Source organism: Clupea harengus, chromosome 18 (genome assembly GCF_900700415.2).
Source record: "Clupea harengus chromosome 18, Ch_v2.0.2, whole genome shotgun sequence".
Taxonomy (NCBI): domain Eukaryota; kingdom Metazoa; phylum Chordata; class Actinopteri; order Clupeiformes; family Clupeidae; genus Clupea; species Clupea harengus.
This window is the reverse complement of record NC_045169.1, coordinates 3,459,440-3,529,966: the sequence shown is the minus strand read 5'-3', so window position 1 is coordinate 3,529,966 and position 70,527 is coordinate 3,459,440. Positions and strand designations below refer to the sequence as shown.

At 41.3% G+C, this 70,527-nt stretch overlaps 5 protein-coding genes and 1 long non-coding RNA gene across 7 annotated transcripts in view; 2 read left to right on the top strand and 4 right to left on the bottom strand.

The window, feature by feature from the left end:
- LOC105895492 (phosphatidylinositol 4,5-bisphosphate 5-phosphatase A) overlaps window positions 1-10,712 on the top strand; it is a 14,516-nt gene extending 3,804 nt beyond the window's left edge. Inside the window, exons 2-13 of the mRNA XM_031585237.1 lie at window positions 1-507; window positions 1,044-1,151; window positions 1,468-1,576; window positions 2,610-2,726; window positions 3,415-3,590; window positions 3,871-3,982; window positions 5,710-5,819; window positions 6,013-6,223; window positions 6,828-6,965; window positions 7,659-7,724; window positions 8,029-8,133; window positions 9,308-10,712. The exon at window positions 1-507 is cut by the window's left edge and continues 225 nt beyond it. Of these exons, the coding sequence (XP_031441097.1) occupies window positions 1-507; window positions 1,044-1,151; window positions 1,468-1,576; window positions 2,610-2,726; window positions 3,415-3,590; window positions 3,871-3,982; window positions 5,710-5,819; window positions 6,013-6,223; window positions 6,828-6,965; window positions 7,659-7,724; window positions 8,029-8,133; window positions 9,308-9,817 (2,269 nt within the window). The 3' untranslated portion in view covers window positions 9,818-10,712. The remainder of the gene's footprint in view (window positions 508-1,043; window positions 1,152-1,467; window positions 1,577-2,609; window positions 2,727-3,414; window positions 3,591-3,870; window positions 3,983-5,709; window positions 5,820-6,012; window positions 6,224-6,827; window positions 6,966-7,658; window positions 7,725-8,028; window positions 8,134-9,307) is intronic.
- Window positions 10,713-13,972: 3,260 nt separating this feature from the next.
- mat2aa (methionine adenosyltransferase II, alpha a) lies at window positions 13,973-23,677 on the top strand. Of its 2 annotated transcripts, XM_012822209.3 has the most exons (9): window positions 13,973-14,306; window positions 17,559-17,636; window positions 17,758-17,880; window positions 19,203-19,315; window positions 19,436-19,579; window positions 19,850-20,068; window positions 20,685-20,867; window positions 21,077-21,210; window positions 21,702-23,677. In XM_012822209.3, the coding sequence occupies exons 1-9, from the start codon at window positions 14,216-14,218 to the stop codon at window positions 21,802-21,804; spliced, it is 1,188 nt and encodes a 395-aa protein (XP_012677663.1). In that variant the 5' UTR covers window positions 13,973-14,215; the 3' UTR covers window positions 21,805-23,677. The 2 variants fall into 2 exon arrangements, with proteins under 2 accessions (XP_012677663.1, XP_042566351.1); XM_042710417.1 differs by lacking the exon at window positions 21,702-23,677 and having other exon boundaries at window positions 21,077-21,214.
- Window positions 23,678-25,254: 1,577 nt separating this feature from the next.
- LOC116224603 (prosaposin-like) lies at window positions 25,255-28,253 on the bottom strand. Its single transcript, XM_031584901.2, has 7 exons — window positions 27,998-28,253; window positions 27,288-27,359; window positions 26,950-27,075; window positions 26,464-26,571; window positions 26,146-26,226; window positions 25,664-25,853; window positions 25,255-25,403 (listed from the first exon to the last, which is right to left on the bottom strand). Exons 1-7 carry the CDS (start codon window positions 28,142-28,144, stop codon window positions 25,387-25,389), a joined length of 741 nt encoding a protein of 246 aa, XP_031440761.1. The 5' UTR covers window positions 28,145-28,253; the 3' UTR covers window positions 25,255-25,386.
- Window positions 28,254-36,097: 7,844 nt separating this feature from the next.
- LOC105895491 (prosaposin-like) lies at window positions 36,098-41,657 on the bottom strand. The gene is made up of 10 exons (XM_031585327.1): window positions 41,544-41,657; window positions 41,368-41,429; window positions 39,929-40,003; window positions 38,699-38,818; window positions 38,368-38,478; window positions 38,081-38,161; window positions 37,639-37,822; window positions 37,134-37,210; window positions 36,975-37,024; window positions 36,098-36,842 (listed from the first exon to the last, which is right to left on the bottom strand). The coding sequence occupies exons 1-9, from the start codon at window positions 41,590-41,592 to the stop codon at window positions 36,989-36,991; spliced, it is 795 nt and encodes a 264-aa protein (XP_031441187.1). The 5' UTR covers window positions 41,593-41,657; the 3' UTR covers window positions 36,098-36,842; window positions 36,975-36,988.
- A 9,842-nt stretch (window positions 41,658-51,499) lies between these two features.
- On the bottom strand, window positions 51,500-58,898 carry LOC116224715. The gene is made up of 7 exons (XM_031585396.1): window positions 58,865-58,898; window positions 58,369-58,690; window positions 52,993-53,278; window positions 52,837-52,860; window positions 51,832-52,041; window positions 51,659-51,750; window positions 51,500-51,530 (listed from the first exon to the last, which is right to left on the bottom strand). Exons 2-6 carry the CDS (start codon window positions 58,678-58,680, stop codon window positions 51,662-51,664), a joined length of 921 nt encoding a protein of 306 aa, XP_031441256.1. The 5' UTR covers window positions 58,681-58,690; window positions 58,865-58,898; the 3' UTR covers window positions 51,500-51,530; window positions 51,659-51,661.
- A 27-nt stretch (window positions 58,899-58,925) lies between these two features.
- LOC122133747 lies at window positions 58,926-59,481 on the bottom strand. Its single transcript, XR_006152965.1, has 3 exons — window positions 59,222-59,481; window positions 59,060-59,140; window positions 58,926-58,963 (listed from the first exon to the last, which is right to left on the bottom strand). It is a non-coding gene; the product is annotated as an uncharacterized LOC122133747 (long non-coding RNA).
- Window positions 59,482-70,527: the final 11,046 nt, after the last annotated feature.

The window sequence follows — 70,527 nt, the reverse complement described above, 5'->3', positions numbered from 1 at the left end:
CCTCCGCCCTCCTGTGAGCATCAGCCGACCTCGGCCCACGGCCCTGGGGATGGGGATGGGCTCGGCCCCCAAGGCCCTCAAAAACCCAGAGTCCATCCCCAGGCCCAAGGCCTCGGTTTCCCCTCTGCCCGCCGGGTCGCTCTGCCCCCTGGGCCACACGCCCCCCGAGTCCTCCCAGCCCCGGTGCCCCCCGAGTTCCCGTAGCCCACAGTCCAATAGGAGCCCCCAGCAGAGCTCCCCATCCCAGACCATCCTCATCCCTCCCCCGAGCAGCGCTGCTTATCCCCACCTCTCATCCCAACCTAGCGCAGTTTCCCCGGCCAGAGGCAGCTCTCACCCAAACTTGAACACCTTGTCTGGCGTCAGTCCTCCCCGTAGCTCCCACCCCAAATCCAGCCAGTCGTACCTTAGTTCTCAGCTCAGGGTCAGTCCCGAACCTCAGCCTCCCCTCTCAGAAGGCACCAGGGGGAAGACTGACAAAGCCAGCGCCAACATGGATGATTTCAGGTGAGCCTCAGCTAATGCACATTCACCATGACAGCTGGTCCCTGCAGCCAGCTCTGCAGCTAGGGACTTTTCAGCTTTCCTTGCACGAGATTGCTGTTGCTATGGCCGTTGCAGCAGAATGACACCCAACTGGTGCTCGTGCCCTGCTCTTCCCAACCAACGCACACATCTCTGTTTATATGTGAGTCACACAGACAACAGACGGGAGGCAGAATTTGTGCTCCTGGAAGAGCTCCCAGACACACTTCTCACTTGCTGTTCCTCACTCTGCCAATTCAGATCCCATTACACTGCATAACATTACATGTTGGCCTGTCATCATGTTTATATCTGTGTATGCTCTTGGCCACTTTGGTGTGCTCTTCATGTAGTTCTTTTTAGGGGTCTTTTTAATGGGTCTTTTATTTAGTTTGATGTTTTTTTTTTGCATTTTCTGTTTGTGAAACCTGCGTCTTTAAGAGTTCTGTAGTGTTGCTATCTGTAAGTGTTTGTGTATGCTTGCACTTACCATATCATAACATTTCCAACGTGAACAGGGTCCAAATTGTCACATGGAATGTCGGATCAGCTGTGCCTCCTGACGACATCACTTCCTTGTTTGGGTCAAATCTGAGCAGTCGGAATGTAGACATGTTTGTCGTAGGGTGAGTCTCACAACAGGCACGACAGGCAGTCTGTTTACCTTTTGATTCACAGCAGCGTGGTGCACTTCTCTGTTTGCCCCTACTGCTTGTCTCATTTGTTTAGTGACATCTGTTGGGAACACAATTAATCATGCAGTCAATTCCTTGTCGAGAGCTGTAACGTTAATCTCCCAGTTTGGAATTGAATGAATTAAGTCCCAGAGAAGAAATAAGTGGAATTAAAAGGTGCCTAGCACTTTAAAAAAAAGTCCAAAGCATTACATTGTGGTAACAGTGGAAACAAAAGTGAATGAATAACATTGTGATTTTTACATAGGCTACAGGAAGTGAACTCAATGATCAACAAGCGGCTCAAAGACGCGCTTTTCACCGACCAGTGGAGTGATCTTTGTATGGAGACCCTCAGTCGCTTTGGTTACGTGCTGGTCAGTGAAGAGTTAACTGATCTAGTTGCTACGCATTTTTTTCCCCCCTGTGATAATGTTGTGTCTTGATTTGGGTTCCCAGTGGAGTGTCGTAGCTCACAGCAGTCGAGCAAGCCTGGCATCGGCACACATGTTAATTAGCAGACTTCAACTGTTAATTTGCTCAGCGCTGTTCTGGGAGAGGGACAAAATAAATAGCACACAGGCTTTAATGTCCAGAAATCTTTCAACATTCCCTGCTCAGTCCCAAATCACCTTGGCTGCTTATCCTGAACAGAAAGGAGTCTAAATTTGACTGTCTCGTACAGCATAAATCCCTCTTTAAATCATGGCAAACTGCTATAGATTAAAGTCTGACAATTATTATTACAATTATTATTATAACCTGTGCACAAACAAAGCAATGCAGTAATATATATGTCTTTGTTTTGTTCCGGTATGTGTATTAAATTGATTGAACTCGGTAAATGACACATTGATGATTGTCTACCATTTTTATTGGCGCATTGGAAGACATTTGGATTGTTCTTGTGACAATTTCCTTTTGTATTTGGTGTGTCAGACCTCAAATGACAACACCACTGTGTGCAAGAACAACTGCTCCCTTACTCTTACTGGAGCCTACGAGATTGGGCATTATGTTAATTACATTACAATTATATATCATGCATTAATTACATTTACTATGAATCTGTGTCTGTTTCATGAACAGTGGAATGAGCCTTTCAGGTCTACATAGGGAGTGGGTCCTCTTCCATGGAGTCTATGTTGTGCCACCATGTTTCTACAGTAGCCCAAAACGGACAAACCAGAAACACACCAGTTTTGGCATTTGACACGGGCCACCGTAGATTTTCCTATACACTTGGAAAGGGAAGGGGTATTCAGTCTGTTGCAATTCAGCAACCTTACCACTAGATGCCACTAAATGCTACAAACGGCACCTTTAACACCAAGAGAAGAGTTTCACCTCCACCTCTCTCTCTTTCTCTCTCTCTCTCTCTCTCTCTCCATTCTGTGCTTTTTCCTGTAGGTGGCGTCGCAGCGCATGCAGGGGGTCCTGCTGCTGGTGTTCTCCAAGTTCTGCCACCTGCCGTTCCTGAGGGGTGTCCAGACCCAGAGCACACGCACAGGCCTGGGGGGCTGCTGGGTGAGGGGGGGGGGGGGGGGGGCACCTCAGCCTTCTTGAACCTTCTTTGTTTCACTGATAATTGTGTCAGGTGTCTCAACAAAAGCAACAGGCAATTATGAGAGCCTTTAACAATAGACTAATTACATAACTATAGTGAAAATTATGCATGAAATTAGGATGGACGGGATGAGTTAACAGCCAAACAGCTGTAGAAAGGTAACTGCACGCTGCTTTCTTGCTGATAAGACATGCATTTGAATGAATATCCATGAGGACCATTAAGCTGCAAAGGTTTTTAAAAGTTGCTGTATTGAAATGGGTCACAGTTCTAAACAATACTTGACCCCATACTGCAGTGAAAGCAGACAGAGCCTGTAGTGCTAATGAATTCTGCAGAGGGATATAGTAACTATACTTCACTTTATGGAGGCATTGTGCGTGGAACAGCCATTCTTCCACTAATAAAGGTTACATTTAGGTCTTCTGCACTGACAAAAAACGTATTGTTTAACATCTGTGGCAAGTGTGAACAGAATAAGTGCACTAAAGATCTTCCCTTAAAGGGGGTATACTTCAGAGATGAAAACTATTTACCCCACATCGTATGATAATATATGTTAGTACTATTGCAGCGTATTCTCTAATACAACACGTGCAGTGAATGTCTTTCTTTAGATAAATAAATGTCTTTTCCCTCCACCCCCAGGGCAATAAGGGGGGAGTGAGTGCGCGGATGATGATGTTTGGCCACCCGGTCTGCTTCCTCAACTGCCATCTGCCCGCGCACATGAGGAACCTGGAGCAGCGCATGGAGGACTTTGAGAGCATCCTGCAGCAGCAGCAGTTCGAGGGCGGCACCGCCCCTGGGGTGCTGGACCACGAGTGGGTGTCTGGGAGCGGGCGAGATTAGAGTTAGAGGGGTTAAAGGTGTCTGGCAGGGTGCACTGTTTTCACTAGGGATCACTAGGGACCACCATGAAACGACACAATTCAATTCAATGACCATAATACAAGAGATCAGTATAAAACATTTTAAAACTATATTTGTATGCACAGAAAATGCCATGCTTTGCCTTACAATCTCCCTTAGTCTGAGATATAACATAGATTCAACAGGGCTTGATGAAAAGCTCTGAGGTGTTGGTCTTTTTTTTGTCAACAGCGTAGTATTCTGGTTTGGTGACCTGAACTTCCGAATTGAAGACTACGATATTCATGTGGTGAAGAGTGCCATTGACAGCAGTAAGCTGTCTCTCCTCTGGGAGCGGGATCAGGTCAGTCGCCAGCGTTTGGGATTTCTTGACAGAGGGAAATGTAACTATTCACTTTTTTGCAGTTCACCATTCTGCCACTAGGGGGAGAACAAGAGGTGTTTTGAGAAAAAGCTGTAGATTGTAGATAGAAACAACTACAAGAGTGTGTGCATATAGTTAGGCTTATGGGTTTCCACCATGGTGTTCCATAATACTTTTTTGGCTTATTCTGGAGAGGGAAATGTTTTATGTTGTATGTAGGCCTTTTGGTCTATACCTTGTAGAAAAATGGGTCACACTTTATTTGGATGGTCCCATATAGACTGTCTAAAGATGCTCAGATTATAAACAAACTATATGTTGCAACACAACAATTTATGGTTACGGTTAGGGTTAGGGATTGGGTTTGGTTAGGGTGATGTTGAGTGAACAGTTAGAAAGACTGAACTTGAATTTCAACAAACCATTTGTAAAGTCTCTGTAGACAGACTATCAAAATAAAGTGTTACCGAATGTTGTATTTCACAACAAATGTAATTTTCCTGTGTTCAGAAATGATGATCAGGTATGATTCAGAATCTCTCAGCTAATGTGATTTGAGGTTGCATTTGTCTTGTCTTGTCTTAGGTTGAAGACTTAAGGGCTCTGCACATTCCTCATGTTAGAAAGACTGGTGACAGGTGTACCTATACTGCTATTTCAAATTACACCTTTTAAAAGGGTTCTCCAGATCTCTTTTAAATGACATCTGGAGCTGCCTCAGGGCCAAAACTGACAGTTCAAAGTGTCTGGAGGGGAAATTCAACCGAGATTAAAATGTGGTCATTATCAGCTCATCCTCCTGTCTGTCTGTACATCACTATACTGAGTGTCCGTCTCTACATCACCATACTGAGTTTCCTGCAGCGTTTTTTCGGTTGGAAAACTCATTTTGTATTGTACATACAAATCAGCCCTATATGGCTGACTACTATCAGATTATCATCGTCATTTTTTGCCACTTAATTCTTCCATTATTTCAGACTTTTTTTGGACACAGATAAGGCATCTTCAGTCTTTTATAACATATTTAGTGAGTAAATGGTAAAAAAGACCTCATCAATACAACAAAGTTCATGTATACCTGCATGGCTTTTTTGCCCTAGTTTCTTCATGTCCATGACAGTAACCTTCAAAGGGCTTATCAAGATTAGCAAAGGAAGAATTCTGTAGTGGCCTATTTGGGTTTACTCATGATTGAAGATTAAAGTTAGTCTTCTTCAGTGCGTATTGCACAAGACGGCAATTCAGCTAATAGGCTGTGGTACTTTACAGACAAACAGAATAATCTCAATGTTGACCCAACCATTGTAAGAGTAAAACTGCCCTGACATTTCAAGAAAATATTCTATTGACATTATATCCTATTAATAATTCATAAATCAGTGAACTCAAAATGGATGCATATGAAATTGGAGTATAGTGGACGCCAGCAGCCAGGGTGGTGATACAATTACACAGCTGATACTGTCTCATACATGTACGCCACTAATTAGAATGAAATATGTTCCCATGCTATTCAGAATCAAGTTTGAAAGTTTGCCACTCCAATGAAGTCTGCATTTGCCAATCAGCCATCTGTCAGCGAGGAATTGTCTTTATTTGTGTGTTGACCACTACTGCCATAGTATACGTAGAGGGTGGTCATGGAGTGAAGTCGCATTGCTGCACAGTTTATTTGAAGTGACATCCTTCCCTTTCTGTCACAGCTCAACATGGCCAAAAACAGTGCACCTATTCTGGAGGGCTTCATGGAGAGCACCCTCAACTTCCCTCCAACATACAAGTTTGATGTGGGAACTCATACATACGACACAAGGTAAATATGATAACCTTATTTCTGTAACTGAAAGGGCTTTTGTTAAATCTTTTTTTTACATTCTTTAATGACAGTGTTCAATGTCTGTCCATTTTTGAAGCCAAACAAACATATGCCCCCCCCCCCCCTCCCCACCTTGGGTTACCACCCCCACCCCCCCCCTCTGTGTTATACCCCCCCCCCCTTCTTAAAGTGCTAAGAAGAGGAAGCCTGCGTGGACAGACCGCATCCTGTGGCGCCTCCGTCGGACCGGTTCACCAGTGCCATCCCACAATGCCAATCTGCAACGCGGCCTGACATCCTGGCTGGGTGGGGTTACCAGGGTTACGCAGCACTCCTACCGCAGTCACATGGGGTTCACCATCAGCGATCACAAGCCAGTTTCCGCCGTCTTCTCTCTGCATGTGAGGCATGACACACCTCTACAGTCAGCCATTTTAGCCATCTTTCCATCCATCAGCATGTATTATGTTCTATGATTGATTGATCTGGGTTCGATTATCGATTGCTGCAGGTTATCCGTACGTCACCTTGGATAAAAGTGCCTGCTAAATACCAGTCCTTTATTATTAATTATTATGGCATTACTTATTATTCATTATTCATTATTCTGACACTTATTATGGCATATTAATACAACAGTGTTACTAGGGCTATTGAGCATCAAGATGATGGCAAACACTTTGGATTTTACAGTTGGGATTACATCTGTTACATTTACATATGTGGACGTTTAAAGGTCCTGTCATCTGACACTAACCAGAAGGGCACCCGTGTCTGTCCTATTGATACTTATATATTATATATATATTTAGGAATCAGTTTGGTATCTCTGTAAGACTCAAAATAGGTATGTATTCCCATGAAATGAAATATTTTAAGCATGAATGTTTTCCTCCATGCTTAATGTAATGCGAGTAAATTGATTCAAAAGGGCAGTGAACATAAAGCGTCTAGCATCCAGGCCTATTTTTACCCTCGCCTCTCTGTGTCTTTCCTCTGTTGCAGTTTCCCTTCAGGGTCAGCCTGCCTTTAGTGACACTCGAGGTCGAGAAGGAGTGGACTAAAGTTTCAGATGCCACTGTGCAGTTTGAGGTGGCCTCTACCTTTCAAAGAAGCTCTTGGGACTGGGTGGGCCTCTATAAGGTATCCCTACAGCGCAAATTCACTTGAATTAAAATGAAACTAATTAAGTTTTTATGTCAATATCTTCCAACTTTCCTTATTTGGAGCTTATGTCGGATGTCGCTGATGACTGTTTTGCTTTATAGCATCTTGAGATTACATACAATTTTAAATAAGAAACATTTATTTGTAGAGAAAACATACCCAAACATACCCAACATGCCGTTACTTTCTTTGATTCTCATAAAGAAACTTTTTAATTGCACTCTTGCAACCTTATCAGTATGTGTCAACTTTCAGAACAAACAGAGGTTTTTGGATTTTAGTTGAAATTCACACATTGATAAGAACCGGGTGTTATGTGCTGATAAGGCCCAGATGCTTCGCCAAACCAATGGAAACACTGTGCAACAGATTTCAGTGAGAAAGTGTTACTTACCAATTTCACATGGCTATGAATCAGCGGGTGTGACGAATTTCGACATGCATCCAGTCGTGGAATATTGACATATAGACATCTTATCAAAATGTATAGAAAGCACAGACAGTATTATGACAGTATTAGGTTAGGTAAATTGTGTTTGGTTTAGTAAGGAACCTGATGTGCTGACATTCTAGAACACAACTCTTTCCACACATTCATAGAGTGAATGACATATATCCATTCTGTTGTCTCATGTAATAGTTGAAGTGCTGTTGTATTGCTCCTTTTAGGTGGGGTTCAAACACCACAAAGACTACGTGGCGTATGTGTGGGCTAAATCTGATCATCTGCCTCAGGTATTATTCTTAGTTGATCGAAAATGACCACGTGTGTTCAGCCGAATATATGCACATAATGTATGCTGTACATAAGTATGAACTGAATGAAGAAATACGGTTGAAAATCAATGTGTTGTGTTAGAAAAGAAAGAGAAAAAATAGTTTTGAATGTAATTCCTTGTCTGTTTCATACATTTCTATTCCTTTCTTTTTTAGATAGATAGATAGATAGATAGATGGATACTTTATTAATCCCGAGGATACTTTTATTAATTTCCTTCTCTCTCTCTCTCTCTCTCTCTCATCTTTGTTTGGTGTTCAGGTGACTTTTCCAGAGGAAGATCTGCCCAGGGACTCGGGGGGATACATCTTGGGTTACTACAGCCACAACATGAACAGCATTGTGGGGATGACAGAGCCCTTCCAGGTCATAACCCTTGCCCTGTCTCTGTCCTCCTGCAGATGAAGTCCTGTCTGTGACGATACAGTGCAAAACAGTCACTACCAAGTCTTAAAATGCCCTCATAAAATCACCATGCTGTAATTTCTGATTTTGAACTCTTAAGTAATAAGAACTCTTAAATCAAATGTTGTATAGTAATTTCACCCTTTTGGATTATTATGTGCAAGGTCATCATGTCACAAAATCATCAATGACTTCACAGTATTTTCAGCAATGAACGGTTTGGGGTCATTTTAAACCTACATTTTTTCACAGTTCTCTTGAAGGCATTAGCGGAAGTGTGTTTGAGCTGTTACAAAGTCGAAATTCATATCTGTAATCTGTGGAGTTTTGCGTCATTCTTCAAACCTGTTTCCTGCTTGTTTCTATACACACTTGGCATTTTGTTTAACTTGGGTGGCACAAGCACATTTGTTGTGCCCTATTTTGAGTGCCAGTCACTGATGCCCCATTGCCACCTGGAAGCATCCTCTGCCAGCTTTCCTTGCCCAGATAATGAATGTAAACACAATATTTGACAAACAGGGTGCGGACAGGATCTGGATAGGGGACTAATCAGGATGACGAAGAAATGTGATCTTGGATATATGTTCCATTGCCCTGGGCATATTCATTATTCATACAAAAGCTAGAATATTGGCAGATTAGGAAGGCATGCTTTAAACGAGCTCCAGATGTATCTTCATGGGTCAAAGTAATACAAAAACCCAGAGTAGGGATGGCTTTATTTAAATAAACAGTATGCAACTAGTGCTGGCATCAACCTCAAATTAATTTCCATGGTATATAGTCATGACAGATATAGACAGATGAACCCACCTGTCATTCTAACTAGCCTAGGCTATTTACTATGCAGTTTGGTGGTCCGGGTCGGGCCACCCCGTGGAAAATGTTAAAAATGTTTTCACAGCACGACATCACCATTGCCATAAGACATGCTTTAGCATGCTAGCGAGCTTCTTATCAGTACCAACTGTGCTGTTGTTGGTGTTAATAGGAGTTTTTGCATGCCTTTTCAGTAGTTCGATTGCTAGTTTTTGACCAAAACTCCATACTGCTGCTTTATTTCCATGACCATAATGAGTGATGCAGGTACTCTCTCAGGTGTCACTCACAGCACTCACACCCCCGCTTGCAGGTCCAGCTGCCTGTGGTGAGCCCCCCCGCCCCCGCGCCCCACTCCGAGAGCTCGGAGGAGAGCTCTGAGGACGACAGCACGCTGGTGTTGCTGGCGCCCAACACCTCACGCAGCCCCAGCCCGGGCACGCATTCGGGCAAGCGTGCCCACCGCCGCCAGCGCAGCCGCAGCCCCGCCGTGCCCCGGCCGCGCCACACCACTGCCCTCTCTGCCTCATCGCTGCCCACCCTGCAGAGCCTCAGCCTGTGCCCACGACCCCGTGACGGTCAGGTACGGACTCCCTCCCCGCGCTCTCCTCGCAACGGCTGCTCCACTTCGTCCTCCTCCACCTCCAAGAAGGAGCGGCTGATATGCCAGGACAGCTCCCCCTCTCCCTGCTCTCCCATCAGCCCGCGCAGCCCCGTGTCTCCCCGTGGCGGTGTCAGCACCCCGGAGGCGCTGATCGTGGCCATGCTGGGGCCGGCCCAGGCCCAGGCCCTCCCGGGTCCAGCTGCAGACACGTGCTTATGATGGGAGCTTCTGCTTTCCCTCTCCCCAGCCTCTCCGCAACCCAGACTGCACAACATGCTCATGCTAACTGTTTTTCCCTTGTCGGTTTAAAATATATTGCTATATATTTTTTATACTAAGCAAATTAAATATATGTGCAATATATTAAGGGAGTATATATATATTTTTCCTTTGGAGAGGCCGAAGGCCTGCTGGGGACCTCTGCTGCTGATCCCACACCAGGGACGGCAAGGCTTCTCTAGTGCTGTAGTGTTGCCAGTGTCTGGTGTGGTTATACTGTTTGAGCGTTGTGGCATGCTTTCAGTTTCAGTGTCCACAAGTGCTCAAACCACTTTATCTGAATGTTGTGCGATGACAAGGTTGAGGTTTTCTTCAACGGAAATGGTAAGGTTATTGCTTCAGGAGTATTGATGACATACTTTCAACACTACATGGCACTTGATATTAAGTGTGCTCAGCACCTACGACCATATGTGAGTGAGTGTTGACACTGGGTCCGAGTTTGTGTTTGAAAAGTGTATGTGTTGAAGAACACCTATTTGTTCTAGTCATGTGCCATGAAAATATATTTCAACATAGGCAACAGTGTCCTGCTTTACTGAAACACAGCACCTCTCTCTAACTAACAGCCTTCTATAGGGATGGATGTGATCACTGAGCTGAATGTACAACAGTCCATATGTCGTTATTTGACCACCACAGATTTGTGCTCATTTGTGTTAGAATGTGGCTATGCACTCTCTGTGCCTGTTTGGGTTAGGTATAGTAGTCCTCATTGAGTGGCTTTGTGTGGAAATTGTGGCAGTTTTGTGAATTCTGTGTGTCAGGCAGATGTGTTAAGTGTTCAGTAGAGGAGGACTGTTGACGGCTGAATAAAATGACCACTGACCAGTGACCTTTGTGTTTTTACCTTGATTTGTCAAAGGAAAGAATTAGAGATGATTGAATTTGAATGTGTAAGAAGGTGGAATGGGTGGAAGGTGAGTCAGTTATTTTGTGTATTTGTGTCTTGTGACACAGCTTTATGCTATGTGACAAGTGTAGATCAGACATAAACAGGGCCTCTGGCTTTTCACATAAATTATTGTGTCTGGTGGCCTTTGGAGATCAAAACACGAGCAAAACGCACAGTTGGCCTGACTATATCAAACATATACAAATATAGTGTGATGCCCTTTTTGTACATTTAAGGCACATTTTCAATATATACATTTCCTGAGGATATACCAATATTCCAAAAGGTGCTTTGCAAAGATTTTTCCGTTCAGTTTGCAGTTCAGTGTCTGTGTTTATTATTACTGACAGTGAGCATTGCCTCAAGGGACTTTACTGACACGGAGACCTCACCCCCCTGAGAAGAAAGCACATGGTGACCGTGGCAGGGGGGGGGGGGGCAGCAGAACCCAGTTCAGAAGCATGGCACAATCTTCCTGAGTTTGGTCATGGAGGAAGGTAGAATAATGATGAAAGCTAAAAGACTACGAAATGCAAACGGGGAATGGAGAGTACAGAAAAAATGCAAACAAGTATACTTGCCATAGTGAGCATACATAGAGGTATGGATGCAGCAAGAAGGCAGACACTTTTTGTGTGTAGTAATTGTTGTGGTGTAACTGCATATCAGAATACCTAGTCACCTAGTATAAGGATGGGCTGAAGGATAATTGCAGAAATGTTTATTAAACCCTTATGCCTTCGGACAGGTAAGGCAGCATGGGTCAACAGTTTAACGGGGTTGAATGGTATTCTAATAATGGCTGTATTTTCTTTGTAAAAGCGCCAACACTAAGGTCACTGTTAGCCAGAGATACTTTACTAAAACAAACACCCATATGTTTAGCGTCCAGAAACCATTGAAATCCATACGGAGGTAATTGAATACACCCATAAATGTACATTATGAAGGCATAACAACATTCTCAAGGGTGGAGAAGAGACTGAAGTCACGTGGTTCCGGAGATGTGTTAGGTAATGTGTTTGGTAATATCGATGGGAGGGTTTTGGAGGACCTGCATTAAGAAATAGTGGGGAGTTAAGGTAGGTTAAATAACCTAGGATGAAAGCATAGCCATACATGTATGTGCATGTCTCGCTCTACTGTCATATAATGAGAGAAACGCTTGAGGTAAATTCCTTATATCACCACATGCTAATACATTCTATAATATATAAGATATATAGATTATATAATGTATATATAGAGAATATATAATATTGTAACATATATAAGACCTAAAGATCTATGGTTTAGCAAAACCAATCCACACAGCCATGACTGAATTACCTATGAAATTATTAACAATGAATACACTGAACTTTGCAGTATATCCAACATCTTTTGCACAGAGACAAATAGTGATACTACGTACGTAACCAACTTTGTGTTGAACACATTTTTCAGGAGGACACGGTGTGCTTTGGGTCAGCTTGATAACTCTTCAAATTGAAACTTAAAGTGATTTAATGTGTTTTAATTGTGCATACAAGACAATAGGGTTATTGTCATGTATATGAAGATATCAGATTTATCAATAACATAACTTCTTTGTAGCCATGTTTCTACCATTTCCATGGCTTTCATGTGACTGATTGTTGAATAAACGATTTGACATGCCAGAAGGTACAATGAGTTGAACGAGTTGAGTAACTGCTGCTACTTGAATTAGCATACCTTTCAGGTTTGATTCCCTGTGCCACTGGAAATATCAGTTTTGAGGATTTGGTCCAATGATTTTGAGTTATTGTTGTAAAATCAGCAGCACTGCCTGTTGAGAGAGTCAAAATTAGCAACCATCTCAGATTTCTGTGCATGGATTTTCAGAGTAGTCTAATCGGACACGTGGAGACATGCGGTATCTGAAAGCCAATCTGCACTGCACTTAGAAGTGAAACCTGGTTTCATAATTGTATGTCACTTGCAGCATTCTTAAATATTCTGGAGAGAGAACTTCAATCAAAACAAAAAAAAAGCAATGGGATGGGGGTACTGAAATGAGCAGAGGGTCCAGACAGCTCACTGAAGTACAGACTGTGATCTCTTGAGTGGTATTGTACTATCTGTATGACCTTAGCACAAAAAGTGAACAAGACATCACATGGCAAACTCGTGACAGCATGAGAGATTGGCCTTTGGCTATAAGCATGCTTACTTTACATCTCATTAATTCTCAAGGGTGGTGCCACGGTAACGCCTACAATTATGAGGGAATTTATCTTTAGTTCCAAACGGTGTGGAATGAAGTGGAGTTCAAGAAATCCACAAGGTCTTTGTGTTAAGGCAACTGATTGAGCTGAGACAAGGCCCTACAATAAATTACACGTATCCTACATACACACATAGACACTGAGAGAGAAAAAAGCCTGTATATCAGAAGTCTGATTTTGTGTTACTGAGTCACTAAAACCTATTATGAGTTGATTAGACTCATAGAGCTGGTGACTATCTTAGGTAGGCTAAGAAGAGAATTTACTCACAATAAGATTAGAAAGGATTGATATAGCTAAGGGAATCACAATAGGCAGAGGACATGTAGGCATGTAATCAGTCGCAAGGTAAATCATAGCAACTATAACCTAAGTAAAGTGGTGGTGGTAAATGACATGGTTTGCACTTGTGTTATTTAACCTTGAAGTTATTTAAGTAAGGTCACAGTAGAGTAGAGATGGGTCTGGCCTGTGCAAGGTCACAAGCCTTCTTATTCCTTTATAGTCTACCTTAAAGAAAAGCAATCAGTAGAGTAGAGGGGCTTATCCACAGGCCCGCACTAATCTACTGGCTTTGATGTCACACTAGTCAATCAGTCCTCTGTAACTTTCCAAAGTTATCTGCGATATCAGGAACAATAGAAACCCTCAAACAAATTACATTACATTACATTTAGTAATTTAGCAGACGCTTTTATCCAAAGCAAGAAAACAATCGAGCTACGAGCAATAGAGACCTAGTGTAACATTACATACTACTTTACATAAGAAATACAAGTAAACTCTTAACATTACGAAACAAACCAACGCGGCAAAAACGAAGATGCTTAATTGAGAGTGGGGCTTTCAAGCTGCAAAAAAGTGTTATGGACGTCTCCACAACACAATTTTCTGCAGGACACATGCCATTGGTTCCTAGAAACGGGCAACACCACGTCCTGCGTGACGTTGTAGTAATGTCAATCAACAGGAGGTGGGACATACAGCTAACGTTATCGAATTCACCAGCAAACTGAATATATAATTTGCGCAAACGCACGGTGAGTGGAGGCTACCAGTTCATAGATGTCTTCGAAATCTGCGGTTTAGTATATATCCTGTGTACAAAAAGCTAGCGACGGACGACAATCACTACAAACGTCTGTATATCAATAGATAGCTGGCTAACGTTGCAAGTTTGTAATATCTCCGAAGATGAACGGGCAAATGAACGGCTTCCATAATTCACTCATCGACGAAGACTGTTTTCTCTTTACCTCCGAGTCTGTCGGCGAAGGACACCCAGGTATGTAATGTTGGCAAGTTAACCTCAAGTCCCTATTCCTAATAAAAATGAATCTGACAACGATCTTACTAGTTGTCAACCAAGGTCATGTTCGCCTACTAACGTTAGCTAACTAGCAAGCTAGCGTGCACAGGGTTGTTGCGACCTGTTATAATAACATGTAGCTGTCTGTCTGGGTTGCATCATGTTCAATATCACGAATAATGTTGAAGGCTACTTTGACATCACTTCAGATTATTGATAATTATATATAGTGCAATGCTAGTAATTTATGTAAATTGGGTGGCTGGATTTATTGCAGGAATAATGGTTTAGTAGGCCAGCTAACACGCGGTGATAATCAGGCTACACGAGGTGTTTGTGTTCGGCGACCAGGCTAATTCTTGTGTAGGTAGGCCACGGGCCCGCCTTCCTTAAATTGTTGCTGTCCACGCACTTATCAGCGTTAATGTATTATGGTGCGATTGCATATCAATATCTGTACGCATCACTTGTGTGTTTTGTTGCTTGTTTCTGTGTGGTGCGTATGTAACGACGATCATATTTGCAGACAGGCAGACTCGCGACGCTAAGATAATTTGATGTTTGTCTAGCTTAGGCAAGTTACATTTAGTTAGCTTGGAAAGATTCTCAGGGTAGTGGCAGTATTTCACCGCAGGTAATACCTGGACACAATCCAATCATCGTCTTGCAATTTAAGAATTGGGTCAACTGCATTAGTATACGTGTAGATACATGAATTCACAATAACCGGTTAACTTATATTCGTAACTTGCGTAAGTTTTGTGTTTGTGACGAGCAACATTACGTTAACGTAACATTACGTTTCGAATGTAGAGAATAGCGTTAACCCACAGTAATGAGCTAGTAATAACTAGTTACTGAAATGTAGACAGTCCACGAAGCCGTCGCTAAAATGATGTACTGTTCTCTACACATAATTCGTAATGTGGCTGCTGCCTCGCTTATTCTACATCCAACTACCTGTATGGCGGTGAGGTGAGCTCGTGTAATTAGGCCGGTTTATGGGCATGAATGAAATTAGCTCAGTATCAACCTCCGTGGCTGCACTTGAGGAGGGGTATTGTGGCTGATAATCTTAGCTTGCCCCCGGCCTAAATATAGGACTCGCCACTCCTGGGGCTGCAGTCTGCGGTGGCAACTGGATCCCACTGCGTTTTTTGAGCTTGGATGTTCACGTTACTGCAGCAAAGCAAATCTAAGCAAACTGATAGAAATGGGGCCAAGCAAGGCTGCAAGTCAGCTCCAATATATTTTGTGGTGGCAGTTACATGTCTCACTGTTCTGGTTCTTGCAGGACGGTTTATGACTGTTTAAAGATTGTAAAGTACGAACTTCATTGGTCACATGCTCACCAGTGTCAGTTTTGCCTCAAATACAATTGCGCCTGCAGTTTGTCTTTATGCAATGTCACTAAGGGTTAACCAAGGGTTAAGTAGACCATCGGATTCCTGCGATACTTGCAAGACACGGTCGGTGAAGGAATGCCATTGCATACGCAATTTACAGCCTGAAGGGTAAAACGATTGTCGTGTTTTTATGGCGAATTCCTAATGAAAACGTCAACGTTGTGTTTCTTGATTGAATCCGAGTTAGCTGGATGTGGCAATGGAATAGGCAAGGAACTTATTGCGGCTGATGAGAGAATCCGTTTATTCCGAAATGACAACTTGGGCAAAGTGTCAGTTGGCGTCTCCGTTCAACAGAACAGTGCACAGCGATGTCTGCAATACGATGTTCACGGAATTAAACATCTTACAACACTACCTAACAGACTAGACTAGCTAACTACAACCAGTTATAGGGCTGCAGAATAAACACACTTAAACAATGAAATAAAAGATTATCCACAGAAGTCCATTCGGAGGGGCATTTTGGGTATACAAGGTGTGAATTAAAACAATCAGCTATAGAGCGGGATCTTTTGGCAGCAAGAACAAACTCTGATTGATCGATTGATATTCAGAGGCTGCTGGTTCCAGTACGTTGTATGTAATTAACAAGTGTCGGAAAGGTTACGTTTGAAATGTAATACAGTACCAGTCAAAAGTTTGGACACACCTTCTCATTTTTGGAGAAGTTTTTTCTTTACTTTTATTATTTTCTACATGGTAAATAACACTTTTTTTTTTGTTCAGTACATCATTCCATATGTGTTCTTTCGTAGTTTAAATGTCTTCAGTATTAATCTACAATGTAGAAAATAATAAAAGTAAAGAAAACACTTAACACAAAAATTAAAGGTGTGTCCAAACTTTTGACTGGTACTGTATGTTACATTACTAGTTACCCTGTTTAAAATGTAATAACTAATTTGAGTACATTAAGTACCTCATCAAAGTAATGTAACTTATTACATTTCATACTTTGTGATTGTCAGAGGAGAGGCGGTGCAAATTCAAACAAGGGAACCAATAAAAAAAGAACACATTTGAGCGTATACTGCCAAAAGAATGGAGCCTGTCTAGACGGTGAAAAGGTGCAAAGAAACAGGATGAATGTCATATTCTACACATAAGCTTTAAGTCTTTTACAGAAAATAATATATTTGAATGTAACCCCTTTGTAATCACTGGCATTTTGATTAATAACTAATTTAGTTACACATTTTTCTCAGTAACTGATTAGTTACATTTATTTTGTAATTTAATTACCTAACTCTTTAACATGCAACTAGTTACTCCCCAACCCTGTATATAAACTACCTGTATTGGGTGGTAAACAAAAAGTGTCGACTTGATGTGCAGGACCGCTTGACGGCTGTGTGCTTGAAGTTACAGTATGTAGGATTTAGTGGCATCTAGTGTTGAGGCGGCAGATTGCAACCAACTGAATACCTCTCCCTTTCCAAGTGTGTAGGAGAAGCATTTGTGTCGTAAAAACGTGAAAGGCTTGTGTTTTGGTTTGTCTCTTCTGATGAAAATATAATTATGAATACTATATTCCATTTCTGCTAATAGATCACCCAAAATCCTTCATACTACATCTGTAATGTAAATGTCACATTCTCGTGGGGTAAGGAGCGTGGACAATGAGTGTTTGCTTGATCTTTAGGTTTTTTTTGTCGCTAGACCAGACGTTTATAGGATGATTCAGATGAGTGTCAACTATTAAAGTGAAAACCACCAATATTGGTCAAGGGGTAGACTCAATCACGTTGCTGTAACTTTATCATGCTAATTACTCTCTCTGTTCCTGTTTTCCTTTGCTTGGTTGGACTGGCTTCTGCAGACAAGATTTGTGACCAGATCAGCGATGCTGTGCTGGACGCCCACCTCAAACAGGATCCCGATGCCAAAGTAGCATGTGGTGAGTGTCAGGTGCCAAATGTGCTTGCATGCACGTTTCCTTCCACGCTCTGGCTCTTCAGGGTTTGCCCCCCCCTCCCCCCACTTAAACTCTACTTGCTCTCACTTTGCTCTCCCCCCAGAGACTGTTGCCAAGACTGGCATGATTCTGCTGGCAGGGGAAGTGACGTCCCGTGCCACTGTGGACTACCAGAAGATCGTCAGGGACACCATCAAGAACATTGGCTATGATGACTCTTCCAAAGGTTTTAACAGAATGACAACACGGCACACGTGTGCACACACACACTCTCACACTCTCACCGAATCAGAAGAATGCATTGCTTTTCTTTCAAATATTCTGTCCTTTAGAGTTGTGTTTGTATTGTGATTGTTTATTTTTAATCTATTAGCTAGGGTAGTACTGACCTTAGCTAAATTAATTTCCCTTGTGGATTCTACATTTCTCTCTCTCTCTCTCTCTCTCTCTCTCTCTCTCTCTCTCTCTCGCTTTCTATTGTTACATAATCTTTTATAGCTGTATATTTTAATATAGACCACCTCATATAATATAGACCAGTGTGATCCTCATCCTGTAACTTTCCTCCTGTTTTGAAAGAAGGCACGTGCAGAAGGGTACTGTGTCCTCTCATGCAGACGCACGTTCCCTTCTGATTGGCCAGGATCTATGAAGACTGCTAGTGACAGTTGCCGGGGATCAGTTTTAATACTTGACCTGCTTTGGGAACCGTGACGTGTGACTCTGAAATAACATCTTGTGTGAAATAAGATCATCTGTGGAGTGGCAATCCATCTCTCCTGTACTGATTATTCTAGACTTGTTGAAGGGAGAAATCTTTATCATGCTAAACGGTGCAAACCTATGACATCGACGTGATACCGCTTTGAGTGGGCGTGTTGTAGCGTGTGGAAATAGCATAACAGACTGGACTAGTGAGCTAGTTAGCAGGCTAGCCAGTTAGTAGGCTATCTAGTCACTTGTCTTTATATCAAAACTGTCATTCTGTTCAAATAAGCCCAGGATTAAATATATAACATATCAGGAACAACAACAAGCCCTTACAAGGTCATCCAAGCCTTTCTTTTTAGCAAATTAAACGACGCCACAGTCCTGCAATTTTCAAACCGTCAGAGACAACACCAAACAATCTGATTGGCTGCTGCCGGGGAAAATCGCTCCTCATTTGCATAGGATTTAACTTTTTCCAACTTTTTTCGGTCGCGTCGCCCAAAACTGTGGTCTACGTCACAATGGATTGGCTTGAAATGCATGGGATTTAGAATATCGCGTTGCTCATTACGGTGTCATGGGTTTGCACCGTAAGGCATATTCAGTGCAGGACTTTTTTCCATTTTTTGATTATTGAATACTTTTGTGTTTACTGCATATCCAGTTTAAAGAGTTGTATCTTATTGCTTAGCTGCACAAGTGTTTTTACAGGATGGATACATTTGAATAGTAAAAACAAATCCCACGCATGTTTATAAATGACTAGAATTTTTGTGCTTGTAAAGATGACATTTTAAAACTGAACTTTAAGCTTACTGTAAATGCTTGTATGTCTAGGCTTTGATTATAAGACCTGTAATGTGCTGGTGGCCTTGGAGCAGCAGTCCCCTGACATTGCACAGGGGGTCCACCTGGACCGCAGTGAGGAGGATGTTGGAGCCGGGGACCAGGTGAAAGACATACCCATGCACACTGTCCAAACTAGGAAAGCTTTTGAAAATAGTAATATGGCATAGTGCGTTAAGGGTTAAGTCTGAACCAACGCTGGCATGTTTTTTTTTTTTTTACAGGGTCTGATGTTTGGTTATGCAACCAATGAAACAGAGGAGTGCATGCCCCTCACAATCATCCTCGCCCACAAGCTGAATGCCAAGATTGCTGAGCTACGACGCAATGGTGTCCTGCCCTGGCTGCGGCCTGACTCCAAAACCCAGGTTCGTGTACAGGGATGGGCAACGCTTGTTGAAGATAAACAAACTAGCAGTGAATGTAGTAGAATGTAGTAATTTTGCCACAGTCAATAAGAACTGTTCAATCAATCAAGAACAACTTATAAATGTACTAAAAATGACTGGAATCAGACTCTGTATTTGTGCACTCAGAAAATATATTTCTAAACTATAACTCGGGTCATCATTTGTTAAGATTCGGGAATGGCAAACACAGGCTCGTAAGTTGACACGCGGTGTGGCACGGTTTTGCAGGTGACGGTGCAGTATCGCCAGGACCGCGGTGCCATGCTGCCGGTGCGCGTGCACACGGTGGTGGTCTCGGTGCAGCACGACGAGGGCGTGTGCCTGGAGGAGATGCGTGACGCGCTGAAGGAGAAGGTGGTCAAGGCCGTGGTGCCCAGCGCCTACCTGGACGAAGACACCGTCTACCACCTTCAGCCCAGCGGTCGCTTTGTCATCGGGGGCCCGCAGGTAATAATAATAATAATAATAATAAAACTTTATTTATATAGCACCTTTCATGCAAAAGAATGCAGCTCAAAGTGCTTTACAGCAAATACATAATATGCACAAAGAAATGACATGCACATAAAAATAGACATCAAAGAAACATAACAAAGATATAGTGCAAAAAAAATAAAATTATAATTATAGAGATATATTTAATCCAACCCCTTAATATCACCAGTAGAGATTTAAATTAAATGTAATGGCCATGTTTGTCATTATGCTCCAGTTTATTATTTTCACCTATTCATTTTTGTATTGTTATTGCCTAAGGTGGATGTGTTTGGGGAAGAGCATTCATTCCTGATTTTGGAAAGGTTGTTAGATCTTAGTTTCAACATTTTTAGTCCTCCTGGTTCAAGTGAAGGGATTACCGAATAATGTCGGTTACCTTCGGCCTTTTGAAGGGCCTTGTACTGTTACCCTTTCATATCAGTGAACTGTTGAAAGGTTGTGGCTCCTGCTGCTGCAGCTCATTTCTGTTGCTCGTCTTACCTTTTGAAATACAAATGAATTATTCACATCCTAGCCTGCCGCGGGTGGTTGGTAGACGTTAATGGGCGTCCTCTTCCTCCCTCAGGGCGATGCGGGGCTCACTGGCCGTAAGATCATCGTGGACACCTATGGGGGCTGGGGAGCTCATGGGGGTGGGGCCTTTTCTGGAAAGGACTACACCAAGGTGGACCGCTCTGCTGCGTACGCCGCCCGCTGGGTGGCCAAGTCTCTGGTGAAGGCCGACCTGTGCAAGCGCGTACTGGTTCAGGTGAGTCTCGTACTCGGGGGGTTGTGCTGCGGGCTGGTAAAAGATTGGCCTGACTTGCTGATGTATTGCAACTTTAGCTTGTTGCTAATTTTACTTGTGTGTGTTGCAAGCGTTCTGTGAAACTTCACCCAAGGCTAGAAAATGACCCAAATCATCTCTGATAAATGAATGTCCACCTTGTCTTCCCCGTGTTGCTTTTCCAACCCTAGGTGGCCTATGCCATCGGTGTGTCCCATCCTCTGTCCATCTCCATCTTCCACTATGGCACGTCTCAGAAGAGTGAGAGGGAGCTGTTGGACATCGTCAAGAAGAACTTTGACCTCCGGCCTGGGGTCATCGTCAGGTAGCGTGCCTCCATCTGCGGCGACCTGTTGCCCCTGTGTGGACACCTGGTGCTGTTGTTAATACAGTGTAGGAGGTTTAAACAAGAGAGGAATTGACAGCCCTTAACTAAGCCCTTAGTCACTCTAAAGACTTAATATGAACCCATTGGTAATTCAAATGCAGAAATAGAAATGACATAGTATTTGGAGGGGAAGGGTGCAGTTGCTAGCAGCTACACCTGAAATTTAGCAATTTTTCTTAAACTGTAAGGAAATGGGTATCATTTAGCTTCCTTGTAGTTATCTCTCTTCTTAATAACCATTAGCCGTGTCCAAAACATAATCAAAGCCCTTCGCCAATCAATGTAAAGCTGAGTGTGATTTCTTATGTACAGTAATTATACAAGCAGTAAGCTATAAGAACACTTCTAAATCAGTTGTTGGTACTAAGAGCTTGTAATGGCCTCTCACCATAACTTGTTGTTGTGGTTTTTATGTGTGTGTATTCCAGAGAGTTGGACCTGAAGAAACCCATCTATCAGAAGACCGCTTGCTATGGCCATTTTGGCCGCGATTCTTTCCCATGGGAGGCGCCCAAGAAGCTTAAATACTAAAAACAGTAGAAAAGAACCTCTGTGTTTTCCCCTTCTCCTCTCCTAATGGTCTGTGCTGGCAAGAGTGTAACTACAGAGAAACCTACCAGCTCAAAGGAGAAGCACGGGGGAAAACCAGAAGCACCATGCCCTGTGAATGACCTCCCCTATCCCCCCCCCCTCTCTCTGTCGTTCTGTCTATATGCACTCTGAGTTAATTTGGCTTTGATGACCCCATGCCCTAACCCTTCCTCACCATCGCCCGCCCCCCTTAGCCATGAGTGTGCCCCGCCCCTTGTCGTTGCCCTAGTACTGTATGGTTCTATTCTTTACCATCCACCTGTCCTTCCATCACCCCACTCCTGACCCCATCTGATCTAGTGATGGCACAATGGAAGACTAAGATTGTTAAGGAGACACTATGCATCGCTGTCTGAAGCCCTAGACCTGCTAAAAACCCATTCCCAAAAAGGTCTAGGTTTGCTTACAAAGATTGAATTGAATTTTTGAACGGGATCAAAGCAAATCCCTCCCCCCCCTCCACACGCACACACATCTCTTATGAATCAAAGTGTTTGTAGAATGCACCTGGGTGGAACTCAAGAGATCCACAATCGGGTTGTCTCAAATTGACCCTTTTCCAACAAACAGTCACTCTCTCCCCTGCAAAAGCGCCATCGTTTTCTGACGTGTTACAGAGAAGTCAGAAGCTGCTAATCCCGCTGTCCCCCTCCTTGGTGGCTGTTTTTTGCAGGGTTTTGTTGTGGTCTTGTGTTTACCCTCACCTCCCCTGCCCCCCCCCCAGCCAATACCTCTACAGTTTCTTTGCGTTTTCCCAACTTTGGTGAGGAATCCACATAGAACTGCGCTGAAGATCTGTTGTGTGTGTGTGTGGTGTACTGTACGACCATGGGTGTTGGCAGAGCACTCCCCTGAGCAGGCGCGTGGCCGCGTAGGGTGTAGCTACAGAGAAACCCCACCTCCGGCCGGCCCGCTCAGGGAAAATGCCTTCACCCAAACTTGAATTTACTACTTGAAGGAATACAAATAAAAATCCGCGTGGCCAACCTCCTGCACCTGGGCCTTGGTGTGCGTACAGAAAAGCCAGGGACCAGTTGTGTGGGGAGGGACCGCCTTTTCTATCGTTAATGTTAAAGTAAAACTGATTCAGACCTCTCTCTTTTTTTTTTCTTCCTTTGTTTTTGTCATTTTGCCTGGAAATTGTGGTTCCACCCATTCCTTTGTGTTCCTCCTGTGGCATCCTCATGGTGTTCTACAGAAAAGCCATGTTTGCCACAGGCCAGCACGTGCTGATGAATGCTCTGACCATTTTGTTACTTTTTATCCGACAAAAGAATTATAACGACCGAGAATTACCATTGCGCGCACATGTTTTTGTTTGTTTTTACGAGTATTTTATTAAGTGGGTCTCCCTGCACTCTCGCAGACAGAAGCAAAAGTCTGGCTGGTGTTGTACAGAGAAACCAGCCTCGTTTACATGCTCTCGACGCAGGGCTGCGGGAGAGGGCCCACTTCTTTTTTATACTCCTCAGTTCATTTGACCTTTTTTAAAAACCAGTGATGGGAGTGTCAGACTGGTCGCTGAAAGAGTTAAAAAAGTGCCTTTTTCTGTTATTTTCCCTCCCTTGTCTCCCACATTCCTCAATCTCATTTTGTCCGCTCACCTCCCCCCCGCCCCCACAAACCCCACCTACAGTGGCTATGTACCTTAACATGGGGCTCTTCGTACATACCCCTAAAGATCTCATGAATACCCCTAAAGATCTCATGAATACCCCTAAAGATCTCATGAATACCCCTAAAGATCTCATGAATTCTTTAAATGGCCATGTCCCACGCTTAAGTGATTTGAATAAAAATCTGTCCAAGATTATTGTTGTGATTCTTTTTTTATTTATTTTTTGTTTTAAAAAAAAAAAGACTAGCACAGCTAAAAAGATGTACAGAGTGTATGGCATTATCAGGAAACATTGGTCATCTTGCCACTTGAATCGTTGCAGGTCTAAATATGTTTTAATAATTATTGTAATTAATAAGCACTGGCAGAATGCATCGGGTGTATGTAACTGATTTGCTAGACCTTCAGAAAGTTTCACCAGAGGCAGTTGAGGTACCTAGGCCTAACATCAGTGTGGTTTATTTTATTGGAAAGGTCTGAGAAAGTCTAGCCCTCGTGCTGGCATCAGGGGGTTCTTTTCCTTGCCTTATGTGAACATTTTCAGGCCAACTGCCATGTCATTTCCCCACTGTTTATTAGATGCCATTATGGAGATCAAGATCTCTTCTGTGTTACCCAGCAGAAGAAATGATTTCGGAAGTCTGTAGAATCCACACCATACAGATATTTTGCTCAGGTTAAATGATACTGACAAAAAGACTCTTCTACCTCCTGGATTTTCCAGCTTGAAATTGCTGTTAAATGTTGATGTGTTTGAACCTTGGGAATATTATCTTTACTGCGGAACTCTCCCCATTTGGTGTCGATGACCCAGTTCCCTGCTAGAGGACTGATTATGGAGATGACCTGTGCACTTGATTGGACAGGTTGGAGCAGGAGGTATTTCTGTCCGTCTCTGATATTCTGTGCTCAGCAGCTTTGCCATGTAAGGGCCGTGTCTAGTCTGGAGGGGGCGGTCGAAACTCACAGTTTTCAGACCAATAGATTGAGCGCTATGTGCCAGGGTTTGATAACAACTGGTGACTTTCTCACACAACTGCTAAATGTGACCGGTGACTCTCCGGTGTAATTTGACACGAGGTTTCCATGTTTAGCCCTAGATGGTTCCAGAAATGAGGGAAGACAGTTAGTTCCAACTTAGCAGCACGAGGCTTAGACTTCAAACTGGGTGTCTGTGTCCCTCGAATCAGGTTTGTGCTCAACTAGGTATATGTTGTCCCACATGCACCATACCAGACCCACAGACTGGTTTTAACTTGCTTCAAACATGTTATGGATGGTTTGGATGTGTTTTGTTAAAGGTATGGGTTTCAGATGGAAAAAGACTTAATTTTATATATCATTATATGTATTCATTTTTTTTTTATATATATATATATATATATATATATATAATGAATGAACAAAGAATACATCTAAACACGGTTCTTACAGGTTGACATTACAATCTGGTGTATCTCAGCATGTCAAATCAGATGAGTGTAGTAATCTGCAGTAGACCATTGCGTTGGGTAGTGCTCTTATGTGCAATGTCTCCTCCTTGTGGCGAAAAGGTATAATAAATGCAATCCATTTCCTTTGTGCTTAGCAAGTGAAATTTATTACAGGAATCATGCAAGCTAGGAATTAAATAATTCAGCTTGGGTCATCAAGAGTGGGAGGAATGGGGCTGTTTGTTAGGTTTTATATAGTACTTCACTAAAGGTTCTCAAACATTCGGGAGAACTCCTAAGGATTGGGTGAGGCTGGACTCCTGTGGGCTAGTTTGACAGTCATACCACACACTATTATCACGTCAGCACTTGTGTAGAGATCCATGCCATGCCACCATCACTGACATAGGGGAGGATGCGAAAAGGAAAGGGCCTGAAAACTGAAGTGTTGTCCTTTTGAAACCATCTTCACTATATCCATGCTGCCTCTAATAAAAACAAAGAAAGGTAGAATATAGACATTTAACACCAGAAATTATACACAAATACAAATTAAATTAAATGTATAGCCACACCAAATTGTCATTGCCACTGACTGACTTCTCAGGAGGCAATAAATAATCATCTCTCCCATCTTTAAGTCATACTGCCTGTGCTTACGTTTGCCTCGTGTCACGCTACCTCATTACATTGTAGCTGTGTATGTGGTCTTCCACCAGACCAGGTGGATGTATGTGTGGTCCCTCACCCGTGATGGGTAACTCCACAGAGCTGTCTGTGCAGAGGAGGAGGAGGCTGCAGATGGTGTCAGGGGAGATGAAGGACATGACCAGCTCAATCACTGTCTTGGTGGCTAGGTTGATGGATTTCTCACATTCGACCTTAAGGGTGTTAGGAAGCAAGTTACACCCCTGGCCCAGCACCAGGTTAAGAACGTCCTGAGGGGGACACGAAAGAAAAGTGAAAATCGGCCTTTAATACCAATAAATGTTGTTACAGTCGCCTTGCATTGCAGGGTGACGCAGATACACACATCAGCGGGTGGTGGTATACCGAGTTTTAGAGGTGTTCTTATGTTATCTGATACTACTACAAAGTAGCAACACCAAGAACACTTAGTGTTAGAGCAGCAGAACCTGTATCAGTCTACAGGAAAGGATAGTTAGTATGCATGAAATGCATATGTTCTTCTTAGCATGCCAGACACCCAACGTTTTGTGCCTTTGTTACCTCGAGTTCGTCTTTGGGCAGGAGTCCTTTCACAGTTTCAATGAAGTGGGTACAGATCAGACACTGGGCCCCAAAGGTATCCTGAGAGAAAGAAAACAAGACCACTGATCTGAGACCAGTGAAATACACAAGAGGACTGGTGCCAAAAGATCTTCCATTGAACGATCAAGAGGTAATCTGAACATGATATAAGACTGGGATGGCGGGTGATAGCGGTGTATAGGTACAAAAACTGAGTGTTTATACAGTACATTCCATCCAAATTATATTTTGCGATAAAAACATGGAAGGGTTGATAAACGGACATGCTTTCCTTACCCCAAAATATGGTGGTTTGAAGGCAGTTTGAAGTTGTGCCATCAGACGCGGCCGTTCACCTTCTGCGTCAACACAGAACCCAATAACAGAACAAACATGGCCTGGTTTCTGGGAGAAAAGACAAAGTCACTCTCCTTCTTACGGCTCCAAAAAGTTCCTGCCCTTTAATGCCTATTGCTCCCTGTAAAGATCGACACAACTTAAAATGGAAAGGTCTGTCGATGTTTTTCTAAAGTGTGACATTAGATGCCATTTAAATCTAAGGCCTATAGAATAAGGGCTGAAGCTCCCTTTCATTGTAGAGGCTCCCTAGGAGGCTGTTAAGAGGGGATCATTTTCAATGTGTTGAGAGAGCCTCTGGGGTCTGTAGTCTGGTAATGTAATGTGTGTTTGTCTGGCAATGAGGTTATTTTTGCGCTGTTCCGTGTAGTGGTCTCTTGTAAGTATTGCATTTAGTGTAAAGTGGATTTTCAGTTGTTCATTAACTATGCTTGTGTCAGCGATGGCGAAGCCCATGGGGAGGTGTTTGTCCACTATCTGCTTGCAGAGTTTCACCGGTCCAGGACTGAGCAGCGCCTCACACACGCCGTTCATGTCACTCTTAGCCGTGCCCTGGCATGAAGAGGGAATCACAGGAATCAAGTGGTTAGTAGTGGGAACACAAACAGATACACAACTGCTGTTTAATCAGGTGTGTGTGTGTGTGTGTGCTCAGATATAGGAATGTGTTACACTGTTTGTATATTTGAACAGGAGTACATATTGATACGCTGTTATCAAGAAGTGAGCTTGGCGGGTGTGACCATTAAAATGCTGTACTTTACCTGCACTTCAGCATCCGAAAGCAGGTCTTTCACAAGGTCAAAGATTTTGGTGCATGTCTTACAGGAATTTGGCTTTGGAAGAAACGCAAGGTTAATAAAGAGCCAGTTGTATTTAGATGGTTTTGATTGTCATGGGCTTAGTAACAACATCAAGTCTGAATTACATGTGCTTTTTGGACAGTGTGGAAATGTATTCACAACACCTAAAGCAGAAATGAAATTGATACTTCAGTGTGCATATATGTGAGAGTTAACGTGATGGGTGTTAGTTCCTCAATCTGAAGTTCCACCATGCAGTGTTTCTAAATTACACTAAATTCTGAATTCTGCTTGTTTCAATAAATATTAAAAAGGGTGATGTTATACATGCACCGAGGTTGCATTGAGGGTGCAGTAAGGTTGCAATTGCTCAAATGAGTCCTGATGAGCGTTTTAATGCTTCAGTACAGTGAAACAGGAATATGACTCCCGTAAAGCTGAACTGAATGCTTACTCCACGTGATGTTTTTCAACAAGCTCAAACTTTACTTCCCAAGTATTCACTCAGACAAAGAACAAGAGAATAACAATAGAGTAAAAAAGCAGTTCAGCGTACCTAGCCTTATTGTGCAACCAATGGCTAATGTATCAATTTACGTACATAAACATAAGTACATTATATATCTCCAGATAAGCACATGGATGCCTGTATAGAAAATGGCCTTAATTACTGTAAGCAGTTGTCCTGGCACAGCACTCCGGTTGACGGCATCCATGACTTGTGCTGGAACTAACGGACAGAGGAAGTAAAAAACTAAGGAGTCCAAAAATGACACCATAATCACAGTACATTGGAAATGTGAGAATGACCATAACATGTAACAAAGTCTTGAAAGTATAGAATCTACAACAAAATGTGCTAAATATCCATTACATATTACAATCAATCAAACAGACATATTTGTTAGACACAGTAGATCTTGGCAATGTTTTCACTCGAATATAAACATAGCACAAAAAGTAAGGAAATTTGTGTTTGGTAGATTATTTCTTTGTTGTAACAATGCTTCTCGGCAATAAATCTTATACCGTTGGAAAGCCTGTTTATTTCTCTTTTAAATGGTGCCACATTTGTAAGGAACATGCATTTGGGGGATGAGCAGCAGAGCTGAGTATGTGGGTTGCGCTCATGAAAAATTTGCCAAAATTGCTAAATGCTAATTGCTAAATGCTAAACAGTTTATTCTTATGTTGGTATTCACTCTTGTTTTGAGTTGTTTAGTGGATTGGATGATTGAACTCTCGATCAGTAACAAGGAACAAACAAGACATATTGGCAATTTTACACTTTATCCATTTAACACACCCTCAGGAGCCTCAGGAGCGGGTGGAAGATCCATACGCAGTCAAAACAGCCTGGCACCACCTCCTCATGCTGGTCACCAACCTGGTCACACATTGCTGTGGGATGGCATTCCATTCCTCAACCAAGAGTCATTGCAGATCAGATCATCGTGGTTGTGTTGGTCACTAACACGTACAGCACGCCAAAGCTGATACCAAAAGTGTTCAATTGGGTTGAGGTCTGGACTCATGGCAGGCCATTCCATTCTCTCCCTGATAGTGTATTAAATGAATAAAGTGTAAAATTGCCAATATTTCTTGTTTGTTCCCTGTTACTGATCGAGAGTTCAATCATCCAATCCAACAAACAACTCAAAACAAGAGTGAATACCAACAGGAGAACAGGAGAATTTTGGCACATTTTTAATGGGCGCAACCCACATACTCAGCTATGCTGCTCATCCCACAAATGCATGTTCCTTACAAATGTGGCACCGTTTAAAAGGGAAATAAACAGGCTTTCCAACGGTATAACATTTATTGCCGAGAAGCATTGTTACAACAAAGAAATAATCTACCAAACACAAATGTCCTTACTTTTTGTGCTATGTGTGTGTGATGCCTCCATTAAATGTATCAATGAAATCGTCAATTCCTCTTACCTGCATACTGAACACAAATTAAAACAAGAAGCGTGAAAAAGGTCGACATGTCTTCAGTTTGTCTTGATTCTGGTGGATGTGTAAATGAACCACTTTCTGGCTAATACGTGGCTGAGGCTAGTCTTTATAGCGTAGAAGTGGAGAAAAGCACCACCAGATAAGCCCTTAAACAAACACCCCTAAAATGGTTAGCAAATGAACAAAACCACTGTGTTGTGTGTACTGCGTGCTCACACGTTAGCATTCTTGTATTTACATTTTGAGGTGATAAGCACTGCGTGTCTTTAAGGGGCTTTGCAATACTTCCTACTGAAAGGAATTATGAGATAGAGACAAGGATGGAGTCTGCTTGTGCATGATGTCCTTCAAGCAACACGTCTTCCTGTAAAATACTGTTAGCAGTGTTATCATGTTCAAACAGTTCCATCAACACACCCAGTTTTGTGGTATTTAGTCATTTAAACCAATTTCAAGATCAAAGGAAAAAGAGGATTTCATCATCCTGAGAGAGATACACACTAATGGTGACTAATGGTGACTTTTGTGCCTTTTACAGCCAAGGTGGATTATTTATTAACACTTCTTAAAAAGTTCAGATTCAAGATTTGAGTGAATTCAGTAGTTTTTTTTCCCCTTCTCAACCAATGGATTTAATAGGCCCATGCTCAGTACCATGTTTCTCACTTTCAAAACTTACAAATGAATCCTTTCATTATTAACTTGAAAAAGTAACTTATTACAAAACAGAACTAGAAGATACTACTTCCATCCATCTTATCATCTTTGTTTTTCCAAGCAAGTCGGCCTTCTCCATCCACTTTCCCAAGGAAGGGTAGGGGCAGGTTCACCCACGTTTGTCCATAACTCTTAACTCATAACATCTACAACAATAAGTCTTTTAAAAGCTGTTTAATGTGGGTAAAAAAGAAGCAAATACTGAGCCGAATGACATAATAGAGTTGATCACACAGACTTACACCAGTGGTTCTAAGTCAGTGATTTCAAGACTCTACCAGGGAATAGTTAAGGGAAGAGGCAGAGGGAAAAAGAACTACAGGAAAGAATATCCCCCGAACAATGGGAGAAGATATGTGAAAATATGTCTTCGACTACCTGCTCATCTTATTGGTGTGAATTTTGTTGGAAAAACCTGGTCCGTTTTTTTATTACACCTAAATTAAAATCACATCAAACATCACTGACACAAACATGTTGGAGGGGTTGTGGGGAAGTGGGTGCAAATCACTACCACATTTTTTGGGCCTGCCCGAAGATTCATAAGTTCAGGGAGTGTTTGGGAAACTATACAACAAATTTTAGATTTACAAATTCCAAGATCATGTCTATCACTTTATTTGGGCGATATGCCAGAAGAACTAACTAGAAATGATGGATACCTGTTCAAAATATTTACGGCAGCAGCAAAGAAAGCAATCACACGTAAATGGTTTCAGACCGACTTACCTACTGTGGATAATTGGTTTGATATTATTAAAGAGATCCATGAGATGGAGAGACTAACCTTTCTATTGCGTTTGAGAAATGACTTGTATATTGGAAGATGGACAAAATGGAATCTGTATATGTTTAAGTAGGGTTGTGATTATTGGTTGACTTTTGATATAATTTGCCATTTCTTTTTCCTTTCTGCTGCTGTATATTATGTAAATATTTGTATATGAATGCTGTAGCGCATGTCACAATAAAATGTTGTACAAAATGAATGTTGTCGTGCCGACACTTAACTTGTACTTGTATGGTTGTTCAATACCATTGTCTTTCACAGAAAAACTCAATAAAATCTAAGTAAAAAAAAAAAAAAAAGAAAAGCGGTTTAGTGAATTGAAAAGGTGTTTTGCATAAAACATGTCTCTTTCTTCGTTGGCAAGCAACTGCCTGGTCTGTAATTCCAATTAAAAATACCAATGGATTTGGAGAGAATATTTCTGAATGCAGTGGAAATGTCGTTCCTCACACCCGTCCCTGTATGACCTTCACAGATGTTTTCAGTTCTCTCTTCTGCACAATGTGAGAGTGCCTTATTGCCTTATTCCTCATTACCTTACAGCATGTTTAGGGCCCTGGAATACCATCCTCCCCTTTTAAATGTCAGGGGTGGCATCCTTTGAAGAAAATGGCAAGTGTCTATGATCTGCCTTGTTGGGCAAATAAAAGTCATGTCTTATCTGGTTACCCACAAAGAAAATGCACAAAAAACCCAACTGTAATTCCACGTTACATTTCAAATCATGCTCCAGGGCGGTTGTAAGGTAGGGGTTACCACTGATCACCCCAGGGCAAGGGAAGGCCACCTGTTCAAACACTTGGCAATGGATCCCTGAACTGGTTGGGACCAAATCACCTCAAAGACCCGTGGCTATACCGTAGGCCCACACAGGGCTGCTTCAGCTGAAGTCATTGCAATGTATGCACCAGTGTGGTTAGTACGCCATTTCCCGTTTATTTATCTCTAGAAAATCTGTGTCCCTTTACTGTGTTTGTGTTTGTAACCCCCCCCCCCCCCCATTTTTCCATCTGTGAGGGGCATTGTGTTACCTCCTGGTATGAAATGCGCCGTACAAACAAAGTTTGATTGATTGATTTATTGATATGGTGCCTACACAGAGCTCCATCTGCTCCTGCCCTCCTCCCTGCTCTGCATGTTTGTCGGCTTCACTCGGGTTAAATCTCTCAGTTACACGTCCCCCATGTTTTAATTCAGTAGACAGTGAATGCGAGTTTGGGCAAAGAGGGTGTTGTACATACAGTATTTAAGAAAATAAAAGTTTAGAGCATAGTTGATGCTCACTGCATTTACAAGTGCTTTTGGGATTTTTCATGGAGCAGACTTTTCAGTGCCCTGAAATTGTTTTTGAAATGAGGACCGCCCTGAAAATGGCCCACTCCTTATAAGTTCATGTATTACAACCAGTTAAAACTATGCACATCTTCCATATTTAACCCTTCTGCGCTTGAGTTTTAAACATTTTAGTAAAAGATTGCATGTTTGTGTGATATTTACAACAATATAGTTAGAGCTTTTCTTGAGGCTAGCAGGTGTTTATTCACTCACTCCAGGAAGGCCAAGAACATCAAGCCAGGGTGGAATACATTTGTAGCTAGCCATCATGCTGAGGCCAATGCAGCCCATAGGGCTTGGGTAATAGCTGGTAGGCCCAGGCAGGGACCTGACCTTGATTATAAAAAGAAAATGAATGCTAAGTATAAATATGCTCTGCGCTATATAAACAAACAAGAGCAGGTGCTGAGTGCTCACTCTATGGCTGATAATATGCTTAAAAATGACATCACTAGCTTCTGGAAGGAGGTAAAAACCCTTAATAGGGCTAAAGCAGCTCTTCCATGCAGTATAGAGGGGGTAACTTATGTAGTGGCAATTGCTGACCTATGGAGGCAGCATTATGCAGAGCTGTTTAATTGTATTAAATATGAGCCTTATCATATTGGCAAAATAGATCAAGAAAGTATTTGTTTTATCCCCAATGATGTTCTCAGTGCCATAGGGCAACTTGCAGATAAGAAAGCTAGTGGCCTGGACAACATCACAGCAGAGCACCTTAAGTTAGCTGGGCCCAGGTTGGCAGTGCTATTGTCTATCTGCTTTACTGGGATGGTGACCCATGGTATATTGGGTCAGTAGTTCTTGTCCCACTCCCAGTTATCAAAGATAAGGCTGGTAAAATCGGAAGTATTGATAACTATAGACCTATAGCACTTGCCAGCATTCTCTCCAAAGTGCTAGAAAGATTAATCCTTGACAGAATAAGTGAATTCATAACCACCAATGACAGTTTGGCTTTAAGCCCAAGCATAGTACTGACCTATGTATTTATGCTCTGAAAGAAGCAATATACACATATAGAAGGCAGGGCTCTACTATGCTTATAGGGTTTATTGATGCATCCAAAGCATTTGACCGCGTCCACCACTTTACGCTGTTTAATAAGCTCAAGCTTAGGGGTGTGCCCAGTAGCTTAGTACGCATCCTAGCTTACTGGTATGCAAACCAGAGCATGAGAGTAAGATGGGGGAACATCTTTGCTACCCCTTTTAATGTTGGGAACGGGGTCCAGCAGGGGGGTATATTATCCCCAGCCCTTTTCAATATCTATATGGACGACCTTTCCAGGCAGCTGGGGGGATGCAGTACAGGTTGTATGATAGGTGATTCCCTGGTCAACCACTTTATGTATGCAGACGACTAGCTTTACTATCCCCGAGTACAGGTGGGTTTCAACAGCTGCTTAACATCTGCACTAATTATGGGGTCGATTTTGATGTTAAATATAATGTCAAGAAAAGCGTGGTAATGGTAATGGTAAGGAGGACATGGATATTAAGTTCCCTGCCTTTCATCTTTCTGGGCAAGCTCTGTGGGTGTCCAATAGTACCAAATACTTAGGGCACATAATCACAGACATGTTGGAGGATGATGCCGACATGTTCAGACAGAGGAGATTGCTCTATGTCCAAGCTAACATGTTGGTTAGAAAATTCCACCACTGTACATATGATGTTAAAATTAATTTGTTTAGAGCCTACTGCACCCCTCTCTATACAGCTCCACTCTGGGTGAATTACAAGGAGAGCTTGGGTAAATTGAAAGTAGCCTATAATGACTGTCTTAGGATACTCCTGAAGAAACCCAGGAGTACTAGAGCCAGTCAGCTGTTCTGTAATATGGGTCTAACCACCTTTATGGCCTTGCTGAGGAACCTTACTTTTAAGTTTATGAGTCGGCTGGACTGCTCTACAAATTTTATAATTGATCTGATGACAGACCCTGGCCGCAGCTCTGTCAAGTACACATCTAAGATCTGGGAACACTGGCATGAGTGCCTTTTTTAGCCCTTCTTTCCTTGTATATTTATATGTATTTATGATTGTATGGATTTATATGTAATGTATTGATTATGTGTATTGTGCATCTTTCATATGGGCCTTGAGCCTGTAATAAAGTTTAATATTTGATTCTTCTACAAACATCACAGATATGCTATAGAATGTTCATTTTACAACATTCTAAACACACCTGTGTGATGGTACCCTCTGAATGGGCATTATGAGCGAGTTGGGTCAATATCTCACTTATTATTTAAAAAAAATTGTGAACCAAATGTGTACTGGACAAGTTATACAGTGCCCTCCACAATTATTGGCACCCCTAGTGAATATGAGCAAAACAGGCTATAAAAAAATATGTCTTTGCTGTTTATCCTCTTGGTCTTTCACTCAAAATATTTAAGAAAATCCTACCTTTTCATTGAAGTAAAACTATTGAAAGAAAAAAAAACTGTTGACATTAAATAAATATTTTTCCCCAAAACATGTGTGCCACAATTATTGGCACCCCTTAATTTAATGTTTTGTGCAGCCTCCCTTTGCCAAGATAACAGCTCTGAGTCTTCTCCTATAATGCGTGATGAGGTTGGTGAACACATGGCACGGGATCTGAGACCATTCCTACATGCAGTATCTCTCCAGATCCTTCAGATTCTGAGGTCAACGTTTGTAGACTCGGCTTCAGCTCATCCCACAGATTTTCTATGGGGTTTAGGTCGGGGGACTGTGATGGCCATGGCAAAACCTTTATTCTGCGGTCGGTGAACAATTTTTGTGTTGATTTTGAGGTGTGCTTCGGATCATTGACCTGCTGGAAGGTCCAACCACAGCCCATTTTAAGCTTACTGGAGGGGGCTGTTAGGTTTTCATTTAATATCTGCTGGTATTTGATGGAGTCCATGATACCATGTATCCTAACAAGATGTCCAGGGTCTTTGGAAGAAAAACAGCTCCACAACATCAAAGATCCGCCACCATTCTTCACATTGGGTATGGGGGTCTTTTCTGTATGGCTATCTTTCTGTCTACGCCAAACCCACCTTTGATGTTTGTTGCCAAAAAGCTTTATTTTGGTCTCATCTGACCATATAACGGCCCCATTGAAGGTCTGACTTACATTTGGCAAACTGTAGGCGCTTTAGTTTGTAGTTGATTGACAGCAGAGGCTTTTTCTGGCAACCCTCCAAAACAACTTGTAGTGATGTAGGTGGCGTCTGATGGTAGTTTTGGAGACTTTCTGACCCCAAGACTCAACTCACCTCTACAATTCTCCAGCTGTGATCCTTGGAGATTCTTTTGCCAGTCGAACCATCCTCCTCACGGTGCTTGGGGTCAATGTACACACACGTCCTCTTCCAGGCTGATTCTTAACATCTCCTGTCGCTTTAAACTTCTTAATTATTTCCATGATAGTGGAAATGGGTATTTTCAACTCTTTAGAGATTTTCTTGTGTCCATTTTTTGATTTGTGCAGCTCCACAACTTTCCGTCGCACATCGTCACTGTGTTCTTGGGTCTTTCCCATAGTGATGAATGACTAATGGAATTTGGCCTGTGTCACCTCATATTTGTACGCCAGTGGAACAGGAAGTCATGGTTGACCTCTTAAGAGTTCCTTATCAAACAGGTGAACTTAAAAATGTAAAACATGACTGGAAATATACTTCAGTTAGATTTTAATTATAAGATTTTTGTAGGGGTGCCAATAATTGTGGCACACATGTTTTGGGGAAAAATATTTATTTAATGTCAACAGTTTTTTTTTCTTTCAATAGTTTTACTTCAATGAAAAGGTAAGATTTTTGTGAATAATTTGAGTGAAAGACCAAGAAGATAAACAGCAAAGACATATTTTTTTATAGCCTGTTTTGCTCATATTCACTAGGGGTGCCAATAATTGTGGAGGACACTGTATATTTATATATTAATGACAGGAACATTTAAAAATTCATGAACAACTTCCACCTTTCAAAAATGATTTATTCGACAGACGATACAAGGTACAAATCAAATAATTCAGCATGGGAGATCAATCAAAACACTGCAGCAATAGCAGAGGAAATGACAGGGTTAATAAAAAACTACATGGATGACACCTCATAATCTGATCAGTAGGTTTCACTCAGTATAGTATCTTGAATGTTGCTCTTAGCAATACAATTTCACGGGAAATTCTCAGATTTTCATTTAAGCATTTGGGGGAATTTGACTTGGAATCAATAAATGGCAACTCCTGTGGACTTGTTTGATTCCTAATCAAGGGCCGACATTGACCCATACAGCCATTATGTGTGGTCTTATTCGAAGACGTTATCTGTTAGCAAAGAGCAATAACGTCCATCCACTATTGGTTAAGTCAACTGAAAAGATTATGCAGAACGGATCTGATGTAATGTTCTGGTTTAAAGGTTATCCATGTATTTAAACAGTGGGGTTTTAGAAGTACTACCAGTACCTCACTACACAGAAATCTTGAACCCAAAGTATGCTCTTTTGCAGATAAAGACGATAGACTGCAAGACTAAGCTGATATCAGTCACAATTGTGCAGGTCGGTGTGACTGGAGGTTATTGTGCTGCAGCGCTATCAGTCTGCTCGTGTACAGATCTGCTATCACTGGCATTGACACATAGGGGGACCACTGCTGAGAGGAGGAAACTGCAGAGAGCTGAAAGTGTTGTCCGCTGAGATCAGTCCTCTCTCTGTGCTGTCTCAAAAGAAAATATATACAAAATGAATGAACAGAAATTCTATACTAATAAGAGTTGTGAACATCAATTATTGTTTACAGAGAGTAGAGATATAAAATGGTATAAAATAATTATGAGCTGCAGTTTACCGTGGACAGGGATTTTACACCCAGACATATTTCTGACAGAATTCCACTGCCTGTGAACAACAAACCAATATATGTATATATGTTTTGTATGTAATTTTTGTTTTAAAGCAATTTTCTCAGAAAATTCACCAACTATAAACACAGTAGCGTTTTACTAACCCCACACTCCACAGCGGTCAGAAGGTTCTGGCATCTGTAGCTGCTTGCAGTGCAAGCATAGCCACTCATGTGATAACCTGAAACACAAAATTTAGAGAATGAGTGACTTGTTTTCAGGAAGTTGGTTCAGATAGAAAAGTTCCATTATACATACCTTCACTACTTCAGTCATTTTGCCAGAGGCCATATATAGATACTGTGCTCTAGCCACACTGCCTGTGACTCTCATTTTACCTCACTGATCTATTGTTGCATGTATACTTCTACTAAAACATTTTACATTTACATTTAGTCATTTAGCAGAAGCTTTTATCCAAAGCGACTTACAAGGTATACACATTTTACATTTTACACTGATGGCACACTGCACATCAGGAGCAATTAGGGGTTCAGTGTCTTGCTCAAGGACGCTTCGACAGGGATTCGAACTAGCAACCTTCTGATTACTAACCGACTTCTCTACCTCCTGTACTAAAAGCAGGCGGATGTTTGTGTGTTCCCTCACCAGTGATTGGTGTCTCCATGCCCTTGCAGAGGTGGATGAGGGTGCAGATAGTATGGGGCGGGGATTCTTCCAGAAGCAGCTCGATCAGTTTCTTACTGTACTGCTCGATGAATGCTTCACACTGGTCCCTGTACGCTGAGGGCACCATGTTACACACGCGTTCCAGCATATGAGCGATAGCAGTCTGAGAGGGACACGAAAGGGAAGTGAAAACAAGCACGTGTCTCTGATGCATTGCAGTGTAGCACACAGACATGCACCAGTGCTCCATGACAGAACGCATTACGAGGCCAGCAAGCCCAGATCACAGATTAGAGGCAAATACGTTTAGAGAGCCTGAACCTGAACTGAAGTGTCAGTTCACAGGAAACTACTGGGAAAGTCTATGAAGGCTACAGAAAGTCTTACACTGCAAGCACACTTTTGTTTTTGCTTTTGTTACCTCAGTCTTCTCTTTGGGCAAGAGCTTCTCCAGGAGCTCAATCAGGTAGACACAGAACTTACACTGAAGATTAGACTGCACCTGAGAGAGAGAAAGAAAGAAAGAAAGAGAGAGACAAACAAGACAATTGATCAGAGACAAGCGCAAGGCAGGGGATGACCAGTATAAAAGACAAAAGATCATCATCAACTCGTAATGTAATTGATTATGATTGATTTAGACAAAAACAGCCATTGAATTCAAATACTAAATGATGATTTCTGTTTATATAATGGAGATGCTCTTACCCCAAGATCCTGAGATTTGAAAGCTGTTTCAAGTTTGGCCATCAGACCCTGCAACTCGTTTTCTACCTCAACAACGCAGAGCCCCAGTGCAGAGCAAATCACCCCTGGTTTCTGTAAGAAAACCCAGACTGACTGTTAACTGTCGAATAGCTCCTTCTAAATTGTAGTTGTATAGTTTGTCCAAAAGTAAAAAATAAAGGTTTGCTAAAGTTACTGTGCAGAGTTGTAGGCCTATTGAATGTGATTCGCAGTTCAGGTAGATATGGCCCCTGGGTTTTTGCAGTGTGTGTGTGTGTGTGCTGCATGCAGTGTTGTGGTGCAAGTCACTAACTAAGGTTTTGTCAAAGATGGAGAAGATCATGGGGAGGTTTTTGTCCAACATCTGCTTGCAGATATTCGCTGATCCGCCCAGCATCTCACAGTATAACTCCAGGTCCTGCTTAATCATTCCCTGAGGATGGAGGGAATCATGGTACAGTAGTTAGGAGTGGAAACAGATATGCTTTGCCTGCTATATGCAAATACATTGTGAGATGAAGTCTGGAGAGAAAGGGACCAAGAATATGATGTTCTTGGTTGCAGTTGTTTCCTCTGATGAAGACACTAAAACAATCCATGCCACAGTGAATTTGCTTCCTGTAAAATGCACAACCATTTAACAGCTTGTGATCACTTGGAGACATAATTAAGTGTCTGTCAAAAAAAAAAAAAGCTTCTATACCTACAGACCTGGTTCTAGCTGCAATGACTTAACTTAAATATTGACGTATATCTTTTTTCCCATTATTCAGTGGGTGCTTTGATTAAAAATGTATTTAGGTTTTATTGTATTACAATTTCCAGAAACCATTTCATTTAGAGCTGAGAGGTAATTACACTGGGTCTTAATAACCAAATAAAAAAGTTAAAACACAAGGGGGAAGTAATATAACAGTTGATGAGCTAGAGAATGCTTGTGCAATTTTCATGTTTACTCTCATCAGGTTAGAGTACCGAATTGATCCAGAATCGATGCCAAGGCTTTGCAGTACATTTTGTATCACTTCTGTACACGGACACAAACTGCCTTTTCATTAATACATCTCTATTTCTGCTTTCTTGAAGCCAGAGTGGTCAGGATAAGGAGAAGTGGTCCACAGAAGTGAAAGGTTATGAAGGGGTTCAAACTTCTGCTTTTGTCAGAATCAAACCTGAAAGTTCTTCATCATTTCTCGGTAATACCTTTTGGAAAAAATCATACCCTGTTATCAAAGTTTTTCATACTTGAACTGCAACCATTTTTCACCTTTTTCAAAGAAGGGAGAGGCTTCTGTACATTTGTGATACTGAAGTACTCAGTGTAAACAGCGTGATAACGTCAGCTGTTGTATGTCAGTACAAGACACTGTGTTTACAATACCTGCTGTGTAAGCAGGTGTGTAGGCTCAGATATGGGGGATGTTAGACTGTTCGCATATTCAAAAAGGTACACATATTGACCTGACATTTTGTTATCACCAGATTAGCAAGATGTGTGTGTGTGTGTGTGTGTGTGTGTGTGTATCAAGGTGCTACACTTTACCTGAACTCCAGCATCTGCGATCAGGTCTTTCAGGTTGTCAAAGATTTCAGTGCATGTCTTACAGGTGTCTATAGTCTGCGGGAGAGACACAAGGGTAAATAACTGATTACATTGTCTGGCCTAGTTGATTTACTGGAGTGCTTAATAATCATTTCACTAGTTTGCCCATCAGAATGCTTGATTTAGAGTGCTATTAATAAGCATGTTTGGCTTGGTAACTGGCCATGGTTCTAGAATGCCCATAGTGGAGAGTTCGTGTGATATGGATAAGGGCTAATGTGGAGGAGGTGGGATGCTTTGGTACGCCGCAGCGCGTGACATAGTAGACAGGTAGGCTGGTTAAAATATCCAAGAATGCAGAAGCAGGGTGAGTGACAGCTGTCAATCATCCATATGGGCTCCTCCCGAACTTTGAATAGAAAACATCATGTAATGTTTTGGGAGTGATTTCAGAAAAAATCAATAAAATACAACCAGTGTGTAACAAGATAAAAAGGGCAAAGGCATGCTTAATCAATCAGTATGCATTTTATACATGATCTCTTTGGAATGCTTTCATTTTTTTAGCATTTAAATAATAATAACAATAAAAAAACAATAATGTATTTCCCCCTCTCTAACTAGTATGCTGAACATGTTGGGTTATCTCCTGTTTCTCATAGCTATCTGTTAAAGTTAAAAAAAAATGATCAGTTCAAAAATACATTACTGTCACCACAGCAAAGCAGAAGTGAGATGCATGCTCCTCACAAGAAAGGGTGGTGTTGAAGCCACATGTCTATGTCTAAGTTAACCCAACATGTGTTAACTCTTCAGTCTGACGTTCAGCCATACATGAAGGAATTGTTTTTTAGTGATCTGTTTAAAGAGGCACTGAACAATCCAGTGAACTAGATACTGTAAGTACATTTGTGAGTGGTGTACAGAGTGTGTTGAAATAGAAGGATGCGATCAGACCTATTTAGTTTGTTTCCTTATTAATTTGCTTCACTTAGTAAACTTTGCTTTACAAATAGTAAACAAAATGTTTGCCCCTTTGGGATGTTTTGTGCTTCAAATGTCACTCCATTCTAAGCATTCAAATCAGTGTTGTCTCTACTAATTCATATACCTTTCAAAGGATTTCCATTAATCACTTTGGCAACATTTACAACGAGGTTACAACTCTTAGACATGCTTCCCCATTCTCATATTCACAAATCGTATTTCACATATTTCATAATACATCTCCATGCATATGCTTAATTTATGCTTAATCTATCCATACGCACTTCTAATACATTTCTATAAAATCACTGTAAATATATATATATATATATATTTTAGATTTTAGTCATGCGTGTTTTACAATAAGAAATATATACTTTGCATGATGCAGACAATGTATGAAATCAAAAGAAGACAACAACAGTGTTTGAGATACAGAATGAATGACAAACCGCTGTAGGCAGGTGTTCTGGCACATCGTTCAGGTTCTCAGCATACATGCCTTGCACTGGAACTAACATACGATAGATGAAATTAACACAAATTCAGACAAATTCAGCCCAATATGTAAAGACTACCATAAAATGCTATTAAATTGCTTTGACAACTCGGTTTTCCTGTCACATACCTGCATTCTGCAAGCAAAGTAAGATCAGAAGCTTGAACATGGTTGACATGTCTTCAGTTTGTCTTGCTGCTGGATGTGCAAATGAACCCCTCCCTGGCTGAGAACAGTTTTTATACAGCAGAGATGGAGAGTAGCACTCACACTTTAAAACAGGAAAAACCGCCCAGTGAGAAACCACATTGAGAATAGTGTGCAAAACCACAGGGCATCTGAGAGTATGCTACTGTACGTTACACACTAAGAGGAGTTTAAAGTAATTCCTCTATTGACTTTTAAGATAATAACTAACCATACATACTTAAACAGTCTTACAGATACATAAAGCTATATTTAATGTGGATGCATTCATTCAGAGTTGATTTTTGATGGGTCACCAAGTCAGAACTTAAATTTCGTCATCCTGTGAGGAAGACATTACATGAAATGATAATTGCTTGAAACATAATTAATTGGTAAGTAAAATTTCTGGCTAAAATCAATCTAAAATGTACTTGAATTCAGGGGGGTAGGACTGTTCCGCTCTTCATCAACGGATTGAAATGGTTTATGCTTAATTGTATTCTGCATGGAAGACTTTCATCACAGTACCTTCCAGCTTCATAAAGAAACAGGACTAACCTCAGCGTAATGCAAAATTAAAAGATAACTTCCATCCATCACATTCTTTAAAACTTTGTGTTAGTATTTTACTGTTTAAGATGTTTCATTCTCCATTCAGTAAACCAAGGTTTAGATCATGACCCAAACATTTTCTTTTCTGCAGGCAATAACGTCTTTTTTGACAAGCAAATGTCTGGTATATTGTACCAGACATCCAAGTCTAAAGGCTGATGCTGTACCAGCTACATACAATTATAAGCTGCTGTTACCTCCTGAGATACTGTTTCTTTCTTGCTCCCTCTGATGGACAAAGGTGGTAGTATAACCAAGTGTGTCAGAAATTAATTTACATCTAGCACAACAATATGCCCATTTTGGATTTCAGTTATATTTTTGTTACAGGCTTCCAGCTGTATTTACATAAAGATTTGAACTCAGTAGATGGAACATGGTAAATCATTTAAGAACAGCTTCTGTTTATTCTTTTCTAAATAAGGACAAATTTAATAATGTGTCTATTATGAACTTTTATTAATCATAAGAATCATCTATTTTACTTTCTTTAGAAGGTGAAACACTTTTCTTCCATTCAGAAGGAAGCCTTGGAGATTTTATAAACAACTCATAACCTGTGTCATTAAAGGCCATGATGCATGCCTACTGTATGACCAGGTGTGTGTGTTTACAGATATGTGATTACAGCTCATGTTTTCTGCGAACTGGTGACACTGACATTTTATCTTCATGTGGATATGTACTATTTGAGGGCACTTGTAACTGATAAGATTACTTTGCTACATTTTCAATGGGTTTCACTTATGTTTGAGAGAAACAGGAGGGTCAGAACAGTTGAAATACAACCAAAATACAATCTCATGAAAAGCCATGAGATGTATAAAGGATCTGATATGACTTTGCTTCGTTTCATTTGAAATGTTGACTGGAACATTAAATAGTTACATGGAAATAACTAAGACATATAATTCATCTGATACTGACAGATCAGCATGATGGCAGTGTTAATCATGTAACTAGTTGAGTTTCCGTTCAACTCATTTACATATTACAAGCACCTTCATGAAAATTCAGTTTAAGAAAATTTGAGTGTGTGCACGTTTCCATCCACTGTGTAAAAACAGACACTCTCTTAATCAAGGGAGGAGTTGCGAACAGCTGCAGGTTCAAAACAGGTTGTTAGGGCAACTTGAACGGAAACACGTAATAAAATCATAACATCATGGCATCCCCTGCTGGGCTCTGATATAAACTGCATATCTGTACTAGATTGGGTCTACTTCCCCATCTTCTTCTTTTTTTTTTTTTACCTATCTCTGTGCATAGAAGCAATTCCTAAGATTTTCTTTTTATATTTATATTATTCACAAAATGATGTGATTGGCACTGGGGATTTTAAGAAGTGATAAGGCACAGGGGCTGCTAGGGTCAGAGGTAGAAAAAGAAGACAAACGAAAAGATCAGGAGAAACAAAGAGAAAAGAAAGACTTAAGAGAGAAAAAAAGAAAGTGACTAAGATGATAACAGAAGGGAAGGGACATGAGGAGGAAGGATGACAATGATTGTATCGAGAATGACAGAGAGATTAAAGAGAGGTAAAAGAGTTGTGATGAAGGAGGAGGAGAGGCTGGCACCGACCATCTATCAGTCATTTAAGACACACCTGGTTGACATAAACAATATTAGCGATCATCCTTTCGTTATTATGACCGTAAAGCTGACTTTACTCTGCACAGGTTAAGTTTAGAGGTCTGGAATTTCATAAGCTGGGTTCCCATCCAACTCATTGAATCATATATGAAAATTTGCCTAAATTGATTATGCAAATTAAAAATGGACACTCCTAAACATAATTTCTGGGGTGGCCCACCCAAAGATGACATCCTAGTAGCACCTCTGAGGTGAAGTAGTGGTTAACCAAAAACCAAAAATAATTATGACAAACCAATCCTTCACATTTTCATGAACTATTTCTGAAAAACCTGAAGTAATAAAACAGAGAAGCAAGAGAGTAAGACATTTTGTGTGGTTGAAGGTAAGCAGGTAAGGAAGGTTGGCGTTCAACTACACAACCTTTAGATTTGACAACACAGATTTTTAAAAAACAGGTATGGCACACTTGCAGACTGATTTTCGCCCAATTCTCATAGTGACTAGACGTGGAGTTGGCCGATTGCAAATTGGGGTTAAGGTCATGTAGTATAACACCAGCTTAAGATAATTGTTATTGATCCACCTGTTGCTTGTTTGAATAACGTTATGACCAGCTGTGTGCCCCATTCAGGCGTTGCACCGCCAGTGCAGGCCTGGTTGGTCTAACTAGTTAATCATGCACACCAGGAGACGGTGAGTGGGTATGTTTCCTTGCTTGCACTTTGTAGATCTCTCTCCCACAGGCACTTTTGTCTTTGTCCAGCTCTATCGTTTTCTTCCTAGCTCTTTTAACATCCTACTGACACTCTTATTACAGAAACATACACGAACATCAACATTTCTCCCCTAGACTTTATTATTTTGAATAATTTACGTTCTGTTTAAAATGTAACCCTGTTGTCCGTCTCTATCATTATGGTGCAGATTATAACCAGTTGACCGTAGCAATAAGAACGCCATTTAGTTGTGAGCTTACTTTTCCCCTCACATTTTTGGTTCCTACCTTCATATGGGTGGCATTGGAGCGGAACTAGGACCCACTTTCTGTAGGACTATGGATATTTGGAGAAGATGGAGCATGTAAAATTGAGTTTGACATCGATGGTATTAAAGACCAACAGAAAGAAGATGGTTAACGGAAAGGTCTGTACAAGGAGTTAGCCCTTTCTGAATGAGCAACCAACGAGGTATGCACGTTAATTTGTTGCTTAACAGTAAGCTCAAGGCTAGCCTAGTTATCTTATGTTAGCTTAGTAGTGTCAATGACAGTTAAAGTAATATAACGGCTTAGGCTATATACTGTATATCCAGGACCTTTAGCTGGAAAGTGGCTAAACATTTTGGTGACTAGTTTTGAGGAGCATGGTATGACTGCATTGTGGTATTTTATTCCAACACCAATGTCATGCACAATTGTGGAAGCTGTTCTTCCACACACACCTAAATAATGCTAACATATGACACTGTCTGTATTTCTCTAGCTGTAAAGACTGAGAATGGTGAGTTGGTGGAGTTGGTCAAAATGAAGCTAACCAAGATCTGGCATATTGCTAGCCCTGATATTGTACTAATTCGGGAACTCATTTAGCACTCTAAATAACCCTATACATAATCGTAAAACTTCTAATTGATAACCGAGGCTATAAACAAACGCCAGCACCCTACACTGCGTTTTAATTGCAGATGCAAGTGAACCCTTTGACGGCACTTGTAACTGATAATAGTAAATCGCTCCCATCAATGAGGCTGACTAACTAGCTAGCCTAACTTCTAACTAGCCTCAAGCCTCGAAGAGCAATGAGTGCCAATGGCCCTATGTTCTTGAGGCAAGTGTTTGGTTGGCGTTAGCTCAGCAGCTAAGTAGAAGGGCGACACTAATCTAAAGTTAGTTAGATATAATTTTGTTTTTGGTGTTAGTGGCTTTGCAAAGTTCATTAATTGCAATGTACTGTTTTTTTTTGGTATGTTTCTCCCTCAAACTAACTGCCAAAGTGAGGCACGTGGCCATGGGTGTGTGAGACAGACTTCAGTTTATTCAGAATGTCCAAAACTTTTTTTTTACTTAAAGCCCCAGTAAGGAGTTTTTCCCTTGGAGCTCCCCCTTAAGGTTTGGAGGTATTTAACGTTTACTTCAGTGTCGTAAATACCCAGTTACGATAGATGCAGCCTCGCATTCACTTGTATTGATGACCAGACGAAGTCAGAAACCAAGAAATGATGTCAACCGACAAGGTAAGAATATTCAAAGATTTTACATAAATATGACTGCATAGTTTTATTCATTGTGATATCGGAGATGAATGCTAACATAACCAAAAGAATGACAACATTTAGTTTAGATGAAATACCAATAGCGTTTTCAGCCTATATACGTTGTTTTCTAAATGTTTGAATGTGGAGTACGTGTGATCGAATACAATATTGTTGACAACACCAAAAAGCTACATATTCATAATTTACATTGGAACGTGTAATTCATTACAAGCTAGCGAAGTTAGGTTCCCAAGGTTGTAAGGCTTACCTTGCGTGATTGACTAAGACTAACGTGTGAAATCCTTGGCGTGCGAGACACTTATTTGCATGCTAGTCTGAGACGGTCGATGACTTTTGGCATTTACTAAAATAGGGTAACCAGATGTCCTCTTTTACCCTGACCCGTCCTCTTTTACCTGGACACGGGTCCGGCAGGGATTCCAAAAACGTCCGGGATTTTGCCTTGTCGGATATTTGTGTTTATCTGGGTCTTTCACAAACTAGTTATTACGCTCTTACAAGGTTTGGAAAGGGCATCTCCCTTACGTTCCACCTTCTTGCGGGAGCTCTGACTGTAGAGAGAACTGTCAATGGTCGAGTCGATAGCCTTGTCAGTGCTGGCAGATGTACGATAATTATCCTCTAAATAGATAATTCTGAGCCTTTGGTAAACTTCGTCGCGGGGTCCAGCATGCTATACACTAGCCTACCCTGCCCCCGCGACAAAGTGTCCTCTTTTTCACAAACTCAAATCTAGTCACCCTAACTAAAACTACATATCTCCGTGAGACAGGGATGACACTGATAAGGCTACAGCCTAATCTTTCATTAATTACATAGGCAGGGATGTACATCCCAATACATACATTTTCGTTGTTTTATCGACATAGGACAGATCACAATAGCTAACGTCAAAGACAACAGTTTGTTATAACACTGTATTAGCTAAATTCGAAAGGATAATTCATGCATGGCTAATGGTGTATGAGGTTTGGATGTCAAGTTTTTTTCTATGGTTTTATTGCAGGAATCAACGTCATTATCAACATCTGCCTCTTCTGAGGTAGAGACAACCCAAGATGGAGCAACAGCCCAGAGGAGCAGACGGGGGAGGGGAGCTAGGGGAGCTAGGGGGAGGGGAGGTGTGAGCAGGGGAGGTAGAGGCAGACGGAGAGGCGTTCGGGTCAGAGATATAGACCCAGAGGACCTGATAAGGCTACAGGAGCTAAAGGATAGAAGGACAGCTGAAATACAGGTTTGATTATTTGTCAACAATCCTCCATGGAAATATTTATCAGTTGCCAAAAGTATAAAATAAAATAATAACAAAACAAGGCTTGTGTTTTAGACAAAGGTTCGTTCCCTTACCAACGAACAAAAGGATGCGCTACTGGACACCGTGATGTCCAGACTACCAGGCCTGATGTTCGACATCTTGACCTTAGAGGTTCCCCAAAGACCTGATGTCCCGGATGGGGGACCTTTACATTGGTGCACCTGCAGTAATTGCAGGGAGATGACCACAGACCAGAGGTGTAAAGTAACAAATTACTTTTACTCACGTTACTGTAATTGAGTAGTTTTTTTGTGTACTTTGTAATTTTTAAGTAGTTTTTTAAATCGGTAATTTTACTTAAGTAGATTTTGACTGAAGTATTGTACTTCGCTACATTGGAAATTACATCCGTTACTGAGTAAAAAAAAAAACATAGTTCAAGGCAGGAATCGCGCACCACAATGCTCACTGCAGTGGTGGATGCTGCATAGAGTGGATGATGGAGTCGATGCAAGGCACCAGTACGGTGCCGAGTCACGAGAGATAGATATGGAGGAAGATGATAGTGCGGACTACCAACAAGCTGCGGACCACCAACAAGCTGAAGCACCGAACTTTCCGCCAGTTTAAATTAAAGAAGATGAAGAAAACCCGTGGCCACATCTCAGCAAGCAGTTTGCCTTCCAACGTAAAAGAGGCAACAGCTATATGCTGTGTAAACTGTGCCTAATCCGTCAGTCAGAACTTTCTGCTTATACAAATTCATCTTCAAATCTGCGCAAGCATGTGTTGGTAAGTACAGTATTTGTCCCTTTCCATTAGTAGTTCAGACAGCGTTTTTGTCATTTAGTTAGCTTTGCTCCATTAAGCAAAATATGCGTTTCATGGCACTAGTAGGTAGTAGCCTAATTTTGGCTAGCACTTGCAACCGACCTGAGTATGCTAACGTCGACAGCGGTCATCCAATAGACTAATAATACCATTCCTGTCTTCCATTCGTTTCAGGTCATAGAATTATTATGTTCAGTCTCTCATATTGTGTTAAAAACTGCAGATCAGTCATCAGCAATGAAATACACCACATAAACTGATATTAGGCTAATCATTTGGCTGCCTCCCATGCCTTGAAACAGAACAATGTGAATGCGCACACCATCGTTTTCAGACAGTTGGACAAGTCAATGTTTATGTCGTTATCTGCAATTTATCACGATGTTTAGTCAGATATTGATAACGATAAGTGGTGGCTTTGCAACGTGCACGTCTTTCATGTTCATGCTAAGGGGTCCCGGTTAGCAAGAATTGAGGATTATGAATTGTGATGCATGTAGAAATAGAAAATAATGCTATAATTCTGTATACTGTAGGTCTGTCATCTCAAGTAGCTATTTATAGCTATTTCTGTGTTATGATGCACTCTTGAATCTTGATGGCAGCTCAATACTTAATTGTCAGAAATGTTGTTTGTCATTCTACAGGTCTAGTCTATGTCAGACAACACCTTGACCGGATGTTGGAGGCTGGAGCAAGTTGGACAACATTCATCAGATGAAGATGATTTATTTTCCTCAATGAAGTCCAGAAGGTACAGGGGAGTTAGAAGGGTACCTAGCCTGTGTCTCAGTCAATATGGATCTGCTGAACGCCTTTCAGAATATCAAAAAACTGTCCCTGAAACTCAATACTGGCCTACCTGCCTCGGCCGCGTGCGAGCGACTCTTCAGCTGTGCTGGATTGCTGTTCAATGCAAAGCTAGCCCGGATGAACTCTACTCATCTTGAAAATCAGCTGCTGCTCAAACTCAACAAGAAGTTTGTAGACTAATGCTCTAAAGGTGGACACAAGTAAAGTAACCAAAGTTTAAGTGGGGCAGCGGTATTTTAACTTTTTATTTTAGCTGTCATGTCTTGACATGTCCTCCCAAAAGTTCTTAAATGTTGTGTTGACATGTTTAATGTTTGACATGTTTAATGTCATTGCACTTATATTTCTAAAGATTCTCCTTTAATAAAAAATAACTAGTTTTTGTATTGGATTTATGACCCCTTGTCCTTTTTTGCACTATATAGGAGCGGCCCCCATCAAGTTGTTGAAAGTAACTTTTACTTAAAGTACATTTTAAATGAACTACTTTTTACTTTTACTTGAGTAGATTTTTAGATGGGTAATTTTACTTGTACTTAAGTAAAATTTCATCAAAGTAATTGTACTTTTACTTGAGTACAACATTTCAGTACTTTTTACACCTCTGCCTCTGACCAAGAAAGGCTCTGCTGCCGCCAGGCCCCTGAAAACTGTGTCAGCAGCATGGCACACATGCAGTTTTATGTTCTTGACCCGGGCGTTTTACGGCTGGCAAGGGCTGCATGGAACGACGTGTTTGCTGTGGATGACGAACAGGAACCAGGGGTGGAACAAAAACAGTACAGACATGCGGCATACCGCCAATTTGTACTGTGGCAGCATGGCCGCTTGGGTGAAGGCAATAGAGTCATTATTCCAAGCTACTGCGTTTCCTGACCCCTTGGGTCAGTATGTTGGCTTCAGGGTGCGCCGTTTGGTGTAAATGTGTAAATATGTAAATAGTTCTGTTATTTATGTTCAATGTCCAAAAACATGTACAGTTCGATGTTCATTGTTTTTTATTTACATACAAATGAAAATATTTCTTTTTACGACTTGAATTATTTGCAAATTATTTACATACACAGCTATGAAAGAATGGAATAGTTTATAATTCACTTTGGGCACCACCCTCTCCCCGTGAAACCTGAGCCGCGACAAGTTCAGATGTGGATGGAGGCTGCGTTGCGGCAAGCAAACCCAAGCGCCTGGGATCATCAGGCCTTAGACCCTGTATTCTGGGAAGGCCCATTCCACTTCCCAGCCTCTCAGCAAGGATGGCCTTCTGCAGGTCTGGAATGTAGTGGTAGCCTTTGCTCTCCTTCAACACATATACACTCCAGCACTTTGACTTTTTGTTGAAGTACCGTCTGTACCTAGTAAAGTAAAGTAAATGCACAATTCCACAACTGTTTAGGTAAGAACTAATTAATTATTTTTGGTAGTACACTACTGTTATAGCAAAGCTTACATTCGGTGTCCATCCTTGCCACGTGCAGGAATGCGGTGGTTGTGATGGTTGTAATCGATTGCTGCAAGCAATGTCCGGGTTTTGTAAACAGGGGGGCTGTAGGCAAACCGCTTTCCTGCATACATGAGTATGTGGTTTTGGAAATTCTCCAAATCTGAAGTTGTCCTGAAAAACACATACATAACCCGAAAGGCCCAGTCAGTGACACACTTCTCACCACTAGATGCTACTCCAGGAAAAGTATCAGATGAGGCTTCATTTCAATTTCAATTCTAATGTGCTTAGCAGTCAGGCCTAAGCAGCTGATTTTGCACACAAAACAAACATGGAAAATCAGCCAGAGTTATACAATACTTTACGATGTACATCATCCAGTTATTTCAGAATTATTGTATTTGTAATGGTTCTACAAGACAGACAAAAAAAGTTCAGAAATATGATCATAAGTGCTTTTGTGTATGTGCAAATTTATGACAAATACTAGCATTTGCATAACTATAGGGGCATACCTGAAATTGAGGAACTTTCTCACATTCCTCAATAAGCGCTTTTCCAGAATGACTGCAGCAAGTGCCTGGTGAGCTGCTGTACCTGTAATCACATCGTTGTGAGTTCACATCAAATTATCAAATGATTAGAGTTCATTCACAGTAACAGAAACCACCCGAGCATAATGTTTTTAATTACCTTGCTTTATCCATGGCTTTACTTGGCTACTGTCATCCAATGGATCATGATCACAGCAACCACTTGCCCACATATGCTGATTGCGGACATGATGCAAGACACCATGCCACATCATCTGCAAAAACAGAACATTATATACTCAATATATACACATAGTATACCGTACTGGACAGTCAGAAACCTCACTTTTCAGCATGGCAAACAAAATAAAACAGTATTATTGTTTTGGCCTACGGCTACATATCCTCCCAAAATACCTTGAACCGTTCCTCTGTTTTTGCTTGCTTGCAGCAATACCAAAAGTGGTTCACAATGTGTTTCACCCAAGCCATGATAGCAGTCTGGTCCTTCACTGTGCCAGCCTGATTTCAAGATACAAGAGTGTTAAACAGGCACTGCCTATGTGCAGCTGTGAAAGGTTATTATTCTTGCTAAGACTGTAAGGTGTACTCATGTGAAAATCCAAACATTTGAAGAACATTGAGATTACAATTAATCTTATTTGAGAGTGTAAAATAGGTTTGGTAAATGTCATACCCGTCATAGCTTTTTCCCCAAATTCTTTGCAGCATGCCAGATGTCCAGAGAATGTTGCAGTCCCCAAGCCTTATATTTGCCACGCTCTGGATCTGTAACAAACCGTATGGCCTATAATCACACAACAACCAAGACAAAATCAGAAATCAAAATAATACATCCGTTTTCCTTACTAAGCAATGCAGTTATTTGAGGGTGGGCATCTGTGACCACTTCTTTTACAGGAATCTCCTGGAGTAGTACGTCCATGGTCCTTATGAAGCACTCCTTCTCCATAATGACCGAATTTCTGTCCGTTTCCCGCTTGTCAACAGTCACTATATGCACAATGTCCCTTGAGTCCTGCTCAAGGGTTGTGTACGTGCAGTACTGTGCACAGTGGCCTGTAGAATGAAGAGTAGGGCTGCTCGATTATGGAAAAAATCATAATCACGATTATTTTGGTCAATATTGAAATCACGATTATTCAAACGATTAATTTTGAGTTTGAAAACATGATGCATTTATTTACTGAGAACTTTGAAATTTCCATACACTGTATGCGTTGGAATGCGTTGATCCGTCAAGGTTGACGGGTCCCCATTCAAAGGTAGCTCAGACACCTCGCAAATCCACTCAGACATATTTTTGAGTTACAATAATGGGGTTTTTACATTGTAAACTGTCTATTTCTCAGTAACTTTATAAAAATATAAGCAAAAAAAAGTAAAACAAACAACTTTTAGGTACAAATACGACTATCTACGGAGTTTGGTCCGCCATCTTTTTTTTTTTTTTGCTTCGCACTCTTGAGCCGTGACCATAAACGTGATCTGATTGGCTAGAGCCTGTGCTGTCGTATGTGCATGAACGTCTGTGCAATTGTCTGTCAATGGTCGATGCTGCTGATTGCCGGCTCACTGGCATGTCCCGCCTCCTGCCAGTGGCATATACTTCCTGATGCCACATGCCAGTTAAATATTTAACTCCCTCTCGCCGCGTTGAATGCTTTTGGGGAAGGACTGAATTGCGCAAATAAATCGTTTCAATTCGATTATATGAGTTTGGAGATCGTTTGACCCAAAAATTGAAATCGCGATCAAAATTCGATTAATTGCACAGCCCTAATGAAGAGTACAGATGTCAATGTGTGAACTGTCTGCATCCTGAAATTCTAACCCACATAGAAACAAACATACCTGGGGAATCCATTCTGCCATCTCCTAATGAAGAGGGGAAAAAATAGACATTGAAATATTAGAGTTGAATGTAGCATATAATATTCTTGACTTTCATAGCAGACCAAAGACATGTCAATGTTATCATGATAACTAAGTTATAAAACATTTCCTTACCTAGGACAACAACGCGGTCCTTTTGACGCAAACGGGTTAAAACGTCAGCTCTGTTCCTTTCCCAGAACTTTTCAATAGGGTCAACACAGTATGTGTCCTGTATTTTGAAAAAAGTGGACTGAGCCACCATTCCCATCTTCATGAACTGGAAAAGGAGTGCAATTTTTCGATAATTGTTCCCTGACAGCAGTATGTTTGTGGACAGCATGAAGTCTCCACCCTGCATGCCAAACTTCAACAGGGGCTGTGAATTCCACTTCCACAAACGGTGTCCAAATGGGCAAAACTGCAATGTGAAAAAAAGAAATGGAGAAACAATTACAGTAAAGTTGTTTATGGGTCAAAGACGTGACAAGCCTTTTTTGGGGTCCGCATGCAATAAATTAACAAAAAAGATAATTAAATACATTAATAGCATATTAAATTAAACTACATTGTCTACTTTATTATTTTAGTTATATTTAGAGAAAACTAAGTGCAAAAATATATATGAAAAATCTCATCAAGTTCTAAAATTGTCATTCAGTGTAATGGTCCGGACATCAATTTCACAATTTTATCTTTAAATAAACACATAAAATACCAAACAAAAGTCAATTTTTATTTTCTTGGCATATTTTTATGTGTGTTGGCTTTGCTATATTAAAAGGACATTGAGTTCTTGTTTTGTTTTGATATTAAAATCATAAGGGGACTTTTGTCCCAAATAGTCAGTTCATTAGAGGTCATTCAGTGTAATGGGATCAAAAAGCCATTTTGAAATCATATCAGAAACTGATAGTCATGTGACAATCAGTGACCTCATCAGAAGGACCCCTGGAGACCCCTGTGGGGTACAGCAAGGTGAGTTTATCTCGCTTAAATATTAGATATTTTCATCTTTTCATGTTGTGGTAACTCGAAATACAAATCCACATGTCATTCAGTGAAATCCTGAAAAACACGTTTATTGTTAAATATTGATCTAAACAAGTGTATTTTGTGAATAATTATCATAAACTTTGTAGATCAAGGTCATTGTTTGATATAGGTGGCTAACTGTTTGCCTGTAAAATATGTTTTAAGCATAAAAATGTCATTCAGTGTAATGGCTATGTCATTCAGTGTAATGGCTGTCATTCAGTGTAATGGCTATGGCATTCAGTGTAATGCAGTTTCTTTGTTATGTGTCATTCATACTAGTAATAATAATGTTGTAATGTAGTAATAACAACAACAATAATAATAATTACATATAATAATGCATTATTATTATTAGTATTATTATTATTATAATAATTATTATTACAGTTTTATTATTATAAACATCATTATTCAGTTACTGTGACTTATTATCTAATATTAAATTTACATTTTACTAAACAATGTGTTTAATATTTATATGTTTTTAAACTTTAAAATCACTTTCATTGATTTTTCTAGATGTCTTCCAACAAAACGGCGGTTGCGAAGCACAGACAAAAGATAAACGCAGACCCAATAGCTCGTGCACAGCTTCTAGCAAAAAGACGAGAAAGCTATCAGAGAAGAAAGCAAGCAGCCTTGGGTGCAAATCCTGATCACCCACCAATCAGGAATTTATCAGATGCTGAAGCTCAGAAGAAGAGGAAACAGTGGCGGGGAAACCAAAGAAAGCACAGGGTAGCAGAGAAATGTGTGAGAGCAGTTCTGGACATTACACCGGAGTCCTTTGAGGAACCTCCCTGTGAAGCGCTTGCAAGACTCCATCCAGCAGCACCCATTCCTAGGCCTCAGTCTCCACCAACAGAGCCCATCCCACCGCCTCAGTCTCCACCAACAGAGCCCATCCCACCGCCTCAGTCTCCACCAACAGAGCCCATCCCACCGCCTCAGTCTCCACCAACAGAGCCCATCCCACCGCCTCAGTCTCCACCAATAGAGCCCATCCCACCGCCTCAGTCTCCACCAATAGAGCCCATCCCACCACCTCAGTCTCCACCAATAGAGCCCATCCCACCGCCTCAGTCTCCACCAACAGAGCCCATCCCACCACCTCAGTCTCCACCAATAGAGCCCATCCCACCGCCTCAGTCTCCACCAACAGAGCCCATCCCACCGCCTCAGTCTCTACCAACAGAGCCCATCCCACCGCCTCAGTCTCCACCAATAGAGCCCGTTCCATTGCCACTGGCCTCCTCCACCCCAGAACAAGCAAGGAAAACCCAAAGGAGTCAGGACAGACTCAAGAAGCAAAATGAGTCACTGAAGAGAGAGCTTTTCCAACTAAAGAAACATCTGGCTGGATCACAAAAAAGAAGTGAACACCTAAGAAAGGATTTGCAAAGGGAAAAGAAAAAGGTCCAACCAAAAAAGAAAAAATTTAAGAAAATTAGTCTAAAGAGGTCGGTCTCACGTCGAGAAAAAGTATCTGGTTTTCTTAGCCGAGATGAGAACAGCAGACATCTTGCAGGAAGAAAAGATACGATAACAAAAAACAAAGTTAAACTTCAGAGACGCATTCTCTCAAATACACTGAAGGAACTTCATTGTGTATACAACTCCGAGGTGGCCAAAGAGGACTCCATGTCTTACAGACAGTTCCTACGACTCAGGCCATTCCATATCACTGAGCCAAAAGCAAGTGACAGGGACACATGTGCTTGCATCCACCATGAGAACATGGGCCTCCTGGTGGAAAAACTAAAACTTAAAGGATTGCTCAAAACATCGAGCATTTCACAACTGGTAGCAGCAATTGTCTGTGATGCCAAGATTAAAAAATGCATGTACCGCCTGTGTCCCAAGTGCTGCTATAATGACATCCAAGTTGTGCTGCCCGAAGAACCTCAAGAAATTGTATGGGAACAATGGGAGAGGGAGAAGACACAGGACGGGGGTAAGCAGACAACACACTTTGCCAAAAAAAAAAAATCTGGGACCTGGAGTGAGCTTGTCAAAGTGTTTAACAGCAAGCTTGACGCCCTAGCAACACACCAGTATAACTGGATCCATCAGGCTGAGCAGTGCAGACACCTGAAGGAGACTCTGTCTGAGGAGGAAGTTGTCGTCCACATGGACTTCTCAGAAAATTATGCATGTAAATTGGCCACGGAGATCCAGGCATTTAATTTTGGTGGCAGTCGGAAGCAAGCCACCATCCACACAATTGTAGCGTACACTTCTGGTAGCCATCAGTCCTACGCTACCATATCAGATTCATTACGCCATGATGAGAGATCAGTCTGGGCTCATCTCAAGCCAGTCCTGGAGGACTTGAAGAAGGAGAACCCCACAATCACCACACTGCACTGCATGAGTGATGGTCCAGTGACTCAGTATAGAAATAGGCGCAATTTCTACCTGATGAGCACTGTTCCAATTCTGCTGGGGTTCAAAAAACTTACCTGGAACTTCTCTGAAAAATGCCATGGTTAGGGAGCACCAGATGGCGTGGGGGGTGCCATCAAGAGGCTTGCGGATGACCATGTAAAAAAGGGAGGCGACATCCAGAAGCCAGAGGACCTCTACCAACTCCTCCAAAGCACGGCATCAAACATCCGCCACTTTTGGGTCAGTGAGACTGACGTGAGCCGCTATGATGAGGCTGTGCCAAATAATTTGCCACCTGTTAAGGGAACATTTAAAATTCACCAGATCGAATCAACCGAGCCGGGTAAAATCCACCACAGAGAAGTTTCCTGCTTCTGCTCGCGACAAAAAAGCCCATGCGAATGTGGACCATCAGTGGAGATTCAATTCCACAATGAAATTGAAAATTATCCTCCTGATATTGAAGATGCTGAGGACCTAACAGGGAAATTTGTTGTGGTAATGTATGACAGCAAGCCCTTTGTTGGGCAAGTTGTGCAGGTCGTAGGGAATGAAATGGAGGTAAACTGCATGCATCAGAGTGCAGTAGGAAAAAATGCCTTTGCTTGGCCGAAGACCGCGGACAAGGTGTTTTACTTCCGACCAGACATAAAGGCTATTGTGTCTGAGCCAGAGCCTTTAACAATGAGGCAGTCCAAACTAATTAGTGCAGATTGGGTGAAGTTTTCTGTGTAGTTGTTTTTAAGTTTTAAGTTTTACCTCATCTGAAGTGAGTGATAATATGTTTTGTCTACATTGTAGACTTTTGTCTAGGCTCCTGTTCCAGCCTAGACAACAAACTGTCTGTTTGTCTGTAAAGGCCTTAATTAAATTAAATATTGATTAAAGTGAATGTGCCAACACTAGAGTTTGTGAATATAAGACCAATGTTTTTACTATGTTCTCCATTTTTAATATTTAGTACCTCATATGAGGTCATAATTAAATTATATCGATTATTGTGTTTCAGATTTTATTGTGGTGTTTGTTACATGTTGAGTTTTGGCTGCACCGTTTCAGAAAAGAATTGTTGAGTAAAAATGCTTGTTCTTTGGCAATATCTGCTTCTGCGTCATTTACTCGTCATGTAACTAGTTTAGTCTTATGATAATAATATCATAACAACAGTAGTGTTGATAGTGGCATGGCATAATGCCTTTTTGACAAAACGTCATTCAGGGTAATACATTGTGGTCATTCAGTGTAATGCATATATAACATAAAACATAAGTAAAATGCTAATAATGACTTTTGTTTATTAAAATATTAACAAGAGTACACAACTACACTAAATAATATTGTATTTTTAAACAGAATTCACTTTGGTGCAAAAACTACTTGCTAGCGAATGGGTACAACTTGGCTGGTTGGAAGGATATTTGCAAAGTGTAAATATTTCAAATTACAATTAATTAGTATTTTGGAATGGCAGTGCAGTCATTAAATATAGTCTTTTAATTAACCATATACATCCTCTTAATGTTCTTATGCCTGACAGGATTTTTTTGTATTTAAAATGTTATTACACTGAATGACAATTTAGGGATCGTCTTCTAGAAATCAGAATAAAAATGTGTATTGTCTGCTATTTTTTGCTCAGAAAATATAAGGATTCAAGAAAATACACTCTAATGTCCAGAAAAAACTAAAAGTTTTGAGTTGTTGAATACTTTTATATTTTTGAGGCTTGAAAACCAAGTTTTGTCTTTGACCCTTATACATCTTCAGCCTTAGACATAGTTATTATTCTACCCAACCTAGATCTACTTTTTCGTTCACCCCATAAAGTTCGCATTCTAATTGTCAACATCAACAGCTTGGTTCCATCGGCAATAGCTGTACCATTTGTATGCATGTTCTTCACACCTTTACAGACTAGAACCAGTATTTCCAGATCTTCCCCAGTCTCCCCTCAAATATATGCTAATTGTGCATTCAGCTCTAACAACTGTGACATCAACTTGAATTGTTTGCACATGATTTCAGGGGGGCAGCCTATTGAGAGCAAAACACACAGAGCACGTGAAGTAATTAGGCTTATCTTACCCATTCCAATGCCACTCCAGTGCCCCGAGGTTTCAGGGTAACCTGAAATGGCGATTTACCAGGGCATGTTGCCCCAGTTACTCTGTTTGAGTAATTGCACATCTGCATTGGTAACTGCAGGTACATGGCCAGTCTATGCAGATGGTCATTGTAGGTAATACTGGCACTTTTCCCCACCAAGTCTTCCTCGCAGAGAACTTTTTGTTGTTCTGGAGTTTCTTGTATGTCCTCACCTGGAGGATTGGGTGTTGCCATATCAAGCACTGCTTCATCCATGCTTATCTCCAGGAGTTGGTTGATGTTGGCAGTCATAGCTGGGGCACTGCAAAGCAGCAAGATATGTACATAGAATAAATTTGAAGATCAAAAAGGAACAACTGCATCATGTTCTCCTAAAACGTTGTCTTCTCCTGAAAGACCAAAATACTTGTGATTGTAACCACCCTTCAACATAGCAGTAGTTCAACCTGAAATGCAACTAGAAACTGAAACATACCGTAGATGAAGAAAAGGACTATAGCCTTCATCAGAGCTGTCCCGATCTTCTTCCAAGCCCTTCTGATTAGGATCCTCCCAGCAATCATCCATGTCAATACTGTAAATAAAAATAATTAACAAAATACACACACAACACCATAAACTGGAAGTACAAAAGAACACGAACTAAGATGGTTTCATGTGCAAGACTTACATGCTGTTCCTCATATCATTCGCCTCCTCCTCATCCAGAGAGTCATGCTGCTCCTCTTCAGCAATGCTCAAGGAGTGCATGCTGTGAATAGAAAACGAATCTAAATAAATATATTCATCAACAAAACAATGCATTACGGTCGCAGTTGTAAGACGAACTCACCTGGATTCTAGCACACCAACCGCTTCGGTTTCTTTTCCCAACGGTTGAACACCTTGCATAGCGAATTCTTTGTCCCTGATTCAAAAGATAAATAAGTCAGTCACAACTTACAATGTCCTGCATGGCTGGTTTAGAAACGCAGTTCTAAGATACATACCCATTTCGATCGGACTCTTCTGAAATACTAGATACAGGCGGCGGCGGTGGTTGTGCATGTCCCTTGCTGGGAGTAGACGTTACCTGCCGCTTTTGATAGCTAGAAAAAGGGGAGCGTGCCTATGTTCCCACAGCCCTATGTTCCCACATTTCTAAGAGCTTTTTCAAAATTAGGTCTTATGTTCCCACATTTCTAATATTCATTACAAAATTAGGGCTTATGTTCCTACAGTTCATCTAACCCTAACCTAACCTATAACCCTAAATAATAACCCTAACCCGCGGGTGGGTCCGCGATTTTTTTCAAAATGGCGATTTTTGTACTTTTTTTTTTGCAACATGAACATGCAAATCGACTGTATAATTGTGGAGGAATTGATCATTTACTTTAGGCATGCATTTGTAGGTATTTTTGTCCCGAAAACGGCTGGGGCTTAACAGAAAATGTGTGACCATAGGGTTTAATTTTCATAAAAATGTAGAAATGTGGGAACATAGGGCTGTGGGAACATCGGGACTAATTTTTCAAAATAAATCTGGGAACATAGATCTGTGGGAACATAGGGCCTAATTTTCAAAATTGTCAGTGAAAAAAAAATCCTAAGAAATGTGGGAACATAGGGCTGACCCCAGAAAAAGAACCAATTCAGTATGTTTGCCGCTACATCTTTATATATGTTTTCACAAATCACGGCATTCAAGTCAGGTAACACACAAGTAGCATACTAAGCTAACGAAACATGAACCACAGACCAACTGGCTGTAAGGGAATGCTAACAGACAAAGTCAACTATCGCTAAATTCCTTGGAAATATCTGGAATATCCTGAGACTAGTGGAGCTTGGGTGGCAAGTTAGCCAGATAGCGATCACAATAACATTACAAAGAAGTGTATACGACGTTATTACTAGCTACTCGATTATTACTAGCATCAATGTCCAAGCATGTTATAACAAGATGTCTGATATCGCTAACGAGATGTCTTGATAGCGGCTAAGCTAGGGTGACCAGACGTCCTCTTTTACCCGGGCGGACAAGTCCTCTTTTACCCGGACAAAAAAGAGGACGTAAACCTAGCATCAATGTCCAAGCGTGTTATAATAGGGTGACCAGATTTGAGTTTGTGAAAAAGAGGACACTTCGTCGCAAGGGAGAAGGCAGGGTAGGCTAGTGTATAGCATGCTGGACCCCGCACCCTCCCCCAGCGACGAAGTCTTCTTTTTTACAAACTCAAATCTGGTCACCCTAAAGCCTAGCAAAACCTATTGAAATGTGCTTTCCTCGAGTATGACAAACTAGCGAGTCAACAACTTTGATAACACAGTCAAACATCAAGCAAGAGACAGTACAAACTACTTACTAATCCAGCAGAAAGATGGCTAGCTGTGAATCGAACTTGTATCCAAATGTGTCTTTCAGCTCTCTCCAACGAGTAAAAGCTGTTCCAATTGTGACCCTAGTCCGATCTCTTGCTCTGTCGGCCTCTCTTTTTCTCTTCTTTGCTTCATCAGACATCGTCTTCTTCTGTTTCTTTGGTGCGTTCTCCATGATGAATACTGATGAGACTTCGCTTGCTTCTCCCTTATACTGTAGCTGCGAGCGTAGACTGGCACTATATGACATTGCGTAATCACTGCCAGAAAGCAGGTCGAAGTACATCCGCCCCAGAATCCTACATAGCGGAGTTATTTCCCCACAGACCCCCGATGGCAATGGCGGAGGCGCAAATCGCCATATTAAAAGTCATTGCAGCGGCACAATTTTTTTCAAGCTGTTATTTTAAGTTACAATTGTTGCATACTGTTACTTTAACTGTGTCAATACATAGACAGTGAGACATATATACATAGACGCCCCATTGTCTGCTTCAGAACGTTGCCGCGACGTGCCAACTCGCCGCCATCTTGGGGAGGTGATGACTCGCCTGTAAACACACGCAAGTGAATGGTGGAGCTCCGGCTTTTCTGGATAAAAAGCACTATAGCGTTTACATTTCTCAACCGATTTCATTGATTCGTTTATATATTGAAGGGTTTATGATATACGTGGAGTACAAAAAAAAGTTTTGTCTCCATGTTACTTAGAATCTTGATAGTTAGGCTATAATGTGATACATTTAAACGTAATCTCTGCTAGACGCTCACTGTTCTTGTGCTCCCACAGCTCAGTCACTTTGAAATACTGAAATGAAATGTAAATGATCGAAATATTGCTTCTTTAACTACTAATAATTGACCATTGAGAAAAAATGGAACAAAATCTGCAAATAGCCTACAAATCAAATAGTGAGTCACTGGCAGTCAGTCTGCTTTTCTATATTTTGTTTCAAATATGTTTATTGAGAAACATATCCTTTAACAGTGACATTGACAATTATGTTTCCTTTTTTCCTCAAATTAGTTGGCAATGTCATGCATGTGAAAGCTTTTCTTCCATTTTTGCAGGGTGTGTCGGTAGGAAAAACGTATGATCAGGGAAAGTGTATTAAAACCGGATGTCGTCACTTTAAGCCGGTCTCTGGTTGGATAAAGCTTTTCAACAGAAATGGACAAGGACCTTTGATTTATTCTGTAGGAACCATGCCGATGCCTGACTTAATGTTGTGTGACGTTGTTGAAGTTCAAGTTCAACATTAATAGCGATTGAATTACCCTTGTGTCGTGTAATCGCTAGCGGTAAATAAACGTTAATAACTTGAATGACTGATTAAGGATATATGTTACACATCACAAACACATGTAATCGATGGGTTTTGGGGGAAATGAGGTAATTTGTTAGCTTAAATTGCAGTATCTTAGGCGAGCTAATTGACCTGGCTAGCTATAGCGGAATTAACAGTGCTAGCTTTGTGTTTGGTCATATAGCTTCGTAAAAGTTCGGTTAACAAGTCACTTGTGTGTTTAGTTGTATGACTTCGTAAAAGTTCGGTTAACAAGTCAATTGAGCATTAAGCCACCTGACTATAATGGGTCTATTCATATCAGCATGCTAACGTTAGACTTATTAGCAGCGAGGCTAGCTAGCTACTATGTGTTCCAATGGATTGTTGGTCTAAGCGTTAGCTTCAGTTAAGACCTATGTGTACCACATGAACAACTAAACGAGTCAATGTAGACATATAAAAAGTTGTGTAGATAGCTTTATTCACATAAGCCGTATAACGTCACAAAAATAATAATAATTTAAAGAAAACCGATCGTTTGCATGCCAGGCGATCAACACAACTTCTCAACTAAAAAGTAAAGGTCCTTGTCCATTTCTGCTGAAAAGCTTTATCCAACCAGAGACCGGCTTAAAGTGACGACATCCGGTTTTAATACACTTTCCCTGATCATACGTTTTTCCTACCGACAGGGTGTACCAGCTCGTTATACAGAACTACATAGGGCATATCCTGGATGGCTAGTGGGGAAGACACAGGTGTTTTATGTCCTTCACATCATCATATGCTATCAAAATGAATTTGAGGATGGTACCAAAACTAGTTACCTATAAAACTAAATCTCAAAAAGTGTCAAATTGTTGCATAGTGTTACTTTAAATATATATTTTAATTTCATTTAATATACTTTATAATATGTATATATATTTAATATTTTAATATAATTCAATATAATTTTAATGTATATATAATCTAATCTAAGCTTGGATCTTCCTGAACTGGCTAGAACCCTTGGAACAGGACACTTTTGCTAAGTTTTTTTTCGTGAGTTACCACTGTAATTTCAGAGTGCTGAGTTTGGCAATGTGGTGCAGCCTGAGTTTGTTGAAGACAGACACAACTAATGATAACAGAGAAAAGTGATGGTTGTCTATCCCAAACTGTGTTTCCTGAATGTGCTCCTTGAGAAGAAACACATCATCTGAGCCAATTTCTGCTCGGACAAACTGCTTTATTACGGAAACACTGACGGCTTGCCCTGATACTGACTGTCGAATATACCGCTCTGCTGACCTGACCACCTTCACTGTTCCTTCTGAAGGAATCATCAGCCCTCCTCTGTTTTTTAGGGTCAGCAAATGGTAGCTCTGATTGAAAGATGCACGTGCAGCATCTGTCACCAGGCTAGCACGACATACACCACAGGACAGCTTCCTCAGTATCTGGCGAACCACATACCCTGATATGTATACAAGTGCGTTTTCTACAAGGCCACCAAAGCGGGTTGGTAGGTAGCTGTGGTCACAGATAAGTGCAGAGACGTTCACAAAGGGCGATGGAAGCTCTTCGGTTTCAGAGGCAGAGGACATCTCAACAGCCGATAGGGACACGGTGTCATCCTGTGCTGCCACGTTGCCCGAAGTGCTCGGAGAGACACTGCATCGGACCATGAGACGGCGGAAGATGCCCTGGAACTGGCCTGCTGAAGGGTTCTTATTTCAGCCCCCTAAAAAACAAACACACACACACAGACCCACACAACAGTTAATACAGATATTTGCTCTTTTCAGACGACAAGGACTTTTTTGGAAAGACAATTTATAAACTTCTGAAATCCTTACCTGATGCTCTGATTGAGTTGAAGTGATCCCCAAGTGATCCTGGCTGAACCTATAGCTGCAGATGTATCGCTGACACTGGAGCAGTTCAGGACACATCAACATCAGGGTGTCAATGTTGATCACAAACCCCATGACAGACAGGTGCCTTCAAAAGAAACAATATGATTGTCAATATGATCCTGGCTAACCAAAATACCTCCAAAGAGCACCAAGTCATTTTGCTTGTTGAAAGTTGTAAATGGACGTTTCCATTTTCCACTTTTAGTTTGACAAATGTATGAACTGAAAAACACTGCGCATAAAGGAATTTCTACAGAAACAAAACAGCAGACAGCAAAAAGATCGTGGATGGATGGATGGAAGCGTCGCAATTTAAAAGACTTCTTTGAACGATGAAGAGGTGTTCCATCAGCAACAAACTGAGCAAGTATGCCCTGCCTCTCAACAAGAGTTCTAAACTCTTTGTCCAGTTCAAAGAACTCAGGGGAGCTTTGAATCCTTTGGCACAGGGATTACGGCTGTTCATGACATCAAAGAGCCTGTCAATCATCTAAAAGGAAATGTTTTGAAAATAGAAAGAATTCATGATTTAAAGCATGGCCAGTACACTTTGATGAGAAACAATGTTTAAATGTAGTCTTACCTCAATGAATTCAGCCGTTGCCTGACAGAGAGTGAAGTGTGAATATCCAAGGTCCCTCAGTGTGCGCAGGGCTACGGTCACAGAGTGGCTCAGCGTCTGCGCAGCCAGGGACATCTTCATTTTTTGTGAGTCAAAGTTAACATGCTTGTCCGTGACCCTGTTGGCAGTATGCAGTCCGTTTTTTGTTTGCACATCATTCAAATGAACGATGTAGCTCCAGTTTATGAGGCTAGTGGTGCTTGTTGCAACATGTTTCGTGCCAGTTTTAGCATGTGGCAAGCGTCCATCATAACAAACACCCTCTCACCAGTCACTGGATGTGGGGAAAAAGGTATTTAAGGGCTCTGAAGGGTTTGCCTTTAGCTGGCACCCAAGCTGGTTACACATGCTAACATTGGAGGCATGCCCATCCATTGTCACACACATGACCCGTATTTCACGCGCATGCAGTGCCTCCAACGCATGGACCAGCAGGACCTTCTGCGTGTCAGGGGTCACAGACTTGGTAAGATAGTAGCCAATGAGAGCCTTCCAATGGCCTTGTAGGCCAACCACCATAAAGACAAGAGCCTCAGTGGCAACATCTGTCTCATTAATGCCATCCCCCATATCCACAAATCCAGACATTCTTTGGGTATGGATATGCTTTTTGATGGCCATGGCATCCAACATGAGAGCCACACGTCCATATTTGACTGGATCTTCCTCTCTTTTTTTGCTCAACATGTCCAACATCATCATGTTGAGGCCAGGCTTGGCATCCACAGAACTCATCCACCTTTATCAAATGAAAAAGTAGTTATATAATGTATTTGAACCAGTAATTCTAAAAAATGCAATTAAATGACATGACAAATACCTTTGCAGTGTATGTGGATGTGGTAGGTGAAGGTGGAGAGACTCTCTCAGATAGTTGTATGCTTTTGGACCATGTAGGTTGAGAGTGAGGGCAAACTCCCTCTGGTCTTTGTGTGTACTCATGGCCCTGTTTTGACAGGAGGCCTATCGGAAGATCTGAAATTCAGATAGCACAGACTAATTAGTAAGTGCGTGAAAGAGTATGCTGTTCTTCGATTAATTCCCTTATGAAAACGCCAATAATATGTTTATTCTGACACAAAGGGGAGGTCTAGTATGAAGATCCGAAATTCAGTTAACACAGACTAATTTGTAAGTGCCCTTAAAATAATAAGTAGACTTTTTGGTAGCTAGAATGTACAGTGCCCTCCACAATTATTGGCACCCCTACTGAATATGAGCAAAACAGGCTATACAAAAATATGTCTTTGCTGTTTATCCTCTTGGTCTTTCACTCAAAATATTCACAAAAATCTTACCTTTTCATTGAAGTAAAATTATTGAAAAAAAAAAAACTGTTGACATTAAATATTTTCCCCCAAAACATGTGTGCCACACTTGTATTGATAATGTTTGTTTTAACTCACAGAATTAAGTTGAAACAACAAGTGATTAAAGGTTTTCTGGTACTGATTTTTTTGTTTTAACTCACAGTATCAAGTTAAGATGGCAAGTGATTTAAAAGTTAAATCAACTGAGACAACTTAAAAAACGATGTTGAGACAACTAGAACATTGTAGTACAATCAACTTTTTGAACTTTAATTTCTGAGTTGAGTTGAAGTTGAATTAACTTGCGTTTTTAAGTCAGCAGGTGAACTTTTATTTACAAGTTAAACCAACATGAAATGTTTTACAGTGCAGGTCGTTCAAACATTTTAAACGCTTTGACGAAATTCGACCCGTTGTCAGTGACTGTTGCAGTCACTTCATGTGTAAGTCCGTACATTGATTGGATTTGCTCAATTTCACTGGCTATGAGTTTGTATGTGTGCCTTTCTCTTATTCTTTTGCAGGCTATAGCGGCTTTCCCACGTTCAAAAGTGCAGGTGTCTATCCAGTGGGCAGTCATTCCCATAAAGCTCCTGTTACAGCTTGTCCAAATGTCTGCTGTTTTTTGTTGATTCCCTCAAAAGTAGCTATCAGATTTGCCTGCATAGTAACATAGCACTTAGCAAGTAACCGGCAAACGTTTTTCTGTCAGTGAGCCCCTCATTTTTGCTGGTCGAAGCCGTAGGTATCTTTCTCAGTATGCGGCGATTCAACGGTAGAGAGAGGTAGCATTTGTTCTACAATATACCCCCCCAACAAGTTTCCTTAGTTCGCTTTGGGTTACTTTGGGCACCTCTGGGAACATGAACTTAGCTTGTTTCGGAGGAGTTGGGGCAGTCTGTTCTTGGCGATCTCTTGCTACAAGTTTCACCTGTTCGTGTTAGCGCAACAGATGTTTGTAGAGGTTGCTTGTTGAGTCAAGTGCAGTTGAGAGGCGCTTGTCTCCAAGGCACAGCTTACATTTAACTGTTATATTTTTTTCTGTCACGGATACAAAAACAAAATAATGGGGGTATTTCCATCTTCCGAAACATCCGTGCTCACTTTTATCGCCTGCCATCATGTTTATTAGCCTTCTACTCGCGTGACCCCACGTTCACCTCAGTTCCCACCAACGGTTTACAAAGTAACACCATGGAAACTGGGGTGAATATGGGGTCACGGCTGCGCGTGAGCATATCAATCGAATGAAAGGGAGCAGATAGGCACATAAAAGTAACAGCTTTTTTATTCGTTCAGTAACTGTAATCTGATTACCGAAAACTCAAAGGTAATCCAATACATTACTTCGTTCTGATTACAGTAATCCGTTACTTCCAACACTGGTCACAACACACAACTGGCATCTGCAAATTATCTTTTCCTGTACAAATTTACTGACAGATGATCAAACAGTTATCATATTATCTGAGATAATGACTGAAATGGTACATCAGGATTGCTGAGTGTCTGGAAAGTATGAAATGTGATGTCAGTTGCATGGGATATTGTCACATTCATCCTCCTGAACTTCACCATACATGTCTGGCAGAGTGGCACCAATTTAATTCTGCTCAAGTGAAGTCAGTAGGTCTCCTCTGTCAGACTGTGCCAGCAAATACTCCACAGCAATACGCTCACCTGCAACAATAAATCAGCAGAAAAACACTTAAGAAAAACACTGATTGAAGTAGAATGAGTGAGTAAACAGTTGCATTATCACAGAATGCAATAGCAGAGTGTGTGGTCACCAAAAGAATGTTGGTGCCTGCTTTTTTACTTGAGAATCCTACCAGTGGGTTTTCCAGGGGGTATGAACTCTGGCAGGAGTGTTGATCCAAGTACTCTGTTGCTGAGAGCACTCAGATTACACATCAAACGTACATCATATATTTTCGTTTAAGATGTACCAATCATATTCAGGGCTTGATTAGCACGATTGACGTTCCACCTGGATGCCTCCTCAATCAAGTGCTTTTATTGCACCTCCCACACACGCGCCTGCAAAACTGTGGTGTCGGTCAGTTCCCACATTGAGTCTAGCAGTTGTTGAATGAGACTACGAGCCCTTCAACCCCTCGTTATCCTGCGGCAGTGCTTGGCCAGTTCACTGGAGCTTATGTTGGACAACAGTTAACTTAGCTCATTGCATACAAAGCTCAAATGCATGTAAATAAACACCACTGCATGCAAGTAAACACATTAAAAATGAACCATGGTGTAAAGTTTTATGACTACAACTCTTCCATTTATGTTAAGTCTCTTTACTATGGTGTCAGTTACCTGGGGTGATTGTGCCAGCTCAAGGTCATTCATAGGAATGAGAGCAAGAACTATCTGTTAAAGTTACATAGCAAGACAAAAAACGGTTTGTTTAATAAATTAATTAAAACTGCAGTTAATAGATTTGTGAATTGATGTATGATAAAGTCCAACAAATCCCTACTTCTGTCATATTACCATCGTTGTCCATGTTGGAAGTAGTTGCACTCTCTTGTACCTGGTGTTCCATAAATGACATGATTTCCATATATTTCCATCTAGTCTTTTTGCAACCCTCCGCTCCAAACCTATTTTTTTTTTAAAAAACGAAAACTTAGCAAACCTATTTCAAAAGGCATTTATAAAGGGCATTTTACTCCCCAGAGATCCAGCTGGCTGCTCACAGAACTCCACGCATATATTCGCCTATTGGTGTTTGCGTAATATTTGGACTTGGAATTATAAAGTTCTTCGTAATCAAAAACCGCTAAGATTAAGTTCTTATCTATCTTTACCATCGCCATTTTCATTTGTATTTTGCCGCTACCAGCATCAAAACAGAAGGAAGTTTTCAAGTTGTAGAGCTATCTCTTGCTTGATCTGATTGGCTGCCTGGGCCAAAAACAGGAAGGAAGTGGTAAAGTAGTAAAGCCGGCCTCTTGCTTGGTCTGATTGGCTGCCTGGGGTGACATTGATGAGCTGTGCGCCACTGCGCCTTGTGCTGAAAAGTTGATAATATTTCAACTTTTAAGCGCGCCTAAAAAACGCTAGAAAGACACGACGCGTGGCGGATAAAAGGCGCGTCGTACCATAGGAAACGATGGTTTTGCTAGCGTCACGTTTTTTGGAAACCCGTTTGGTGTGTTCGCAACCTGTTGATAAGCAGCTTCGGATTGGGTGAGGACACATGTCTTTTTGTGGAGTTCACAATCAGTCAGGTAATTAGGTCCGTCTTGCCCACTCCTCGCTGTTTACTTCTTGTAGCGCTTATTGGAGGTAGCTGGAGCTTTTCCCTACAGGTCTTGGCTTTAATAGGGTTACATACTTTCTGCCCAGTGCAAGGTGAGTTGTCAGTATAGCTGGAAATTTGTTTCTGTGGGAGGGATCCAATTGGTCTAGAATGAACGCTCCAAGGGCAGACAGGGATCATGCATTTACTGCACCGGGGATAGTCCCCTCCAACGAAATAGTACTTGGAGTCGATATCAATGACTTCCCTCACTTTTGGGTAAATGCCAGAGTGGTGCATCTTTCTATTGCACTATGTGCATTTTAAGGGAATGTTCCACATCCTCATTGGAGCCCAGTGAACAGTGGCGGCTGGTGACATTGGGTGCAGTTGGGCGGCGCGGTTTAAATAGCACTCCACAATGAGAAAATAACACACAAAAGAGGTTTTTAGTAGAATATATTAAACAAAGATTTATTTCATGAAAACAGTGCTCAACACTGTCCATTTACAGTTTTTCACAATTGCTAACACACGTTTTTCAAAACAATAACGGCTTTCTCAAAACTGAACACAGAAAACTGAAAACCTCTCACACAAAGAGCTAAACCTGACACTCCCTTTGCAAGATGACTCTTTGCCATCAAATCTCTTAACTGTTCACAAAATGGAACTCGTGTTTTCATTTGGTACACACAGCCATTTTTTCAAAAGACACACACATACATTCATTGAGTACACACAACTAAGCATTTGCTGCACACTACCAAGCATTTACAGCACACAGAAGGGCAAAATTGAAAACACAAGCATCGAAATGGAACACACCAAACGAATGACAATGACTCTTGAGAATGAGCCATTTCTCCTTTTGTAAAATGTCTCAGTGTAGGCCTACTTTTTTCATAGTCAAACAGCACACAAATATGCAGCAAAAAAAGGTTTATTCTGGCACACAGAGACAACAGTACAGTACTGTAAACCGGCCTGCTCAACCCCCCCCCCCCCCCACAGAAATTCCAGTAATTAGGCATCACGCCTCCGGTTCCTGTCTGGCCAGAGGGCCTCATCTACATCGCAGGCAATGTTCTCCCTGTCCAAGCAGCGTTGGAAGAATCGCCTTGAGTGCCGCATGAAGCCCTGACAGGCCTCGACAGTCACGTCGCCGCAAGCCTCCTCCATGGCCTGGAGCATTGGGACTAGTGATGGCAGCCTGACACTGAAGCGCCGGAACGTGCTTCATACCTTAAACTACACCAAGCATAAAACCACTGCTTCGAAGGTTGCTTTGGTACGGAAAAATCACGTGACATATTACGTGCGAAACAGCAACTGCTTCTTTCTCCGAATGAACCAGCTGAGTGGTTCACAGCGCCACACACGAACCAGTCAGTTGCCTCGTTTC

Bases quoted from the DNA above. Each gene is read 5' to 3' on its own strand.
- mat2aa (XM_012822209.3), top strand. From the start codon at position 14,216: ATGAACGGGCAAATGAACGGCTTCCATAATTCACTCATCGACGAAGAC. The intron at 17,881-19,202 runs GTTTTAACAGAA...TTGTATGTCTAG, and splicing joins CTATGATGACTCTTCCAAAG to GCTTTGATTATAAGACCTGT. The intron at 19,316-19,435 runs GTGAAAGACATA...TTTTTTTTACAG, and splicing joins ATGTTGGAGCCGGGGACCAG to GGTCTGATGTTTGGTTATGC.
- LOC116224603 (XM_031584901.2), bottom strand. From the start codon at position 28,144: ATGTTATGGTCATTCTCACATTTCCAATGTACTGTGATTATGGTGTCA. The intron at 26,227-26,463 runs GTAAGGAAAGCA...TCTTTCTCTCAG, and splicing joins TCAAACCACCATATTTTGGG to GATACCTTTGGGGCCCAGTG. The intron at 25,854-26,145 runs GTAACAAAGGCA...TGTCCCCCTCAG, and splicing joins TGCCCAAAGACGAACTCGAG to GACGTTCTTAACCTGGTGCT.
- LOC105895491 (XM_031585327.1), bottom strand. From the start codon at position 41,592: ATGTCAACCATGTTCAAGCTTCTGATCTTACTTTGCTTGCAGAATGCA. The intron at 41,430-41,543 runs GTATGTGACAGG...ATCGTATGTTAG, and splicing joins ACTTTGCTTGCAGAATGCAG to TTCCAGTGCAAGGCATGTAT. The intron at 40,004-41,367 runs GTTTGTCATTCA...TCTCTCCCGCAG, and splicing joins CAGAACACCTGCCTACAGCG to ACTATAGACACCTGTAAGAC.
- LOC116224715 (XM_031585396.1), bottom strand. From the start codon at position 58,680: ATGACTGCCAACATCAACCAACTCCTGGAGATAAGCATGGATGAAGCA. The intron at 52,861-52,992 runs GTAAGGAAATGT...CCTCTTCATTAG, and splicing joins GGACCGCGTTGTTGTCCTAG to GAGATGGCAGAATGGATTCC. The intron at 51,751-51,831 runs GTAAGGAAAACG...GGTTTGTTACAG, and splicing joins TCAAATAACTGCATTGCTTA to ATCCAGAGCGTGGCAAATAT.